We start from the raw sequence: 72,089 nt of genomic DNA, 5'->3' as shown, positions 1-72,089 counted from the left end.
CATAATTCTACACGTCATTCTACACATCATTCGAAATATCACTCTCCAAATCATTCTACACATCATTCTACACATCATTCGGCACATCATTCTACACAGCATTCTACACATGTTTGTACACATCATTGTAGACATCATTCCACACCGCATTTTACACATCATTTTAAACAACATTCTGCAAAACATTCTACATGTCATTCTACAGATCATTATACACATCTTTCTGCACATCATTCTACACATCATTCTAAACATCAATCTAAACATCATCATTGTACACATCATTCTACACGTCATTCTTCACGTCATTATACACATCATTCGACACATCATTCTAAACATCATTCTACACATCATTCTACAAAACATCATTCTACACATCATTTTACACATCATTCTACAAATCATTCTACACATCATTCCACACATCATTCTATGCATCATTCTATACATCATTCTACACATCATTCTACACCTCATTCTACACATTATTCCAAACGTAATTCGAAACATCATTCGACACATCATTCTATTCAACATCATTCTGCACTGTCATTCTATACATCATTCTACACATCATTCTACATTTCATTCCGACATCATTCTACACAACATCATTCTATACATCATTCTACACTTCCTTCAACACATCATTCTACTCAACATTCTACACATCATTCTACACATCATTCTACACATCATTCCACACAACAGCATTCAAAACAGCATTCTGCACATAATTCTACACATCATTCTACACCCACCACATTCTTCACATCATTCTAGACATCATTCTACAAATCATCATTCTACACATCATTCGACACATCGTTATACACATCATTCTGCACATCATTCCACATATCATTCTGCACATCATTTTACACATCATTCTACACAACTTCATTCTGCAAATCATTCTGCACATCATTCTACACATCATTCTACACAACATCATTCTACATATCATTCTACACATCATTCTGCAGATCATTCTACACATCATTCTACACATCACTCTATATATAATTCTACGCATTATTCTACACATCATTCTACACATCATTCTACACATCATTCGAATCAACATAATTCTGCACATCATTCTATACTTCATTCCACACATCATTCTACACATCATTCGACACATCATTCCCAAATCATTCTACACATCATTCTACACATCATCTACACATCATTCTACATTTCATTCTACACATCAATCTTATAAACATCATTCTACACATCATTCTACACATCATTCTACACATCATTCCACACTTCAATTTACACAACATCATTCTACACATCATTCTACACATCATTCTACACATCATTCTTCACATCATTCTACATTTCGTTCTCCACATCATTCTACACATCATTCTAAACCTCATTCTACACATCATTCTACACATCATTCTAAACATCATTCTACACATCATCATTCAAAACATCACTCGACACATCATTCTACACATCATCATTCTCCACATCATTCTACTCATCATTCAACACATCATTATACACATCATTCTTCACATCATTAAACACATCATTCTACACCACATCATCCTACACATCATTCTACACATCATTCTGCAAATCATTCTGCACATCATTCTACACATCATTTTACTCATCATTCTGCACATCATTCTACACATCATTCTACACGTCATTCTACATATCATTCTACACATCATTCTACTAAACATCATTTCACACATCATTCTATACATCATTCCACACATCATTCTAAACATCATTCTACACATCATTCTACACCTCATTCTACACATCATTCTACACAACATCATCTACATATCATTCTACATATCATTCTGCACATCATTCTACACATCATTCTACACAACATCATTCTGCTCATCATTCTACAGATCATGCTACACATCATTTTTAACATCATCATTCCACACCTCATTCTACAAATCATTCTACACATCATTCGACACATCATTCTGCACATCATTCTGCACATCATTCTACACATCATTCTACACATCGTTTTACGCATCATTCTATAGATCATTTTACACATCATTCTACACATCATTCTACACATCATTCGACCCATCATCCTGCACAACATCATTCTACACCTCATTCTACACATCATTCTATACATAATTCTGCACATCATTCTACACATTATTCTACACATCATTCACACTTCATCCTACACAACATCATTCTACACATCATTCAAGACATCATTCTACATGTCATTCTACAAATAATTCTACACATTATTCAACACATCATTCTATACATCATTCTATGCATCATTCAATACATCATTCTACACATCATTCGACATGTCATTCTACACATTATTCCACACATCATTCTACACATCATTCGACACATCATTCTATTCGACATCATTCTGCACATCATTCTATACATGATTCTACACATCATTCTACATTCCATTCCACACATCATTCTAGACAACATAATTCGAAACATCATTCTGCACTTCATTATAAACGTCATTCTACACATCATTCTTCACATCATTCTACACATCATTCCACACATCATTCCACACAACAGCATTCAAAACATCATTCCACACATCATTCTACACATTATTCTACACCGCATTCTACACATCATTCGACACATCGTTATACACATCATTCTGCACATCATTCCACATATCATTCTGCACATCATTTTACACATCATTCTACACAACTTCATTCTGCAAATCATTCTGCACATCATTCTAAACATCATTCTACACAACATCATTCTACATATCATTCTACACATCATTCTGCAGATCATTCTACACATCATTCTACACATCACTCTATATATAATTCTACGCATTATTCTACACATCATTCTACACATCATTCTACACATCATTCGAATCAAAATAATTCTGCACATCATTCTATACTTCATTCCACACATCATTCCACACATCATTCGACACATCATTCCAAAATCATTCTACACATCATTCTACACATTATCTACACATCATTCTACATTTCATTCTACACATCAATCTTACCAACATCATTCGACACGTCATTCTACACATCATTCTACACATCATTCCACACATCAATTTACACAACATCATTCTACACATCATTCTACACATCATTCTACACATCATTCTTCACATCATTCTACATTTCGTTCTCCACATCATTCTACACATCATTCTACACATCATTCTAAACCTCATTCTACACATCATTCTACACATCATTCTACACATCATTCTACACATCATCATTCTAAACATCACTCGACACATCATTCTACACATCATCATTCTCCACATCATTCTACACATCATTCAACACATCATGATACACATCATTCTGGACAACATAATTCGAAACATCATTCTGCACTTCATTATACACGTCATTCTACACATCATTCTTCACATCATTCTACACATCATTCCACACATCATTCCACACAACAGCATTCAAAACATCATTCTACACATCATTATACACATCATTCTACACCGCATTCTACACATCATTCTACACATCATTCTACAAATCACCATTCTACACATCATTCGACACATCATTCGACACATCATTCTACACAGCATTCTACACATCATTCTGCACATCATTCTACATATCATTCTGCACATGATTCTACACATCATTCTACACAACTTCATTCCACACATCATTCTGCACATCATTCTAAACATCATTCTACACAACATCATTCTACACATCATTCTGCACATAATTCTTCAAATCATTCCACACATCATTCTAGACATCATCTACACATCATTCTACATTTCATTCTACACATCAATCTTACCAACATCATTCTACACATCATTCTACACATCATTCTACACATCATTCCACACATCAATTTACACAACATCATTCTACACAACATTCGACACATCATTCTACACATCATTCTACACATCATTCTACATTTCGTTCTACACATCATTCTACACATCATTCTACACATCATTCTGCACATCATTCTACACCTCATTCTACACATGATTTTACACATCATTCTACACATCATTCTACACATCATCATTCTAAACATCACTCGACACATCATTCTACACATCATCATTCTACACATCATTCTGCACATCATTCAACACATCATTATTAAAATCATTCTACACATCATTCAACACATCATTCCACACATCATTCTGCACATCATTCTTCAAATCATTGTGTACATCATTCTACACATCATTCTACTCATCATTCTGCGCATCATTCTACACATCATTCTTCACGTCATTCTACCCGAGTAGCCTCGCTGCTCTATCTTGGGTTTCTCCAGTTCGAAATCACGCATCTATGTGGATTTTGATGCTTTCCGAATCACTGGCCGTTAAACTAGTGCTCCTGATGATGTGTAACTCTAACATCTCATCCTCCTGTTGTTGGTCTTCCATACTATGTAGTCTCTTGGGATTTCTATTCATAGCTTTGAACGCTGGACTCATAGCTTTAAAAATAGGTTTACCCTTCAGTCGGCATGCCTTCGCAAGATGACCAATCTTTCTGTCGAAGAAACACTCTGCCTTCACGTGTGGAGAACTTTGAGCAATGTGTTGTCCCAGGCACCTACAGCATGACTTCGACGCTTTGGTCGAATTTCCAGTTTCTGAGGCTTTTGGCTCCCTTGTTATACCTTCAAATGCTCTGATAATGACTCCACGAGACAATGTGTCGTTCTTTAACTGTAGTGACCTGAGTCCTTTATTGATAACCACAGAGTGAGGATCACACCTGGTGGCCTGCCTTTTATACTAGGCCAGGCACACCTGTGCAGGTAAGCTACAAGTCTCCCACTGCAGTGCCCTCTGATGGCACACCTTGTAATAGTACAAGCAGTAACCATGTCGAACACATGACAGGTATCACTGTGGAACCGTTTCTCTCACTCAAAGTTAGACGCAGTACCGTGGGCGCCACGAGGTCTAGGTAGGTAGCCATTGACATTCAGGTTCTTATATAAATATATATAAATATATCGACATGCATCGTAACTGTTCCCTGGTGGTCGAGGGGTTACGATCCGGTGCACTAACCTGGTTCGACATGTATCATAACTGTTCCCTGGTGGTCGAGGGGTTAAGACCCGGCGCACGAACCTGGTTTCAATCCTCGATCAATTCATCGCAGAAAAATAATTGAGGTCTATGAGACGCTTAATAATTGCTGTAATCACCATGAATACCAATACTCTCTGTGATAGACCGAGATTACAGACTATCTGGCTTCTCCTGCACTTTGCCGGGCACGTGTTTGGGGTTTAATTTTGTAAACTGGGTGAGTTCGCTGATCGCGGGGAGATGGTAGGAGCCTCTGTGGCCCCACTGTGAGGATGTGGAAATGAACACGGTGGCTGGGTGATCCGTGACATTTCTGTAAAGGGCAGCGGAGGAGAAGGATTGAGAATTCTCAGTGTGGGACAGAATTTGTTTCAGGAGAGCCAACACATTCCCGATCAGCACAGAAGGAGCTCACTGGTCAGCTCCTCGCTGAGTGGGCTGTTGTGCCAGCGGTTTCTGTAGTGTAGTGATTAACACGTTTGCTTTACACGCAAAAGGTCCTAAGTTCAATCCCAGGCAGAAACATTATTTTTAAACTTGCTGTGGATGAACAATCGGAGGCGAGTTTCGTCTCCCTGCAAATGCTGCCTGACCTGCTGAGATTTCCAGCATTTGCTGTTTTTATTTGCTATTTATTCTCCTGGCAAAAGGGCTCCCTTATTCATTAATTGCTCTTTATTTCACCAATAAATAGATAACTTTGAGTGAGAGAAAACGGATCCACGGTGACCTTTTGCGTGTGAGGCCAAAGTGATATCCGCTACACTGCAGCCCATCAAAGGGCGAGAAACCACTGAATATAAAGGATGAGCTGACAAATATCAGGGGCAGTGCAGTCTGGTCAATGTCAAACCCTCCTCTCTTATTCAGCAGTGGCATGAACGGGAGTCAGACTCCACAAAGTTTAATTAAAGACACAAATACAAGTAACACTTGCAAATTTTTTAGTGTAAAATCCTTTCACTTTATTTGAAATGCTACTGCGTTAAATCTGAAAAAAAACACGGTGGGATTTTATCTTCACTACTGATTTTATTTTGTGTGCAAGATAGGAATAATCGGTGCTGATAAATTGGATAAAATTTGCACCAGATTCCTGGTGTCATCGGCAATGAACACTTTGAACCAGAAAGCTAAAATACAGTGAGTAAAGTGGGTTAACATACATAAGAACATATGAAATAGGAGCAGGAGTGGGCCATACGGCCCCTCGATCCTGCTCCGCCATTTGATACGATCATGGCTGATCTGATCATGGACTCAGTTCCACTTCCCTGGCCGCACCCTAAAGCACAGGCCAAATGATTGAAGTATGAAGTGTCCCTGAGTTAGCATGTGTTTGATTGTGCAAAAGAAGGTGAAGGGTTAATTAATGATGCTTTCCTGTGAAAGCAAGATAAAAGGTTTCGAACAAACCATCCGGTGACTGTCAGGTGAGCGCTGCTTGTGATACCTGGTGGGAATGGGCTGGGATTTTAAAGTCCCTTATATTGCAGAACCCTCATATAGACGAACATCCCTTAACGACTGTGTAGACCTTATGGTGCAACGATAGTGCGCCTGACTCTAGATCAACGAGTTGCCTGTTTAAATCATGTCGTGGTCACTGTTCTTTTAGCAATTGCTGTTTCACAATAACCAGTCACTTGCTGCAATGTCTGTCTCACTGGTTAGTAGTGGTCGGGTTGGGGACAGCATCAAAGAAGAAAGAAGGGATGTGTGCAGTGGTGGTACAGCAGTTATCATGGGTAATTTTATCTACATCGTGATTGAGCTAAACGCATGGTAGTGATGTGTTGGAGGAGGATTTCATGGAGTGTATTATGGATGGTTTTCTCAACCCAGAAGAGATCTGGCCATTCTTGACTGGGTGATGTGCAATGAGAAGGGACTAATTATCAATCTTGTTGTGCGAGTCCCCTTGGGGACGAGTAACATAATATGGTCGAATTTTTCATTAAGATGGAGAGTGTCACAGTTATTTCAGAAACTTGGGTCCTGAACGTAAGGAAAGGTAACTTTGACGGTATGAGGTGTCAATTGGCTAGAATAGACTGGCCAAGGATGCTTAAAGGGTTGATGGTGGATAGGCAATGGCAAACATTTAAAGATCACACGGGTGACTTCAGCAATTGCACATCCCTGTCTGGAGTAAAAATAGAACGGAGAACGTTGCTCAACCGTGGCTAACAAGGGAAATTAAGGATAGTGTTAAAACCAAGGAAGAGGAAAAAAAATTGGCCAGAAAAAGGAACAAACCTGAGAACTGGGAGAAATTTTGAATTCAACAGAGGAGGACTAAGGGTTTCATGAGGAGGGGGAAAATGGATTTTGAGAGGAAGCTTGCTTGGAACATAACAACTGACTGCAAAAGCTTCAGTAAACATGTGAAGAGAAAAAGATTAGTGAAGACAACTGTAGGTTCCTTGCAGTCGGATTCAGGTGAATTTATATTGGGGAACAAAGAAATGGCAGACCAATTGACCAAATACTTCAGTTCCGTCTTCACGAAGGAAGACACGAATAACCTTCCAAAAGTACTCGGGGACCGAGGGTCGAGTGAGAAGGAGTAACTGAAGGATATCCTTATGAGGTGGGAAATTGATGGGATGGAATCATGAAAAATCCCCGGGGCCTGATAGTCTGCATCCAAGAGTACTTAAGGAAGTCGCCCTGGAAATAGTGGATGCATTTGTGATCATTTTCCAACAGTCTATTGATCGGGATCAGTTCCTATGGACAAGAGGGTAGCTAATGTAAAAATACTTTTTAAGAAGGGAGGGAGAGAGAAAGCGGGTAATTATACACCGGTTAGCCTGAATCAGTCGTGGGGAAAATGTTGGAATCAATTATTAAGGATGAAATAGCAACGCATTTGGAAAGTAGTGACAGGATCGGTCCAAGTCAGCATGGATTTATGAAAGGGAAATCATGCTTGACAAATCTTCTGGAATTTTTGAGGCTGTAACGAGTAGAGTGGACAAGGGAGAACCAGTGGATGTGGTATATTTGGACTTTCAAAAGGTTGTTGACAAGGGTCCACACAAGAGATTGCTGTGCAAAATCAAAGCACATGGTATTGGGGGTAATATACTGACGTGGATAGAGAACTGGTTGGCAGACAGAAAGCAGAGAGTCGGGATAAAAGGGTCCTTTTCAGAATGGCAGGCAGTGACTAGTGGAGTGCCGCAGGGCTCAGTGCTGGGACCGCAGCTCTTTACAATATACATCAATGATTTGGATGAAGGAATTGAGTGTAATATCTCCAGGTTTGCAGATGAAACAAAACTGGCTGGCGGTGTGAGCTGTGAGGGGGACGCTAAGAGACTGCAGGGTGACTTAGACAGGTTAGGTGAGTGGGCAAATTCATGTCAGATGCAGTATAATGTGGATAAATGTGAGGTTATCCACTTTGAGGGCAAAAACGTGAAGAGAGAATATTATCTGAATGGTGGCAGATTAGGAAAAGGGGAAGTGCAATGAGACCTGGGTGTCATGGTTCATCAGTCACTGAAAGTTGGCATACAGGTACAGCAGGCAGGAAAAAGTAAATCGTATGTTGGCCTTTATAGCTAGGTGATTTGAGTATAGGAGCAAGGATTTCTTATTGCAGTTGTACCGGGCCTTGGTGAGGCCTCAACTGGAATATTGTTTTCAATTTTGGTCTCCTAATCTGAGGAAGGACGTTCTTGCTATTGAGGGAATGGAGCGAAGGTTCACCAGACTGATTCCCGGGATGCCTGGACTGACATGTGAGGAGAGACTGGATCAACTGGCCCTTTATACATTGGAGTTTAGAAGGATGAGAGGGGATCTCATCGAAACATATCAGATTCTGATGGGACAGGATTGGTTAGATGTGGGTAGATTGTTCCCGATGCTGGGGAAGTTGGAGCAGGCTCGAGGGGCTAGATGGCCCACTCCTGTTCCTAATTCTTATGTTCTTATAGCAATTGATTAACATTGAAACGAAATGTGACCTGACACCCAGAAAGAAGTGTTGAGGCAGAAGGTTAAATGCTGCATCCCTTTCTGCAAAAAAATCCTTTCAGAAACATTTCTGTGACCGAAACGGCACAAAACAAAAATGTTCCTTTCAAAGTCATTAAACTCCCGAATTTCCGTGCCCCCTGAATCTCCTGAATTAGATGCCTCTAGTTTTGCCGACTCAATCCATGTCCCTTTGCAATGTTCTGCTTCCACCCACACTATGAAATGCGCTACTAACTTATCAAATCATGGAATGGTTACAGCACGGAAGGCCATTAGGCCCGTCGAGACCGTACCGACTCTCAGCGAGTCCCACTCCCCCGCCCATTCCCCGGAGCCCTGCAATTGTTGTTCCTTCAGACACTTATCCAACTCCCATCAGAAAGATAAGATTGCATCTGTCTCCACCGCCCTTTCAAGCCGTGCATCCCAGATCCTAACCACTCGCTCCTGTTCCGATGTGTAAAGTCTGGGAAACACGAGATCAATTCCTGCCACACTCACAGCCTTGCTAAATATAGCACCGTCATTCCATTCTCGTAAAACCAGCTCCTGAAGTATCGGCCAGCTGTGAAGTTTTAAGCTCTGGTTATGTTCCTAGCAGTGTGTCGATCGCAATGTTTCTGTAGTATAGTGGTAATCACGTTCGCCGAACACGCGAAAAATCCCCGGATCGAAACCGGGTGGAAACATTTTCAACATTGTTCAATTTTAGAAAAAATGGAATAATTGACATTGATGGTTCAATATTAACAAAGTTCATGTTTGTTTCTGCTGATTTTAATAACACTTCAACTCGGCTGGAGTTTAATATTTTGATATTTTAAATAACATTGTTGATATTTGATGTCTCCAAGATAAGAGAGACTAATTGATGTCCTGTTTCTGACTGCTCCATTTTTGATCGGGGCGGAGGAGTGGTGAGAGATCGGGGCCCAGGAGCGTCGTGATCGCGGCTCAACAGAGGCGAGGGCCCAGGGACAGCACGGGCCAGCCCACTCTGCGTTCGATGGATAGTCGGCGCATGTGTGCACAATTGGTCCATGCAGCAGAGCTTGGTAAATGGTCGTCTTGGGTAATCCTTGCCTCTGGTCCAAGACCAAGCTCTGTCAAGCTCGTGTGGTGGCTGGTGTGCAACGGTCACCCCACGTAAAAAAATCCACCCAAAGTCATCTTCCACCCTTCAGGATGTAGTTCGGGACCTAGATTGTCAGGTCCCTCATCGAAATACCTGTGAACTCATCCCTTTTTTGAGTGGAAACAAATCATCCTCGATACGAGGGACTGCCTAATACTATACTATCAACAAAATGCAGTGTCTCACAGCCCTGTTACATTGGCTGGTTTCTCTGTACAGTTCTGTACAAACTCAAACTCTACACAGTGTCTCTCACTCCCTCCCATTTCCAGCCCTGACGGTGCAGAAAGCCCCTCTCAAAGGTGCACGTTGCGGCTGCTTTCAGTTGAGTTGTGAGAGATTAGTAAAGGATCCTGCATCTCCGCCTCGCTTCACATCAGCAGATCGAAGCCGCAAACAACCCATCGACTGATCGCTCGTCCCCAGCTCCAGCGTGACTGAGGCCGGGACTGTCATGTATTCAATCAGCATTGTAACCCTTGTATAATCTGACCGAAGTTGCACACTGTGAGAACAATGACCACTATGTGGTGAACTTGTGGGAGACACTCCTAACCTGGACCTTCAGGTATAAAAGGGGAAGCTCCACTCACTTCCATCACTTGAGTGCTAAGAAATAACGGACAGGTCACAGACTGACCTTCTCTGAAGCATGGGCCTCGTGTGCATTTACACTGTATAGTAAGTACGTATCAATGGCGATGAGAAACTCGGATTTAAACCACACGAGCATGGCCACTAGCTGAACCGACAAGAGTTACTGTATTAAGCAATGGTTGGGACAGAGATTCAACATTGTTAAAGCATCACACACTTCTTCAGGCAGCCAAGGGCAGTCAGGCATGCCCCAATATGTAGCCATACCCAGAGGGGAAGTTCGAGAGAGACAATGGCAAGCTGAACGGCGATTCACGTCATTGCAAGGGACAATGCGGCCAGTAATGGGGCCATCAACACCTGTATATGGTGCACTCAAGGACAATCACGGGGCAGTCTGTGACGATCGACTGGCAAGAGACATTTTGTTTCCAACAGCAGCTCATGTTGGAGGCGTGGAGGCACGCACTCAGCCGGACTTTGCAGAGCTGAGCAAAATACCTGCAGAAATTGCAGAAATGAACACTGGGGGAAATCGCTAGAAGCTGAAGTTCAGCGAGTTCATGTGGAGCACGGATACAGTTCATACACCAGGAATCCACCGATAATGAGGAAAGTGCTCCTCAATGGCATCCCAGTATCAGTGGAGCTAGACACGTGGGCCAGCCCAGTCCCTGATGGGTATCAAATAGTTCGAAAAGTTGTGGGCGTCCAAGGCCAGGAGGCCAAAATTATCGCCGATTGACGCACAGCTAAGAACAAACACAAAGGAGATCATTCCGGTGCTAGGCAGCGCCAGAGTAGTCGTGACCCACAAAGTTCGCTTGCTGTCATGAACTGGAAAATTGGCGATGTCAATGCAATTTCCTCTGTGGAGCGAGTATCATGCTCACAGATCCTGCACAAATTTGACTCATTATTTCAACCCGGCACTTTCATTGGGGCCAAGGTAGTGATTCACATTAGCCCGGACGCCAGGCCAGTACACCACAAGGCCAGGGCAGAACCGTATGTGATGCGGGAAACGACAGAAGGCGAATTGGACCGTCTGCTAAGGGAAGGCATCATCTCCCCAGTCGAATTCAGTGACTGGGTGAGCCAGATTGTGCCGGTGCTCAAGGCGGATGGGTCGGTCAGGATATGTGGTGATTACAAGGACACCATCAATCGGGTGTCACCCCAAGACCAGTATCCGCTACTGAAAGCGGAGGACCTCTTTGCGACGCTATCCGGTGGCAAACATTTTTCAAAATTAGACCTGACCTCAGCTGACATGACCCAGGAGCTGGCGAGTGAGCCGACGAAGCTGACCACCATCACGACACACAAGGGATTGTTTGGGTACAACAGATGTCGCTTCGGGATTCGCTAGGTTGCTGCGATCTTACAATGAAATATGGAAAGCCTCCTCAAGTCGATTCCAGGGACGGTGGTTTTTCAGGACGACATCCTCATCACGGGTTACGATACTGAAGAACACCTCCACAACCTGGAGGAGGTGCTACGCATACTGGACCGGATAGGGCTGCGACTGAAAAAGGCGAAGTGCATCTTCACAGCTTCAGAGGTATAATTCCTGGGGAGGAGTGTAGCAGCAGACGGGATCAGCCCTACTGCCTCCAAAACGGAAGCGATCCAGAGAGCACCCAGACCCCGTAACACGACGGAGCTGCATTCGTTCCTGGGGCTCCTGAACTATTTTGGTAACTTTCTTCCCAAATTGAGCAAACTGCTAGAGCTGCTACACGTGCTCCTACGCAATGTGTCTGGGGGGATAGCCTGGAAAGGACTTTTAATAGAGCACGCAATTTGTTATGTTCCAACACTCTGTTAACGCTATATGACCCATGTAAGTAGCTTGTGTAACGATGCGTCGTCCGATGGTGTCGGATGTGTTGCAGCATGTCAATGCCAAGGGTCAGTTACAGCCGGTAGTTTAGGCCTCCGGAAGTCTGTCCCAGGCAGAAAGGGGATACGGGATGGTAGAAAAGGAAGCGCTCGCATGTGTATATGCAGCAAAGAAAATGCACCAATACTGTTTGGCAGGAAATTTGAGCTGGAGACAGATCACAAACCCCTAACGTCCCTTTTGGCCGACAACAAGGCCATAAATGCAAACGCATCGGCCCGCATACAGAGGTGGGAACAAACGTTAGCCGCCTATGACTACACAATTCGGCACAGACCGGGCACCACAAATTGCGCCGATGCAATCAGCAGGCTCCCACTCGCCACCACTGAGGGGGCTACCGAGCATGGTGCTGAGATGGTCATGGCTATTGAAGCATTCGGAAGTGAAGGCTCACCCGTGACAGCCCGTCAGATTAAAGTCTGGACAAATAGACACCCGCTATTGTCTCTCGTCAAGAAATGTGTCCTGAATGGGTACTGGGCAGCCACGTACAGGGCATGTCCTGAGGAATTTAAAATATTTCACCGGCGCAGGGATGAACTCTCGATTCAGGCCGATTGCCGACTGTGGGGAAACTGCGTAGAAACCAGATGTGCTGAGAGGTGTTCATTAGAGAACTCCACAATGAGCACCCGGGCATTGTCATGAGGAAGGCAATTGCCAAGTCACACATTTGGTGTCCAGGGATAGACGCAGATCTGGAACTTTGTGTTCGCAGGTGCAACACGTTTGCCCAGCTGACTAATGCGTCAAGGGAAGCCCACCTTAGCCCCTGGTCCTGGCCCACCAAGACTTGGGCACGCATACATGAGGACGACGCAGGTCCTTTCAAAAATGTTTTTGGTTGTAGTCGACGCCTACTCCATAAGAAACATAAGAAACAGAAGAATTAGGAAGAGGAGTAGGCCATCTTCCCCCTCGAGCATGCTCCACCATTCAACAAGATCATGGCTGATCTGGCCGTGGACTCAGCTCCACTAACCCGCCCGTTCCCGTAATCCTTAATTCCCTTAGTGGTTAAACATCTATCTATCTGTGACTTGAATACATTCAATGAGCTAGCCTCAACTGCTTCCTTGGGCAGATAATTCCACAGATTCACAAACTCTGGGAGAAGAAATTCCTTCTCAACTCGGTATTAAATTGGCTCCCCCGTATTTTGAGGCTGTGCCTCCTAGTTCTAGTCTCCCCTACCAGTGGAAACAACCTCTCTGCCTCTATCTTGTCTATCCCTTTCATTATTTTAAATGTTTCTATGAGATCACCCCTCACCCTTCTGAACTCCACCGAGTAAATACCCAGTCTCCTCAATCTATCATCAAAAGATAACCCCCTCATCTGCGGAATCAGCCGAGTGAATCGTCTCTGTAACCCCTCCAATGCCAGTATATCCTTCCTTAAGTAAGGTGACCAAAACTGCACGCAGTACTCCAGGTGCGGCCTCACCAATACCCTATACAGTTGCAGCAGGACCTCCCTGCTTTTGTACTCCATCCCTCTCGCAATGAAGGCGAACATTCCATTCACTTTCCTGATTACCTGCTGCACCTGCAAACTAACTTTTGGGGATTCATGCACAAGAACCCCCAGGTCCCTCTGCACCGCAGCATGTTGTAATTTCTCCCTATTCAAATAATATTCCCTTTTACTGTTTTTTTTCCCAAGGTGGATGATCTCACACTTTCCATCATTGTATTCCATCTGCCAAACCTTAGCCCATTCGCTTAACCTATCCTAATCTCGTTGCAGCCTCTCTGTGCCCTCTACACAACTCGCTTTCCCACTAATCTTTGTGTCATCTGCAAATTATTTTACACTACACTCTGTCCCCTCTTCCAGGTCATCTATGTATATTGCACACAGTTGTGATCCTTGCACCGATCCCTGTGGAACACCACTAACCACCGATTTCCAACCTGAAAAGCACCTATTTATCCCGACTCTCTGCTTTCTGTTCGCCAGCCAAATCTCGATCCATGCTAATACATATCCTCTGACTCCGCGTACCTTTATCTTCGGACCTAACCTTTTGTGTGGTACCTTATCGAAAGCCTTTTGGAAATATAAATACACCACATCCATCGGTACACCTTTTTCCACCATGCTCATTATATAATCAAAGAATTCCAGTAAATTAGTTAAACATGATTTCCCCTTCATGAATCCATGCTGTGTCTGCTTGAGTGCACTAAGCCTATCTCGATGTCCCGCTATTTCTTCCTTAATGATAGTTTCAAACATTTTCCCCACGACAGATGTTAAACTACCCGGCCTATTGTTACCTGCCTTTTGTCTGCCCCCTTTTTTAAACAGAGGCGTAACATTAGCTGCTTTCCAATCCGCTGGTACCTCACCAGAGTCCAGAGAATTTTGGAAGATTATAACGAATGCATCTGCTATAACTTCCGCCATCTCTTTAAATACCCTGGGATGCATTTCATCAGGACCTGGGAACTTGTCTACCTTGAGTCCCATTAGCCTGTCCAGCACTACCCGCCTAGTGATAGTGATTGTCTCAAGGTCCTCCCTTCCCACATTCCTGTGACCAGCAATTTCTGGCATGGTTTTTGTGTCTTCCACTGTGAAGACCGAGGCAAAATAATTGTTTAAGATCTCAGCCATTTCCACATTTCCCATTATTAAATCCCCCTTCTCATCTTCTGAGGGACCAACATTTACTTTAGTCACTCTTGGCCATTTTATATATCGGTAAAAGCTTTTACTATCTGTTTTTATGTTTTGCGCAAGTTTAATTTCGTAATCTATCTTTCCTTTCTTTATTGCTTTCTTAGTCATTGTTTGCTGTCGTTTAACATTTTCCCAATCTTCTAGTTTCCCACTAACCTTGGCCACCTTATACGCATTGGTTTTTAATTTGATACTCTCCTTTATTTCCTTGGTTATCCACGGCAGGTTATCCCTTCTCTTACTGCCCTTCTTTTTCACTGGAATATATTTTTGCCGTGCACTATGAAAGAGCTCCTTCAAAGTCCTCTGCTGTACCTCAATTGTGCCACCGTTTAGTCTGTGTTCCCAGTCTACTTTAGCCCACACTGCCCTCATCCCACTGTAGTCCCCTTTGTTTTCGCATTGAATGCTCGTTTGAGAAATTACTTCCTCACCCTCAAACTATATTACAAATTCAACCAAACTGTGATCACTCATTCCGAGAGGATCTTTTACTAGGAGATCGTTTATTATTCCTGTCTCATTGCACAGGGCCAGATCTAAGATAGCTTGCTCACTTGTAGGTTCTGCAACATATTGTTCTCAGAAACAATCCTGTATGCATTCTATGAATTCCTCCTCCAGGCTACCCCGTGCGATTTGAATTGACCAATCAATATATAGGTTAAAATCCCCCATGATTACTGCCGTTCCTTTTTCACATGCCTCCATTATTCCCTTGATTATTGCCCGCCCCACCGTCAAGTTATTATTTCGGCGCCGATAAACTACGCCCACCAGTGACTTTTTCCTCTTACTGTCTCTAATCTCCACCCACAATGATTCAACATTTTGTTCATTAGAGCCAATATCATCTCTCACAACTGCCCTGATATCATCATTTATTAACAGAGCTACCCCACCTCCTTTCCCTTCTTGTCTATCTTTCCGAATTGTCAGCTACCCCTGTATGTTTAATTCCCAGTCTTCGCCACCCTGCAACCACGTTTCTGTAATGGCCACCAAATCATACCTATTTGTCATGATTTGTGCCGTCAACGCATTTACTTTATTTTGAATGCTGCGTGCATTTAGGTAAAGTATTTAATACTAGTTTTTAATCCATGATTTTTAGTTTTGACCCCTCCTGCAGCCCCTTTATATTCATACATATTGTCCCTTCCTATCACCTTGTGGTTTACACTTACCCCAGTGCTACTCTGCTCTGTTGCCTCCTGCCTTTTGCATTCGTTCTTGGGGTCCTGTTTATCTGCGCTCTCAACCACTCTAGCTCAGAGCCCTCTCCTGCGTTTCGAATACTCCTCGCATTGAGGCACCGAGCTTTCAGGCTTGCCTTTTTATTGCACTTTGACCCTTTAGAATTTTGAAGTACAGTGGCCCTTTTTGGTTTTTGCCTTGGGTTTCTCTGCCCTCCACTTTTACTCATCTCCTTTCTGTCTTTTGTATCTGTCTCCATTTTGTTTCCCTCTGTCTCCTTCATTGGTTCCCATCCCCCTACCATATTAGTTTAACTCCTCCCCAACAGCACTAGCAAACACTCCCCCCTCGGACTTTGGTTCCGGACCTTCTCAGGTGCAGAACGCCTGGTTTGTACTGGTCCCATCTCCCCCAGAACCGGTTCCAATGCCCCAGGAATTTGAATCCCTCCCTGCTGCTCAATTGCTCAAGCCACGTATTCATCTGAGCTATCCTGCGATTTCTCCTCTGACTAGCACGTGGCATTGGTAGCAATCCCGAGATTACTACTTTTGAGGTCCTACTTTTTAATTTAGCTTCTAGCTCTTTAAATTCATCTCGTCGGACATCATCCCTTTTTTTTACCTAAATCTTTGGTACCAATGTGCACCACTACAACTGGCTGTTCACCCTCCCTTTTCAGAATGTCCTGCACCCGTTCCAAGACATCCTTGACCCTTGCACCAGGGAGGCAACATACCATTCTGGAGTCTCGGTTGCGGACGCAGAAACGCCTATCTATTCCCCTTACAATCGAATCCCCAATCACTATCGCTGTCCCACTCTTTTTCCTGCCCTTCTGTGCAGCAGAACCAGCCATGGTGCCATGAACTTGGCTGCTGCTGCCCTCCCCTGATGAGTCATCCCCCTCAACAGTACTCTATGTGAGGCCAACGTGATATCCGCTACACTGCAGTCCATCAAAGGGCGAGAAACTACTGAATATAAAGGATGAGCTCACAAATATCAGGGGCAGTGCAGTCTGGTCAATGTAAACCCTCCTTTCTTATTCAGCAGTGGCATGAATGGGAGTCAGACGCCACAAAGTTTAATTAAAGACACAAATACAAGCAACACTTGCAAATCTTTTCAGTGTAAAATTTATTTGAAATGCTGCTGCGTTGAATCTGAAAATACGCACGGTGGGATTTTATCTTCAGTACTGATTATATTTTGTGTGCAAGGTAGGAATAACCGGTGCTGTTAAATTTGATAAAAGTTGCCCCAGATTCGTGGTGTCATCGGCAATAAAGATTTTGAACCAGAAAGCTACAATACAGTGAGTAAAATGGGATATGGTTTTCGAGTTAAGATGCAAAGCACAAGACAAATGATTGAAGTATGGACTGTTCCTGAGTTAGCATTTGTTTGATTGTCCAAAAGAAGGTGAGGGGTTAATTTATGATGGTTTCCCGTGAAAGCAAAAGAAAAGTTTAAGAAGAAACTGTACCGTGCCTGTCAGGTGAGCGCTGCTTGTGATACCTGGTGGGAATTGGCGGAGATTTTAAAGCCCCTTGTATTACAGAACCTTCATATAGACAAACATCTCCGGTTCACTGTGTAGGTCTGATGGAGCAACGGTAGTATGTCTGACTTCAGATCCGAAGGTTACGTGTTCAAATCACGTCGTGGTCACTTTGATTGAGTTGATAGCCCTCCAGCAACAGGTGATGTGTGTGTCCATCGTAACAGCCCGTAGAGCACAGTGTCCTGAGTTACGGAGCTGCTCGATGTGAACCTCGACAAAACCACTGCTTCTGTGTCCAAACTGGGTTCCCTGATGGTCGAGTGGTTGGAATTTAGCGCTCTCACCGCCGCGGCCCCGGTTCGATTCACGGTCAGGGAAATTGTACTTTTAATTCAAAACCTTATAAAAAAATAGTTCATCTATTTTACACATCTTAATGCAACTCCTCTGCAAAAAAAAAAAGAAGCATTGATTTAAACAACATTAATTAATTCATAAAATTCTATTGTCATATGATAGATTTTGCTCTGAGCAGATGAGGAGCTTTTGTGCCGATGCCATTGGGTTTAATTCTGGTAATCTGGTGCTGAAAGTGGAGATATTTCCGCAGTGTACCGCAAATCATAGACACCATCAGAGGAAGTCTCTCGGGATCGAGGGGGACTTGCTTCCATCCAAAAGTGAGTCCTCTGTTGGCTGAACAGTCCTATAGGAGAGCCACAGACCCTGTTACAGGTGGGACAGACATACGTCGAGGGAAGGGGTCGGTTGGACTGGTTTGCCGCGTGCTCCTTCTGCTGCCTGCGCTTGGTCTCTTCATGCTCCTTGCGTCGAGACTCAAAGAGCTCAACGCCCTACCGGATGGACTTTCTCCACCTCGCGCGGTCTGCGGCCAGGGTCTCCCAGGTGTCAGTGGTGATGTCGCACTTTACCAGGGAGAATTTGAGGGTGTCCTTGTAACGTTTCCTCTGTACTCCTTTGGCTTGTTTACCCTGAAGGAGCTAATCATAAACACGTCAGGATTCGGGGCCGGAGTTGGCTATTCGTCCCCTCCAGCCTGGTCCACCATTCAAGAAGACCCTGGCAGTTCTTCAACAGCAAGATTCAACATCTGGGGCGGAGCCAACAGGCGCCTGGCTGCAATGAGTGATAAAAACCTGCATTGGACAGACGGCTGGCTAGCTCAGTCGGTAGAGCATGAGACTCTTAATCTCAGGGTCGTGGGTTCGAACCCCACGTTGGGCGATTGTATTTCTTTTCAATTCATGTTGCTTTCATGGAAAACCTCTGACCGAAACGGCACAAAACAAAAATGTTCCTTTCATCGTCATTGAACTCGAAATTTCAGCGCGCCACGAATCTCCTGAATCAGATGCCTCTAGTTTTGCCGACTCAATCCATGTCCCTTTGCAATGTTGTGCTCCCACCCACACTATGAAATGTGCCGCTAACTTATCGAATCATGGAATGATTACAGCACGGAAAGCCATTCGGCCAATCGACCCCGTGCCGACTCTCAGCGAGTCCCACTCCCCCGCTCTTTCTCTGTAGCTCTGCAATTGTTTTTCCTTCAGACCCTTATCCAACTCCCTTCTGAAAGATAAGATTGAGTCTGCCTCCACCGCCCTTTCAAGCCGTGCATTCCAGATACTAACCACTCGCTGCTAAATGGCCATCTCCTGTTCCGATGTGTAAAGTCTGTGAAACACGAGATCATTTCCTGCCAAACTCACAGCCTTGCGAAATATAGCACCATCATTCTATTCTCGTAAAACCAGCTCCTGAAGTATCGACCAGCTCTGTACGTTAAAGCTCTGGTTTTATACCTAAGATTACTTTAACTGTAGTGTAGTGGTTATCACGTTGCCTGACACGTGAAAGGTCTCTCGTTCGAGCACGGGTGGAAACCTTATATTGGAGACTATTTTTGCTGTGAAATAAATTGAACAAAAGTCGCCCCAGGTTCCTTGTCGCAAAGGACTGAACATTTTAAACCAGTCTCCAACATACAGAGTGAGTAAAATAAGATAGGGGAGAAAACTTCATCAATGATTCAAAATCCTTAAATAATTAAAGTTCAGTTATTGAAGTTTCCACTGTCCCTCAGTCGCAATTCTACAAAACAAAGCTGTCGGTTAATGAGTGGGGAATAAAACAAATAATCTTCATCCATCCCCATCCCCCGACACACATTTTAATTAGTTGCATGTCATTATTTTAAAGATTTTGAATGAAAGAGTTACTTTCTGAATCTGGGCTCCCTCTGTGAGCACCGCACCACGAAACGAGCAGGAAACACATTAAAGAGTTTACCACAATTGCTGACATTTCTTAGCTTTTTTTAGCTCTTCCTCCTTTTCAGCTCCTGACAGCAGATATTGCTGTGATTAAACCTGATCACAATGCAATGTCTGTCTCACTGTTTCCCCGGTGTCAGGCAGCAATACGCCTGCTGCCCTCATTTATTTCATGTGACAGGACACAAAAGTTCAAAATCAACCTGCAGGTCGCCACACACAGCACTGAATGGGCAAGATGGCCGTTCTGTGTTCAGGTCATTGTCTGCTCTGGAGATGTGGGTTCATGTCACACTTCTGATATTATTTTTGAACCAAAAACTAATGTGCGATAAAATGGAACAAGAGCAGTCCGAGGTGCATTGTCACATGATGCAAGCGATCTCGGATCCGGACCAAAGCTCCCCACACACCGAGCACAGGCTCAGGAAAACCGCGGGGGAGAGGATATCCCGGTCACTGAGCCTTCCAGTCACACTGAACAAGTGCCCGGTCTGAAATTTTCAAGAGCTATAACTTGTAACTGAAACTTCCACCAGTCAGGATGGCCAAGCGGTCTCAGGTGCTGTGTTCAGTTCACAATCTCTTCTGGAAATTTGGGTTCACATCCCACTCCTGACGTTCAGTGTTTTTAATTGCAAACTCATTTGTTTGACACCACTCTGAAGTGCTTTGGGACATCCATCGAACTTAATAAAATGACCCTACTTCAAGTGCAAACAATGATATCAAAGTTACTTCTCAAACTGGGAACCGATCCTGGTTGGCTGTAGCGAAAGGAATGGTTTTGTGAAGCATTGAAATGTGCCCTCTAAATATCTCGCACTGCTCATTTAAAAACACGGTTATAATTTGTTTCAGTGCAAAAGAAGGCAGGCTCGAAGGGCCAAATGGCCGAATCCTGCTCCTGGTTCTTGTGTTCTTATACAGAGCACAGAATAAATGATTAAATTATCAACTCTCCCTCAGTTCGCATTTCTTTCATTGTGCAAAAGAAGATTATGGGTTCATTTATGATGTTTTCCTGGGAAAGCACCATAAAAGTTTAAGGAAAATAATTCACCCAACATGGGGCTCTAACCCACGACCCGGAGATTAAGAGTCTTATACTCTCCATACTGAGCTAGCCGGGCCTGCATAAATTGCATCTTCCTGTCGCTGATTGCTGCCAGGCGCCTGTTGGCATCGCCCCGTGGGTTTATCTCGAGCTTCAAACCACGAAACCGGTTCTCCTGAATTGCAAGGCTTGTACGGAGATCAATCATCAAAACCGTGTCATTAACCACAGCTGGGCCGTCAATTTTCTGATCGCAAAGTGCTTTCAGTCCTTGTCAATATCTCTTGTCTATTTGCCGGTGTTTCCCGATTCTGTCAGTCTCTCTGGCTCTTTAATCTGTGTGTGGTCACCTGCAGGTTGATTGTCGATGAATGCCTGTGTTTGTGTCTTCAACACCAATAGAAAATGTTTCTTATATATTTCTTACGTTCTCTCCAATGCCTTGATATCCTTCCTAAATTGTGGTGCTCAGAACTGTAAACAGTTCTCCAACTGAGGCCGAAACCGGGATTGAAAAGGTATGGTATAACTTCCTCGCTGGTGTCCTCGATTTCACTACATTTCAAGCCAAGGGCCTTGTATTCTTTTTAAACAACTTAGCAACTTATCTATCCAGCTTCAAAGATTTCTGTGTGTAAATCACTCAATCCTTCTGCTTCCCTTTTAACACAATACCATTTCGTTTATGTTTTCTCATATCACCTCCCTTTGTTTCCCAGACCTTGCACACAGGTACAGGATGCGGCCCATTCAGCCGCTTGAGCCTGTTACACAGGAACAGGAGGAGGCCCATTCAGCCCCTCGAGCCTGTTACACAGGAAGAGGAGTAGGCCCATTCAGCCTCTCGAGCCTGTTACACAGGAACAGGAGTAGGCCCACTCAGCCACACGAGCCTGTTGCACAGGAAGAGGAGTAGGCCCTTTCAGCCCCTTGAGCCTGTTACACAGGAACAGGAGTCGGCCCATTCAGCCCCTTGAGCCTGTTACACAGGAACAGGAGTAGGCCCATTCAGTCCCTCGAGCCTGTTGCACAGGAACAGGAGGAGGCCCATTCAGCCCCTCGAGCCTGATACACAGGAACAGGAGGAGGCCCATTATGCCCCTCGAGCCTGTTGCACAGGAACAGGAGGAGGCCATTCAGCCCCTCAAGCCTGTTACACAGGAACAGGAGGAGGCCCATTCAGCCCCTTGAGACGGTTCCGCCATTCAATGAGATCATGGCTGGTCTGTGAGCAAACTCCATATACCCGCCTTTGTCCCATATTCCTTAATACCTTTGGTCAAAATGCGATGTAAAATGAACAACTGACCCAGCACCAACTGCCCTTTGCAGCAGGGAGTTCCAAACCTCTCCCACCCTGTGTGTGTTGGAATGTTTCCGAATTTCACTCTTGAAACATCTGGCTCTAATATTTAGACTATGGCCACTAGTCTGGGACTCCCCAACCAGCGGGAATCATTTCTCTCTATCTACTCTATCTGTTCCCTTATTATCTTGAAAATTTTGATCAAATCACTGCTCGACCCTCTAATTTCCAGTGGGTGTAATCTCATATCTTAATTTAAACCTTGGAATCCAAGTATCATTCTGGGAAACCGACACAGTGCTCCCTCCAAAGCCAATATAGCCTTCCTAAGGCAAGGTCAGTGAAAACTGAATCAAGGGACGGGTCTTACTAGATTTAATCTGATGGTTTCCAGCAGGCATTTGGTAAGGACACATCATCATCATCATCATCATACGCGGGTCCTCGACCGAGGAAGGCTTAATTACACATGGGTTCACAGGTGTTTCAATGAAGGACCCGATGTTTCAGTCCTGAACTGCAATCAAAGGGTGGAAGATGCCTGTGGGTGGATTGTTTTAACGTGGTGTGACCATTGCACACCAGCCACCACACGGGATTGACAGAGCGAGGCCTTGGTCCAGTGGCAAGGGTTAAACAGGACGGCTGGAGACCTGCTCTGCTGCACGTCATCAATACCCAGGTCGCCGTTTGGTGCGTGGGCAGGAACATCGGAGGGACCCAGGTACAGCGGAGGAGCGGGAAGGTCAGTGTGGAGGAACAGTGAGAGATCGTGGTGGAGGAGCGGTGAGAGATCGTGGTGGAGGAACGGTGAGAGGTCCTGGTCGAGGAACGGCGAGAGATCGTGGTGGAGGAGCGGTGAGAGATCGTGTTGGAGGAGTGACGAGAGATCGTGGTGGAGGAGCGGTAATAGGTCGTGGGGGTGGAACGATGAGAGATCGTGATGGTGGAACGGTGAGAGGTCGTGGTGGAGGAATGAAGAGAGATCGTGGTGGAGGAACGGTGAGAGATCGTGGTGGAGGAACGGTGAGAGGTCGTGGTGGAGGAACGGTGCGAGATCATGGCGGAGGAATGGTGAGAGATCGTGGTGGAGGAGCGGTGATAGGTCGTGATGGAGGAACTGTGAGAGATCGTGGTGGAGGAACTGTGAGAGATCGTGGCGGAGGAACGGTGAGAAATCGTGGAGCAGGAACGGTAAGAGTTCGTGCTGGAGGAACGGTGAAAGATCGTGGTGGAGGAACGGTGAGAGATCGTGGTGGAGGAACGGTGAGAGATCGTGCCGGAGGTGCGGCGAAGATTAAACACAAGGGATGATGGCAGAAATCAACGTTGAGGCAACGTATGTGTTGTGAATCTGTAAAGCATGGACTGCCATGTTCGGCCACTAGGGAGCTCATCCCCTGAAGTCCCAAGGGATCCCAGCACCATTTGGGAGAACTGTATATAAGCCGGCCCCTAAGGCTAGTTCCTCACTCTGGAGTGTCTTATGAAAGACTGAGGTCACTGTTACTTTAACCTCCCATGTGCAGCATCATCTGTGTGAGGAACACAATAACTGGTGACGAGTATATGAATCCAGCACAAATTTGCAGCAGACTGTGGGCATCCTGGAGGAGTTCTCGGAAGGTGAGGACTGGGAAGCCTATGTCGAATGGCTAAACCAGTATTTTGTAGCCAACGAGCTGGATGGAGAAGGAAGTGCTGCAAAAAGGAGAGTTGTCCTCCTCACAGTCTGTGTTGCTCAGACATACAGTGTCATGAAGAATCTTCTGGCACCGGTGAAACCCACAGACAAATCGTATGAGGAGCTGTGTACACTGGTTCGGGAGCATCTTAACCCGAGGGAGAGCGTGCTATGGCAAGGTATCGGTTCTACACGTGCCAGCGATCTGAAGGTCAGGAAGTGGCGAGTTACATCGCGGAGCTAAGGCGACTTGCAGGATAATGTGAGTTTTATGGCTATCTGGAGCAAATGCTCAGAGACTGTTTTGTACTGGGCATTGGCCACGAGACCATCCTACGAAAAACTTTAGCTGTACAGACACCGACCCTCAGTAAGACCATTGCGATAACACAGGTATTTATGTCCACCAATGATAACACCAAACAAATCTCTCAGCACACAAGTTCTAGCAATGTTCATAAATTAACTGGAACTGCGTTTGTGAGCAGAAATGTACAGGGCAGAACCCACGAGTCTGCAACTGACAGCAGGTCTCAGGTGACCCAGATGACTCAGTGTCCCCAACAAAGGATGAGTGCAAGGCAATTCACAACTTGTTGGCGTTGTGCAGGCTTCCATTCAGCCTATTCATGCCGCTTCAAAGGGTATGTTTGCAAGAGCTGTGGAACAATGGGGCATCTCCAACGAGCTTGCGAATGAGCTGCAAGCTCTGCAAAAGCTGCTAACCACCATGTGGCAGAGGAAGATCGGTCCATGGTGGATCAAGCAATTTCGAGCCTCAGAGAGAGAGGCAGATGCTGAAGTACACGGGGTGCACACATTTTCGACGAAATGTCCACCTATAATGCTAAATGTAAAATTGAATGGCTTACCCCTAACCATGGAACTGGACTCTGGCGCTCGCCAATCCATCCTGAGTAAAAATATGTTTGAGAGACTGTGGTGCAACAAGGCATTCAGAGCAGCCCGAAGCCCCACCAACATGAAACAGAGAATGTACACCAAAGAGCTTATCACTGTCCTGGGCAGCGCCATGGTCAAGGACACCTACGAGGGCACGGTGCACGAACTGCCACTCTGGATTGTCCCGGGCGCTGGCCCCACACTGCTTGGAAGGAGCTGGCGGGGAAAATCCGCTGGAACTGGGATACCATCCGAACGCTATCACATGTCGATGAGGCCTTATGTACCCAGGTTCCGAACAAATTTCCTTCCCTTTCTGAGCCAGGCATTGGAAACTTTTCCAGGGCGAAGGTGCGGATCCACTTGGTCCCAGAGGCACGATCCATTCACCACAACGCGCGAGCGGTACCTCACATGATGAGGAGAGAGAGGAAATCGAGCTGGACAGACTGCAACACGAGGGCATCATCTCCCCAGTGGATTCAGCGAGTGGGCCAGCCCGATTGTTCCAGTACTCAATAGTGATGGCACTGTCAGGGTTTGCGGCGATTATAAAGTAACTATTAATCGTTTCTCGCTAGAGGACCAATGCACGCTACCTAAGACAGACGACCTATTTGGCGCGCTGGCAGGAGGCAAGGCGTTCACCAAGCTTGTCCTGACTTCGGCCTACATGACGCAGGAGCTGGAGGAGTCTTTGAAGGGCCTCACCTGCATCAACACGCAAAAGGGACTGTTCAGCGACAACAGATGCCCATTTGGAATTCGGTCGGCTGCAGCGATCTTCCAGAGAAACATGGAGAGCCTACTCAAGTCGGTACCACACACGGTGGTCTTTCAGGACGACATATTGGTTATGGGTCTGGACACCGCCGAACACTTACAAAACCTGGAGGAGGTCCTCCAGCGACTGGATCGCGTAGGGCTGCGGCTGAAGAGGTCGAAATGCGTCTTCATGGCAACAGAAGTGTAGATTTTGGGGAGAAAGTTCACGGCGGACGGCATTCGGCCCACAGACGCCAATAAAGAGGCTATCATGAACGCGCCCAGGCAACAGAACGTCACGGAGCTGCGGTCGTTCCTTGGACTCCTCAACTATTTTGGTAACTTCCTATCGGGGTTAAGCACCTTTTAGAGCCTCTACATGTGTTATTGCACAAAGGTGAGAACTGAGGATGGGGAAAAAAAACAAGTGTTTGCTTTTGACAAAGCCAGCATCCTTTTATGCTCCATTAAGCTGCTGGTATTGTATAACCCGTGTAAAAGACTTGTGCTAACATGTGACGTGTCGTCGTACGGACTCGGGTGTGTATTACAACAAGCTAACATTGCGGGGAAGTTGCAATCTTTCGCCAATGCTTCCAGGAGCTTGTCTAAGGCCGAGAGGGCCTACAGCATGATTGAGAAAGAGGCATTAGCGTGTGTGTTCGGGGTAAAGAAAATGCATCAGTTTCTGTTTGGCCTCAAATTTGAGCTGGAAACCGATCACATGCCCCTCACATCCCTTTTCGCTGAAAACAAGGGGATAAATACTAATGCCTCAGCCCGCATACAAAGGTGGGCACTCACGTTCTCAGCGTATAACTAGACAATCCACCACAGGCCAGGCACTGAGAATGGTGCGGTTGCTCTGTCGGCTACCATTGCCCACCACAGGGGTAGACATGGCACAGCCTGCAAACTTGTTGATGGGGGCGCAGCCGGCTGACTTGTTGATAGTCATGGAAGCGTTTGAAAATGATAAATCACCTTTTACGGCCCGCCAGATTGGGACTTGGACCAGCCAAGATCCTATGCTGTCTCCAGTAAAAAACTGTGTATTGCATGGGAGCTGGGCCAGCATTCCCGTTGAAATACAAGAGCCAATCAAGCCGTTCCAGCGACGAAATGACGAGCTGTCCAGTCAGCAGAGTGTCTGTTGTGGGGTAACCGCGTAGTGCTGCCAAAAAAGGGCAGGGAGACGTTCATCTCGGCTCTCCACAGCACACACCCGGGTATAGTAATGATGAAAGCGATAGCGAGATACCACATTTGCTGGCCCGGTATCGACTCTGACTTAGAATCCTGTGTACGGCAATGCAGTGTATGTGCTCAGTTGAGCAACGCGTCCACAGAGGCACCACCAAGTTTGTGCTCCTGGCCTCCAGACCAGGGTCGAGGATCAATGTCAACTATGCAGGCCCATTTCTTGGTAAAATGTTCGTGGTGGTGGTGGATGATTTTTCAAAATGGATTGAATGTGAAATAATGTCGGGAAGCACCGCCACCGCCACCATTGAAAGCCTGAGGGCCATGTTTGCCACCCACGGCATGCGTGGCATACTGGTCAGTGCCAACGGGCCATGTTTCACCAGTGCCAAATTTATATAATTCATGACCAGCAATGGGATCAAACATATCACCTCGACCCCGTTTAAACCAGCCTCCAATGGGCAGGCAGAGCGGGCAGCACAAACAATCAAACAGAGTCTCAAACTAGTCACAGAAAGCTCACTCCTAACCCGCCTGTCCCGAGTACTGCTCAGCTATAGCACGAGACCCCACTCGCTCACAGGGGTGCCCCCGGCTGAGCTACTCATGAAAAAGACACTTAAAAGCAGACTCTCGCTGGTCCACCCCAACTTGCATGATCAGATAGAGTGCAGGCGTCAGCAACAAAATGTAAATGATGGTCGCGCCACTGTGTCACGGGAAATTGATCTGAATGACCCTGTGTATGTGCTAAACTATGGACATGATCCCAAGTGGATCGCGGGCACGGTGATCGCTAAAGAAGGGAGCAGGGTGTTTGTCGTCAAACTAGACAATGGATAAATTTGCAGAAAGCACCTGGACCAAACGAGGCTGTGGTTCACAGGCTGCCCTGAACAACCCACAGCATACACCACCTTTTTCGAACCCGCAACACACACCCAAAGGATCAACGACACCACCATGGACCAGGAAATCGAACCCATCACACCCAACAGCCCAGCAAGGCCAGACACACCAAGCAGCCCTGCAGGGCCAACAACACACCAGCCCAGCGAGGGCAGAGCCAACACACCAGAACAGACATTTTTACCGAGGTGGTCCACCACGGAAAGAAAAGCTCCCGACCGCCTCAACACGTAAAAACTTTTTACGTTGACTTTGGCGGGGGAGTGATGTTGTGTCTCTGTAAAGCATGCACTCCCATGTTCCACCACCAGGGAGCGCATCATCTGAAGTTCCAAGGGATCCCAAGAGACTGTTGGATGCTCTAGTTACAAGTTATTACTCTGGAAAGTTTCAGACCGGGCACTTGTTCAGTGTTGCTGGAAGGCTCAGTGACCGGGATATCCTCTACCCGGGGTTTTCCTGAGCCTGTGCTCGGTCTACGGGGAGCTTTGGTCCGGGTCCGAGATAGCTTGCATCATGTGACAATGTACCCCGGACTGCTCTTGTTCCATTTTATCGTCCACAAGTTTTCATTTCAAAAATGTTTCCGCCAACAGGCGCTCAATCCCGCTCTCTGCAAAACGTTCCTTTCACAAACATTTCTCTGACCGGAACTGCACCAAACAACAATGTTCCTTTCAAAGTCATTAAACTCCCCAATTTACACGTCCGCAATTTTAAGGACAAGGACTGAAAGCGCATTGCGATCAGAAAATTGGCGGACCCCCTGTGGTTAATGACAGAGCTTTTGATGGTTGGTCTCCGTACACACCTTGGAATTCAGGAGAACATGTTTCGTGGTTTGAAGTTCGAGATAACTCCACGGGGCGGAGCCAACAGGCGCCTGGCAGCAATCAGCGACAGGAAGATGCAACTTAAGCAGGCCCGGCTATCAACGGCATTATCATCGCCGAATCCCCCGCCATCAACAGCCTGGGATCACCATTGACCACTAACTGAAGGGGATTGACTGTAGTGATGTTGAGAAGCCCGGCTAGCACAGTCGGTAGAACATGAGGTTCTTACTCTCAGGGTCATGGGTTCGAGCCCCACGTCGGTTGAATTATTTTCCTTAAAAGTTGATGTTGCTTTCACGAGAATTAATCTTCTTTTGCACAATGAAAGAAATGCTAACAGTTTTGGTCTCCTTATTTAAGGAGGGATATACTTACATTGTAGGCAGTTCAGACAAGGTTCACGAGGATGCAGGAAGAATGTTCCCGATGACAAGTTGGCAAAAATAATTCAAGTCTGTGAGATACTCAATCATTATTTCAATCATTAATCCACCCACAACATTTGAGATACAACAAGGATCCGTAGCTTTGCCAACCCAGCTAGCTCAATTGGTCAAACATAAAACTCTTAATCTCAGAATTGGGGGTTTGAGCCCCACGTTGGATAAATAGCTTTTGTTGCAAGCCAGTAATGAGATCGACTCTTTCACGAATCCACCCCAACTTACCGTAACACAGTCCCGCCTAAAGAATGAGGAATTGTGGGTGACTGCATGTTGATCAGCAGAGAGCTTCCTCCTCTCCGATTCCACTAAATCTCAGCCTCCCATGATCACCTCTCCAAAGTACAGGCTGCTGTCCAGATCGATTATACAGAGGCTTGGAATACAAGAGCAGGGAGGTTATTCTTCAACTGTTAGGCCACAGCTAGAGTACTGCATGCAGTTCTGGTCACCACATTACAGCACGGACGTGATTGCACTGGAGAGGATACAGAGGAAGTTTATGAGGATGTTGCCGGAATGGAGAATTTTAGCTCTGAGCAGAGATTGGATCGGCTGGGTTTGTTTTCCTTGGAACAGAGGATGCTGAGGGGAGACCTGATTGAGGTGTATAACATTATGAAGGGCCTGGATAGAGTGGACAGGAAGGACCTGTTTCCCTTAGAAAAGGGGTCAACAACCAGGGGGCACAGATTTAAAGTAATTGGTCGACGGTTTAGAGGGGATTCGAGGGGAAATCACTGGAAGTCACTGCCTGAAATGGTGATAGAGGCAGAAACACTCAGCACATTTAAAAAGTACTTGGATGTGCACCTGAAGTGCCGTCGCCTACAGGGCTACGCACCGAGAGCTGGAAAGTGGGACTGGGCTGGGGAGCTGTTTGTCGGCTGGCACGGACACGATGGGCCGAATGGCCTCCTTCCGTGCTGTAAATTTCTCTGATTGCATGATGAGCACTTAACATTTTAAACCAGTCTCCTAAAACACAGAGTGAGTAAAGTCAGATGGGGGATAAAAATTCCACAAGGGACACACAGGGTAAGATAAAGGAAAAAGGGAAGCTTAGGACAGATAGCGAGAACTCGACACTGCAGAAACTCGAGAGGAGTATAAAAAGAGCAGGGGTGCAGGATCAGAACAACCACGATATTATTGGATGGTGTAGCAGGCTCGAGGGGCCGAATGGCCGACTCCTGCTACTTGCGTACTTATGTTAATTGTTGAATCATTGCCCATTGCACGCACTTTACTTGAGGTGTCTAATTCAGAATGTTCATTGTAACATGTAATGAACATGTAACAGTGTAATATCTCCAAGTTTGCAGATGACACTAAAATGTGTGGCGGTGTGAGCTGTGAGGGGGACGCTCGAAGGCTTCAGGGTGACTTGGACAGGTTAGGCGAGTGGGCAAATGCATGGCAGATGCAGTATAATGTGGATAAATGTGAGGTTATCCACTTTGGGGGCAAAAACACGAGGGCAGAATATTATCTGAAAGGCAGCAGATTTGGAAAAGGGTCGGTGCAACGAGACCTGGGTGTCATGGTTCAACAGTCATTGAAAGTTGGCATGCAGGTACAGCAGGCGATGAAGAAGGCAAATGGTATGTTGTCCTTCATAGCGAGGGGATTTGAGTATAGGAGCAGGGAGGTTTTACTGCAGTTGTACCGGGCCTTGGTGAGGCACCACCTGGAATATTGTGTTCAGTTTGGTCTCCGAATCTGAGGAAGGACCTTCTTGCTGTTGAGGGAGTGCAACGAAGGTTCATCAGACTGATTCCCGGGATGGCAGGACTGACATATGAGGAGAGACTGGATCAACTGGGCCTGTATTCACTGGAGTTTAGAAGGATGGAGGGGATCTCATAGAAACATTTAAAATTTGGACGGGACGGGACAGGTTAGATGCAGAAAGAATGTTCCCGATGTTGGGGATGTCCAGAACCAGGGGACACAGTCTAAGGATAAGGGGCAAGCCGGACTGACATATGAGGAGAGACTGGATCAACTGGGCCTTTATACATTGGAATTTAGAAGGATGAGCGGGGATCTCATAGAAACATTTAAAATTCTGAATGGACTAGTTAGTGCCAACTTTAGCTCAACCGTTACTTCGTAAAACCAACTTTGTGAAAAGTTTGAATTTTTCTTAATGTAATCGCTGCCTGGTGTTTTTGGTGTCATTTTCAATCTCCTTCTTTCACACTGAAACAAATGGTAACCCTATTTGTAAATTAGGAATGCGAGCTTTTTAGAGAGCATATTTAAATGCTTCACAAAAACATTCTGATCACGACAGCTACCGGGGTTCGATTCACAGTTGGAGAAGTAATTTTGCTACCACTGTTTTTAATTAAAGTGAAGCAATTTAATTAAATTACACAGATGACCCAAAGCACTTCAGAGTGGTGACAAAACAAATGAGTTGGTAATTCGAAATAAGGAATGTCAGAAATTGGATTTGAGTTTCTGGGATGGAGTATAAATAACCATCTGTGCAGTTGAACTGGGAAGGGTGAATAATGAATAAGTTGATTCCGGGTTCGAAATGCGGCTTGTATCTGCTGATATTAACCGAGAGCATTGTTTAGCAGATTGTAAGAAATGCTAACATGAACACTGAGGGACAGTCGAAACTTCAACAACTTAATTTTAATAATTTGTGAAACTTGAATCATTGAGAAGTTTTATTCCCTTTCTGATTTTACACACTCTGTATTTTAGGAGACTGGTTTTAAATGTTCCTTGCTCATCATGGAATCAGAGAAGTTTGCAGCACGGAAGGAGGCCATTGTCACATGAACAATGAACATTTAAAACCAGTTTTTGTTTCAGAAATAATGTTTCCGCCCAGGCTTGAACCGGGGAACTTTCGCGTGTGAGGCGAATGTGATAACTGCTACACTAGAAGAAACTAGTGCCTAGTTCTATGCCCAGAGAGAAGTGTTCAGCAATAAGCTGAAATACTCAATCCCTCTCTCTACAAAAAGTTCCTTTCACAACATTTCTCTGACCGGAAATGCACCAACCAAAAATATTCCTTTCAAGTGTGCAAATTATTTTCGTTTAACTTTTATTTTGCTTTCATGGGATAACATCGTTAATGAATCGATAATCTGCTTTTGCACAATGAAAGAAATGCTAACTGACGGAAAGTCAGTCGGTCAATAATTGGTTCTGTGCTCTGCATGTTGGTAATGTAGCGAAGGTGATCCAAAGATCGGTGGGAAAGCAAGTTGTGAGGAGGACACAAACAATCGACAAAGCGATATCGATAGGCTCAGTGACTGGCCAGTAATTTGTCAGATGGAGTATAATGTGGGAAATATGAGGTTATCCACTGTGGTAGGGATAATAGTCAGGCCACCTTGACTATTCAGTGCTGTGTGTGGCCACCTGCACGTTGATTTTGAACTTTTGTCTCCTGTCACATGAAATAAATGAGGACAGCAGGCGTATCTCTGCCTGACACCGGGGAAATAGTGAGAGAGACCTTGGAGCAAGGGTCTGGTTATTGCCAAACAGCAAAAAAAATATTAAATCTGGAAAAAAAATGTCTTGCAGAACAGTGACCCCGACCTGATTTGAACACACAACTTTCGGATCTGAAGTAAGACACACTACCGTTCCGCCACGAGGCCTACACATTAAGCTGGAGATGTTCGTCGAAATGAAGGTTCCGCAATGCAAGTGGCTTGGAAATCAGGAGAACCAGTTTCGAGGTTTGAAGTTCGAGATAAAGCCATGGTGCGGAGCCAACAGGCCCCTGGCAGCCATCAGCGACAGGAAGACGCAACTTAAGCAGTCCGGGTTAGTTCAGTTCGTCGTGCATGAGACTCTTAATCTCCGGGTTGTGAGTTCAAGCCCCACTTTGGCCGATTTATTTTCCTTAAATTTTTATGTTGCTTTCACTGGAAAACATCATTAATTAACCCATAAATGATTTTGCACAATGAAAGAAATGCGACTGAGGGAGAGTTAATTATTTAATCATTTGTTCTGTGCTCTGTATAAGAACACAAGAACCAGGAGCAGGAGTCGGACATTTGGCCCTTCGAGCCTGCCTTCTTTTGCACTGAAACAAATTATAACCGTGTTTTTAAATGAGCAGTGCGAGACATTTCGAGGGCACCTTTCAATGCTTCACAAAACCATTCCTTTCGGAACAGCCACCCGGAATCGATTCCCGGTTTGGGAAGTAACTTTGATATCACTGTTTGCAATTGAAGTGGGGTCATTTTATTAAGTTCGATGGATGTCCCAAAGCACTTGAGAGTGGTGTACAAACAAATGAGTTTGTAATTAAAAACACTGAATGTCAGGAGTGGGATTTGAACACACGCCTCCAGAGCAGACTGCGACTTGAACGCAGCGCCTTCGACCGCTCGGCCAACCTGACTGTTGGATGTTCCAGTTGCAAGTTATTACACTGGAAAGTTTCAGACCGGGCACTTGTTCAGTGTTGCTGGCAGGCCCAGTGAACGGGATATCCTCTCCCCCGGGGTTTTCCTGACCCTGTGCTCGGTGTACGGGGACTATTGGCACGGGTCCGAGGTAGCTTACATGTGTAGGCTGCTTGCTGGCATCAGGTGATCTCTTACCAGTGTGCTCAATTCTTCAAACGACTTGCTTGCTGGTTTCTCGGGTGCCAGCAGATCCTTCATTGAAGCGCATGTTTTCGAGCCACAGCTTGTCAAGAGATGGGCTCTTCTCTTGTCTGCCTTATTGATGCGAACCAGTCTTTGGTTACAAAGCTTTGCTGGAGCCTTTCTATAAAGTCCTCCCAATTATCTCCAGCATTGTATTTTACATCTGAGCCGTTGGTCGCATTCTGTGGATTCTGTAATCCCGTAACTCGTCGCCACTGTAAAGTCCTGACCCTGTAGTACAGACTCACACGAGGCACATACTGAATTCCAGGTCACTCAGGACCTGCACCTTTATTAGACAGCTCTCGAATGCCACACTTGCCTAAGACCTGTTCTTATATACCTGTCTGGGAACGGTATACAGTGTAGGTAAGCTTGTGGTTACAGGTCATCTCTGGTTACAGTCATGTAAGGCATGGTAAGGTACAGTTATGTACAGTAGTGTGAGATACATGACAGTACTGGTATTCATGGTGATTACAGCAATTATTAATCGTTTCACAGACCTCAATTATTTTTATGCGATGAATTGATCGTGGATTGAAACCAGGTTAGTGCGCCAGATCTTAACCCCTCGACCACCAGGGAACTGTTACGATACATGTCGATATATTTATATATATTTATATATGAAACTGATTATCAACGGCTACCTACCTAGACCTCATGGTGCAACGGTAGTGTGTCTAACTTTGAGTGAGAGAAATTGTTCCACAGTAACAACCATTTCATCATTTGTTCCCTTTTAAACACTAGAAACTGAGACAGGGGAATAAATAGAGAAACCAAAGCACAGGGATATTGACAAGAGGAAGAGAGAAGGGGAAATATACTGACCCCACCCAGAACTAATGCAGAAACCCCTCTGCTGCGCTCGAGGTGACCACTTGCAGCCTGGATACACTGATGTCCCAACAGCTCATTGACTGTCGGAGTGGGACCGTGCGGTGCTTCAGAAGACAGGTCGACAAAACAAAGTCACTGATTCCGTTTCATGTGCTCCTCCGATCAAGAACAGCAACACACGAAAAATGCTTCAATAATGGTTACACCTTTTCTACACATTCGTTAAACAGTTGGCTATTTGGTCTAGGGATATGATTCTTGCTTTGGGGTTGTTACTTAAATTTTGCGAGAGGTCCCGGGTTCAAATCCTGGACGAGCCCTCAGTTTCGCCAAGAATTTTGAAATTGCATCGAACTTTTGCAAAGAAGGACTTGCATTTCTACAACACCTTTCAGGAACTCATGACGCCCCAAAGCGCTTTACAGCCGTTGAGTTATGTTTGAAGTGTTGTCGTGTGGGGAAACATGTGCCCAAATCACCCCACACGAACTGCAACTCTTTGCGAAGGAGTTCGGTGCAAATAATCAAGTGCCTCAGGGACTTGGACTTTCTATGAATGAGTTCTGCTAGTACCTGCGTTCAAGCTGGAAACAGTAACTGGGCTTCCATCTCACGGGAGCAGCGTATAGCGGTTAGTGAGTCGGTGACCAGATTGAGGTGTGCCGCTTTCAATCTTTGAAATTTCACCAAACAAAGAAACGGTTAATCCAACTGTCACTGTAAAAAACGGATTGAAGTGGTCGGTGCTCCAAACAGAGCTGGAACACGCGCAGTGCAGTAATAGGTTCCGCAACATTAAATGTCAGAGTTACTAAGCAGACAATAATTAAACAAACACTGAACAACAGTACTTACACCCAAACCTTGTGAATGTTACCCGAAGAACTCAAACACGTTACATTTCCAGGTCGGTGTACAAATTGATCAAACATTAATCGGATTCGAAACTATCTGTTCCAAATGCCACATTTTATATCTTTTCCTTACCCCTGCTACGTGACAATTGAAACTTTTAATAGTATTACCGAACACAACTGCCCAACGTCTGATGGAAGGTCATTAACCTGAAACGTTAACTCTGTTTCTCTCTCCACAGATGCTGCCTGGCGTGCTCATTGATTCCAGCATTTACGCTTTAATTCATAAACTTATAATCAGAGTATCACGTCCCTTGTCATCTAACTACACTCCTTCCTGATATGTCGCCTTGTCCTACAAACAGGCTCCTTTCGCATGATATAGACATTCATTGGAATTATAACTTCTTAACGATAACAATTATGTGATGTATGTAACTCTCTAATACTTGCCACCAGAGGGCGCGACTGTTGGAGTCCTAATGGTCACCTGCCCACACAGGGCCAATATAAAAGGTAGGCTGCCATGTTGTTCAGACACTCTGGAATTGTAATAAAGAAAACTAAGGTCACACTAAGTTTAGGTCACAGTACTCAGCCTCGGGGAGTTCTTCTATACACAACAATTGGCGACGAGTAATAGAATACGAACCTTCACGCAACCATGGCTGTTGTTGGAATATTAGAGAGATCCGTAGAGGGTGATGATTGGGAAGCCTTCGTCGAGCAGCTCGACCAGTACTTTGTGGTCAACGAGCTGGAAGGAGACACTAACATGGCGAAGCACAGGTCGGTTCTCCTCACCGTCTGTGGGCCTAATATATACAGCCTGATCAAGAATTTGCTCACACCGACAAAACCAACGGAGAAGGAATATTCAAATTTGTGCACACTGGTTTGCGACTACCTCAAGCCGAAGGAGAGTATCCTCATGGTCAGATATCGTTTTTACACGCGGCATCGCTCCAGGGACCAGGACCTGGCGGATTATGTCATCGACATGAGACACCTCATGGGAACGTGCGATTTTGCAGCTGCGTTGGGGCAAATGCTGTGGGACTTTTCAGTGCTGGGCATCAGCCACGGGCTCATTCTTCGAAAGCTGCTGGCTGCTGCAACCCTAGACCTGAGCAGGGCCATCGCGATCTCCCAGGCATACATGGCCACGGACGATATAACGACACAGATACCTTCTCAACATCGAAGCTCACCGGCAAGGACTGTGCATAAAATGATGTCGCTAGCAGGCCGAACTGCATATGGCAGCGCCTATACGTCTGTGGCCGCAAGACCTGTGATGACTCAGAGTGCGCCATCGGGGGTGAATGTGATTCTATGAGCACCGTGTTGGTGCTGCGGGGGTAATCATCGTGCCCATCAATGTCGATTCAAGCACTACTTGTGCAAAGGCTGCACAATGATGGGGCACCTCCAGTGAATGTGCAAACGTGCTGTGACAAACCACGTGGCAGAGGATGATCGATACGGCATGGATCACGCAGCACAGGCAACTCAACCCGAGGAACAAGGACTCCCAGGTACCGCTGGGGATGTTGCATTTTATCAGGGAGGCTTTGAGTGTGTGCTCGAAACGTTTCCTCTGCCTGTAAAATCCTGACCCTTGCAGTACAGACATGCACGAGGCACATGCTGAAGTCAAGGTCACTCTGGACCTGCACCTTTATTTCACAGATCTCAAGTGCCAGTCTTGCCTGAGACTTGCCTTTATATACCTGTGTGGAACAGATATGCAGTGTCTCCTGCAAGTGCACCCTGGTGGTAAAGTACGCTTTGGTTCGAGGTCATATCTAGTTACACTCATGTATAGCATGGTAAGGTACAGTTATATATAGTAGTGTGAGATACATGACATAACCCTCCCCCAAGGTATTATTGTCTTTATAGGTTCAGTCTCTCAGGTGGTCTCCGCTCTCGCGTGGAGCGTCTTAGTTGTGGTTCAGTTGTTTGCCTTGGTGCCTGTTTTTCTTTCGGTGTGATTGCTGGTATCTCGCCTGGGCTGTCTTTTGAGACTGCCCTTTTCTCAGGTTGTTCCCTCTGTCTGTCCACCATGTGTGGTGTGAGTTCCAATTTGTAGTCTGCCTCTGGTTCTGTAGTGTTATCAGTGAATCTACTTTTTACTTGGCCTACCTGCCTCCGGCAGGTTTGGCCATTGTCCATTTGTACCACAGTCGCCTGTTTACTTCCTTATCTGTTACTGTCACTGCAAACCATTTGGGACCCCGGCCACAGATGAGCACAAACACTTTGTCCTCTATCACATTCCACCTCCCCCTCGAATTTCGGTCATCGTACTCAGTTAGCTTCCGGCGCTTTGCCTCAACAATTTCATGCATATCTGGGAGGATTAAAGGGAGTCTCGTCTTTAAGGTTCGTTTCATCAATATTTGCGCGGGGGGAACCCCAGTTAACGAATGCGGACGAGGTCTGTATGTCAGCAGCAGTCGCAGCTCTGCAGCGTGGGACCTTGGATCTTTAGCATTCTTGTTTCACGATTTGCACTGCTCGCTCCACCTGGCCATTGGAGGCCGGCTTGAATAATGCCGTCTGAACGTGATTTATGCCGTGGTCAACGATGAAATCTTGAAATTCTGCGCTGTTGAAGCACGGACCATTATCACTGAGCAATATGTCAGGGATTCCGGGCGTAGCACACATGGTTCTAAGGCTCTCCACAATGGTGGAGGTGGTGCTCGAGTTTAAAATGGTGCATTCGATCCACTTTGAAAATGCATCGACGACTACGAGGAACATTTTGCCCATGAATGCGCCCGCATAGTCTACATGCACCAGCGACCACGGTTTGGTGTGCGAGGGCCAAGGGCTTAGGGGGGCCTCACTGGGGGTATTACTGCGTTGGGCAAAAATGGTGCATCGACGGACGCAGAGCTCCAAGTCCGCGTCAATGCCAGGCCTACAGACGTGGGATCTGGCTATGGCCTTCATCAGGATGATCCCTCGCTGCTCGCAGTGGAGCTCCGGGACAAACGCTGTCTACCTCGCAAGGGCATAACTACTCGGCTGCCCCACGTCAGGCAGTCTGCCTGTAGTGATAGTTCATGCATGCGCCAATGGAAATGTTTGATCTCCTCGGAGCAGGCATCACGAGTCTCTGCCCAGTCACCAGTTAAAACACATCTTTTGACGAAGGATAACGTGGGGTCGCTGGTCGTCCAAGCTCTGATTTGGCGAGCCGTCATGGGTGAACCTGTGGATTCAAAGGCATTGATTGCCATGACCATCTCACTGTCCTGTTCGTCGGACCCTTCCGTGGTCGCCAGGGATAGCCTGCTAAGCGCGTCGGCACAGGTGTCTGTGCCAAGTCTGTGCCTTATTGTACAGTCGTAAGACGCTAGCATGAATGCCAACCGCTGAATGCGCGCCGAGGCGTTGGCGTTTATTGCCTTGCACTCGGATAGCAGGGACGTGAGGGGTTTGTGGTCAGTTTCTCACGCGAACTTGGCCCCGAAAAGGTATTGGTGCATCTTATTGACACCGTACACGCACACGAGCGCCACCTTCTCAACCACACAGTACCCGAGCTCCGCCCGCGAAAGTGACCTGGAGGCGGAAGCTATGGGTTGTAATTTACCCGCATCATTGACATGTTGTAAAATGCATCCGACCCCATACGCTGACGCATCACATGTGAGAACTAGCTTTTTACCTGGATCAAAGAAAACCAAAACACTGTTCGAACATAGAGGGTTGCATGCCTTATTGAAGGCGCCTTCCTGCGTCTCCCCCCAAAACCAATCGCACCCCTTCCTGAGTAGCACATGGAGAGGCTCCAGCAGCGTGCTTAATGTCTGCATAAAGTTCCCAAAGTAATTGATTAGCCCGAGAAAGGCGCGCAGTTCTGAGACATTCCGCGGCCTGGGTGCCAGGCGAATTGCTTCTGTTTTGGATTCTGTTGTGCAGATTCCATCAGCGGCAATCCTTCTGCCCAAAAATTCAACCTCGGGCGCGAGAAACAGACACTTGGATTTCTTAACTCTTAGGCCTACCCGATCCCATCGACTTAGTACTTCCTCCAAATTGCAGAGATGGGAGTCGGTGTCCCTGCCCGTGATAAGTATGTTGTCTTGAAATACAACCGTCCCCGGGATGGACTTGAGCAGACGCTCCATTTTGTGCTGGAATTTTGCAGCTGCCGACTTGATGCCGAATGGGCTGCGATTGTACATGACAAGGCCTCGATGTGTGTTGATGGTGGTGAGTAGCTTAGTCTCTTTGGTCAGTTCTTGCGTCATATACGCAGATGTGAGATCTAGTTTCGAGAAAAGTTTTCCTCCAGCCAATGTGGCAAATAGATCCTCCGCTCTGGTCAGCGGGTACTGGTCCTGTAGGGAGACTCTGTTTATGGTAGACTTATAATCCCCACAGATTTATACGGATCCATCAGGCTTCATGACGGGGACGATGGGACTTGCCCAGTCGCTTAATTCCACGGGTGAGATAATGCCTTCCCGCAGAAGCCTGTCCAGTTCGTGTTCAATCTTTTCCCTCATCACATAAGGCACAGCTCTAGCCTTATGATGGACCGGTCTGGCATCCTGTATGACGTAGATTTTAACTTTCGCCCCTTTGAAGGCTGAACGAGATGTTCAAAACGACTTGGAACTGTTGAGCAGGAGGTCCGTTCCTCTGACGACACGGTGTGAACATCATCCCATTTCCAATTTAGTTTTGCCTGACAGCTTCTTCCCAACAATGTTGGGAGATCTCGGTATACAATACACATGAAAATCGGTTCACTGTCCCTTTGTGTGTGACAGAGAGCATGGCGCTGCCAAGGACTGGGATGATTTCATTGGTATAGGTCCTTAGTTTGGTGTCGATCCTTGTGAGTTTTGGTCTGTTCATTTTGTGGGGCCACAGATGTTCAAATTGTTGAACGCTCATGAGAGATTGACTAGCTCCCGTGTCCAGTTCCATGTTGACGGGTATCCCGTTGAGTAGGACCCTCATCATTATTGGAAGCGTCTTGTTGTAAGAACAGTGGACATTGATCGTGTTGAGCCGCTGTACCTCGGTGTCCCGGGCACTGTCCCCACCTTCTTCTGGTCCGTTTTCCGACCCTTCTGATTCGTATACCAGCCGAGCTGCTGTTTTTTTGCACGTGAGCCAGATGTCCTGGAAAGTTGCAGTTTCTGCAAACAGCATGCTGAAATCGACACCCCCTTGTTGAGTGCCTTCCCCCACATCTCTAGCACAGACCGCTTCCTTTGTTTCCGAAGGATGAGCTGCGTCTGGCTGATCTCTCTTGAGCTTCTCTCATTCTGAAGTTGATTGCTCGCATTGTGGGTTGATGAGGTGTGAATGGCCGTTCAAATGGCCCTTTATCGGCTTCTGGCGCCACTGCCTGCTGTGAAGCCCTGCTCTCCTGCCTTTATCTGTGCGTGGGGGTAGCGGCTTGTTTCAAGCTGTGAAACCCTTGTTGCGATGTTTCGTTAGTTGTCGTACCCGCAGTGTAGATCAACCTTGTTTCTTCTTCTCCTGCCAAGAATGTCTGTGCAATCAGTGCTGCTGCCTCTAGGGTCAAGTTCTTGGTCTCTATAAGCTTTCGGAATATGCCTGCGTGGCCTTTCCCTTCAATAAAAAAGTCTCTCAGTACTTCTCTCCTTAGTTCATTGGAGAACACACATAAACTAGCCAACGTCCGAAGTTCCGCCACAAAGTCGGTTATGCTCTGGCCCACACAGCGTCTGTATTTGTAGAACCTGTGCCTGGCCATATGTAGGCTGCTCGCTTGCTTCAGGTGGTCTCTCACCAGTGTGCTCAACTCCTCAAACGACTTGCTTGCTGGTTTCTCGGGTGCCAGCATGTCCTTCATTAAGGCGTATGTTTTCGAGCCACAGCTGGTCAAGAGATGGGCTCTTCTCTTGTCTGCCTTATCGTCGCCTAACCAGTCTTTGGTTTCAAAGCTTTGCTGGAGCCTTTCTATAAAGTCCTCCCAATTGTTTCCAGCATTATATTTCTCATCTGAGCCGTTGGTAGCCATTCTGTGGATTCTGTGATCCCGTAACTCGTCGCCACTTTAAAGTCCTGACCCTGCAGAACAGACCTACACGAGGCACATGCTGAAGTCAAGGTCACTCTTGACCTGCACCTTTATTTCACAGCTCTTGAGTGCCACACTTGCCTGAGACCTGCCTTTATATACCTGTGTGGAACAGGTATGCAGTGTCTCCTGCAATTGCATCCCTGGTGGTAAAGTATGCTTGTGGTTACAGGTCATATCTAGTTACAGTCATGTATAGCATGGTAAGGTACAGTTATATACAGTAGTGTGAAATAAATTACAATGCTCACCTGGGGCTCGCTTACCGTGTCGGAATTCTGAGTAGAGCGCTTGCTTAGGGATTCTCGTGTCGGGCATGTGGACAATGTGGCCCGCCCAGCGGAGCTGGTCGAGTGTGGTCAGTGCTTCAGTTCTAGGGATGTTGGCCTAAGCGAGAACAATGATGTTGGTGCGTCTGTCCTCCCAGGGGATTTGCAGGATCTTGCGGAGACAGCCCTGTTGGTATTTCTCCAGTGATTTGGATGTTTGCTGTATATAATCCATGTCTCGGAGCCATACTGCGGGGCAGGTATCACCACCGTCCTGCACACCATAAGCCTGGTGCCAGATTTGACGTCCTGGTCTTCAAACACTCTCCTCCTCAGGTGATCGAAGGCTGTGCTGTCACACTGGAGGCGGTGTTGGACCTCGTCATCGATGTCTGCCCTTGCTGATAGTAGGTTCCCGCGGCGTGGAAAATTGTCCACGCTGTCGAAGGCCACACTTACAGCTTTCCTAAATATAGCACCCTCATTCTATTCTCTTGAAACAAGTTCCTGAATTCTCGGCTAGCTGTGTAGGTTAGAGCTGTGGTTTTATCCTCAGATAGATTCTATCACAGTGTTTCCGTAGTGAAGTAGATATCACATTCGCCTCACACACGAAAGGTCCCCGGTCCTAAACCGGGCGGAAAGATCTTGAAAACTTGAAAATGAGACGATTGGCTGACTCCTGTTCCTAACGCTTACGTTCGTATGATCTCTTGACCTTTCACAGGAGAACAAACTCTCCTCTGAACATGCATGAGAAAGCTCCAGAAAATATTCCCCCTCGAGGTGCTTTCGTTTGTGAGGCGAACGTGTTAACCATTACACTGCAGAAACATCTCCACTTTCAGCACCAGATTACCAAAATTAAACCCAATGAGATCGGGATAAAAGTTCCTCACATGCTCAGGGCAAAATATATGATTGCCGGTCTACAAAAGAATGAACAAACTTCAGTACCAGGTCAGACGGAAATGTTAAGCGAGCAGGTGGACTGCTGAATCGTACCTTTAAGAAGTTGGTGGTGACAAAACAAATGGATTCCGCTTAATGATTAAATATAAGAAATGTCAGAAGTGGGACATAACCGACCTTTCCAGAGGAAACAGTGACCTGAACACAGCATCTTACACCGCTCGGCCATCCTGAATATTCAGTGCTGCCTATGGCCACCTGCAGGTTGATTTTGAACTTTTTTGTCCTGTCACATGAAATAAATGAGGGCAGAAATCATATCTCTGCCTGACACCGGGGAAACAGTTGGACAGACCTTGGAGCAAGGGTCTGGTTATTGCCAAACAGCCAAGGAAATAATAATTCTGGAAGAAAAATATCCAAGAGAACAGTGACCCCGAATTGATGTGAACACGCAACTTTCGGATCTGGATTCAGACACACTACCGTTGCACCATGAGACCTACACAGTGAGCTGGAGATGTTTTACTATATAAAGGTTCTGCATACAAGGGGCTTTAAAATCCCCTCCCATTCCCACCAGGTATCACAGGCAGCGCTCACCTGACAGGCACCGTATGATTTCTTCTTAAACTTTTCTCTTGCTTTCACGGGAAACCATCAATAATTAACCCCTCACCTTATGTTGCACAATCAAACAAATGCTAACGCAGGAACAGTCCATACTTCAATCATTTGTCCTGTGCTTTGCATCTTAACTCGAAAACCATATCCCATTTTACTCACTGTATTTTAGCTTTCTGGTTCAAAGTCTTCACGGATCTGGGGCAAATTTATTATCAAATTTAACAGCACCGGTTATTCCTATCGTGCACACAAAATACAATCAGTAGTGAAGATAATATCCCACCGTGCGTATTTGCAGATTCAACGCAATAGGATTTCAAATAAAGTGAAAGAATTTTACACTGAAAAGATTTGCAAGTGTTACTTCTATTTGTGTCTTTAATGAAACTTTGTGGCGTCTGACTCCCGTTCATGCCTCTGCTGAATATGAAAGGAGGGTGTGACGTTGACCAGACTGCACTGCCCCTGATATTTGTCAGCTCATCCATTATATTCAGTGGTTTCTCGCCCTTTGATGGGCTGCAGTGTAGCGGATATCACGTTGGCCTCACACGCAAAAGGTCCCCGGTGGATCCGTTTTCTCTCAGTCAATGTTATCCATTTATTGAAGTGAAATAAAGAGCAATTAATGAATAAGGGAGCCCTTTTGCCAGGAGAATAAATAGAAAATAAAAACAGCAAATGTTGGAAATCTCAGCAGGTCAGGCAGCATTTGCCGGGAGACTAAACTCGCCTCCGATTGTTCATCCACAGAAAGTTTAAAAATAATGTTTCTGCCCGGGATTGAACCAGGGACCTTTTGCGTGTAAAGCAAACGTGATAAACACGACACAAGTTTCAACAGCAAGTTTCAACATCTGGGGCGGAGCCAACAGGCGCCTGGCTGCAATGAGCGATAAAAACCTGCGTTGGGTGGAAGCCCGGCTAGAATATTAATCTCAGGGTCGTGGGTCCGAGCCCCACGTCAGGGGATTACATTTATTTTAATTCAATGCAGCTTTCATGGAAAAACATCATTAATGAACCCACAATCTTCTTTTTCACAATTAAAGAATGCTAACTGAAGGAACTCCATAATTCAAGTCTGTGAGATACTCTATCATGATTTCAATCATCATTAATCCACCAACAATATTTGACATACGTCAAGGATGCCACATTTGCCCAGCCAGGCGAGCTCAGTCGGTAAAGATTGAGATTTTTAATCTCAGGGTCGTGGGTTCAGGGTTGGGCGAATAAGTTTTGTTAAACTTTTCTGTTGCTTTCACGCGAAAACATCATTAATTAACTGATCAATTGGAGAGGCTGTAACGTTTCCTTTGGAACAGAGTATTTGTCCTCCAGGATCGATAGTTTCCTTGCTGAATCACAATAACCAGACCCTATATCTCCCTCTGGATGTTCGGGGGTGTCCCGCACATTCCCAATCGTGTGATTGCCCCTTTTCTGTTCTCCAATTCAATCCATATGGCCTCGTCCAAAAATCTGTTCATCTCCACCTGAAATATATTCAATGACCCAGTCTCCACAGCTCTCTGGGGCAGAGAGCTCCAAAGATTCACGACCCTCTGAGAGAAGAAATTCCTCCTCATCTCCGTTTTAAATGGGCGACCCTTAAACCTTCGGGGAATAAGTGGTTATGGGGATCAGCCATGATCGTATTGAATGGTGGAGCAGGATCGAGGGACCATGTGGCCTACTCCTGCTCCGACTTCTTATGTTCTTATGACCCCTTATTCTGAAACTGTGCCCCCAAGTTCTAGATTCCCCCACAAGGGGAAACATAGAAACATAGAAAATAGGTGCAGTAGTAGGCCATTCGGCCCTTCGAACCTGCACCACCATTCACTATGATCACAGCTGATCATTCCCTCAGTACCCCTTTTCTGCTTTCTCTCCCTACCCCTTGATCCTTTTAGACATAAGGGACAAATCTAACTACTTTTTCAATGTTTGGGTTAATTCCCGTCAAAATGACATAAAAGTTTAAGGAAAATAATTCACGCAAGGTGGGGCTCGAACACATGACCTTAAAATTAAAAATCTCATGCTCTATAGACTGAGCTCGTCAAGCTTGCCCACATCTACTCCGTCAATGGTGACGCCCAGGATGTTGATGTGTATTAGTCAAAGGAACATAAGAAATAGGAGCAAGAGTCGGCCATACGGCCCCTCGAGCCTGCTCCACCATTTAATACGATCATGGCTGATCCGATCATGGACTCAGCTCCAATTCCCCGCCCGCTGCCCATAACCCCTTAACCCCCTATTGTTTAAGAAACTGTCTATTTCTGTCCTAAATATATTCAATTTCCCAGCTTCCACTGCTCTCTGGAACAGTGAATTCCACAGATTTACAGCCCTCTGAGAGAAGAAATTCCTCCTCATCTCAGTTTTAAATGGGCGGCCCCTTATTCTCAGATCATGCCCCTAGTTCCAGTCTCCCCCATCGGTGGAAACATCCTCTCTGCATCCACTGTTGGTGAAAATAAATTCACATAGACTCTGGCAAGGTAAGAGAAACAACATTATTGCGAACAGAACTCTGGGAGAAGAGTTGAGATCCAGCGATCTCCCCGAGTGCCTTGTGCCGCAGGGTTCTAAGCAGTTTACAGGGGGCGGAATATAATCATTTAAATTAATTTACAAACAACCAATCGATCCATATGGCAACGCAATTAATTTACATTCAACTTTTTAGTCCTAGTAAAACCTGATAGGATGGTGCGAGTTTGCGGGCCCTTCCTCTTTATCTTCTTTTGTGGTTAGGTATTCTGTTGCAAAGCTTTCGATGAAACAGTGGCCTGCACCTGGCCAGGAGTCACTTGTTGCTGCAGAGTTCATATCAGGGACAGCAGATAGGCTTCTTGGTACAAAGTTCATTTCGTGGTGGCTTACCCCATCATGCTTTGCTTTGTCTGAAAATCCACTCCAACATCGTCATTCTATTCTCAGAAAACCAGCTGCTGAAGTATCGGCCCGCTGTGTAGGTTAAAGCTTTGATTATATTTCTAAGATTATTTTAACCACTCCGTTTCTGTAGTGTAGTGGTTATCACACTCGCCTCACACGCGAAAAGTCCCTGGTTCAAACCCAAGCGGAAACATTATTTTGGAGGCTATTTTGTTGTAAATAAATCGAACAAAAGTCGCCCAAGGTTCCTTGTCGCATGAGCAGTGAATATTTTAAACCAGTCTCCTACACACAGAGTGGATAAAGTCAGATAGGGGAGAAAACTTCATCAAAGATTAAGCTCTTTAAATGATTAACATAAGAACAGAAGAAATACATTCAATAAGATCATGGCTGATCTGACCATGGATTCTGAGTTAAGGGACTCGGGGGCCTGTTCTCTCTCCCCTGAGAAGGTTCACTTTCCACAGTCTAGCCTCTAAAAGGCACCACTCTGTGCACAGTACTTGCCGGGTTTGAGTCCTGAGGATGAGGCATCCGCCTAGAGCCACAGGTCGAGGTCATGAATGCTTGGCTCACGGAGATGGCCTTCTGCAGTGTGACTTTGGTATCCGCTGACAGTAGCTTATGAAGAAGGCCCTCGTGGCCGATTCCGATGACAAAGATATCCCGCAGTGCTTCGGTGAGGTGGTCACCAAAATCCCACATTTCGTGATCTCCTGGACTTCGGGCCGTCGGTGTGCATAAAACCGCTGTCTGGCTGTGAGGATGCTCTCTTCGGGCTTGAGTTATTCTTGGATCAGTGTTACAAGCTCCTCGTACATCTTGGTCATTGTCTTCGCTGGTGCCAGCAAGTCCCTGACGAGGCGGTAGACGGTGGTCCCACAACTGGTTAGCAGGATAGCTCTGCACTTATCAGCCAGTGTGATCGTGTTGTCACCTGCCAGATAGTTTGCTGTGAACAAATGGACAAGCCTCTCCACAAAGGCTTCCCAATCATCACCATCGGCGAACTGCTGCAACGTACCAAGGTTAGCCATTTTCGTGTGAAGGTCCGTAATCGGGTCGCCAATTGTTATACCTTCAGATGCTCTGATAATGACTCCACGAGACAATGTGTCATGCTTGAACTGTAGTGACCTTCGTCCTTTATTGATAACCACAGAGTGAGGATCACACCTGATGGCTTGTCTTTTATTCCAGGCCAGGCACACCTGAACAGGTAAGCTACAAGCCTCCCACTGCAGTTACCTCTGGTGCACAACTTGCAATAGTACAAGCAATAACCATGTAGGACACATGACAGGTGTCACTGTGGAACCGTTTCTCTCACTCAAAGTTAGACACACTACCGTGGGCACCACGAGGTCGAGGTAGGTAGCCATTGACAATCAGGTTCATACATAAATATATTAAACTATATCGACATGTATCAGAACTGTTCCCTGGTGGTCAAGGGGTTAAGATCCAGCGCACTAACCTGGTTTCAATCCTCGATCAATTCATCGTATAAAAATAATTGAGTTCTGTGAGACGATTACTAATTGCTGTAATCACCATGAATACCAATACTTTCGATGATAGACCGACCTTATAGACTATCTGGCTTCTCCAGCCTTTTGCCAGGCACGTGTTCGAGGTATAATTTTGTAAACTGGGTGAGTTCGCTGATCGCGGGGAGATGGTAGGAGCCTCTGTGGCCCCACTGTGAGGAAGTGAACACGGTGGCTGGGTGATTGGTGACATTTCTGTAAAGGGCAGCGGAAGAGAAGGATTGAGAACCTTCAGTGTGGGACAGAAGTTGTTTAAGGTGAGCCAACACATTCCCAGTCAGCACAGAGGGAGCTCACTGGTCATTGTTCTTTTGGATATTGTTCTTCCAGAATTAATATTTCCTTTGCTGTGTCGAAATAACCAAACCCTTGCTCCAAGGTTTGTCTCACTGTTTCCCCGGTGTCAGGCAGAGATACGCCTGCTGCTCTCGTTTATTTCATGTGACAGGACACAAAAGTACAAAATCAACCTGCAGGTGGCCACACACAGCACTGAATAGTTAGGATGGCCGTGTTCACGTCACTGTTCTCCTCTGGCGATGTGGGTTCATGTCCCATTTAATCATTAAGCGAAACCCATTTGTTTTGTCACCACCAACTCCTTAAAAGTGCGATTCAGCAGTCCACCTGCTCGCTGAACATTTCCGTCTTACCTGGTGCTGAAGTTAGTTCATTCTTCTGTGGACCATCAATCATATATTTTGCCCTGAGCATGTGAGGAACTTTTATCCCGATCTCATTGCGTTTAATTTTGGTACTCTGGTGCTGAAAGTGGAGATGTTTCCGCAGTGTAATGGTTAACACGTTCGCCTCACATGCGAAAGCACCTCGGGGGGAAATATTTTCTGGAGCTTTTTCATGCATGTTCAGAGGAGAGTTTGTTCTTCTGTGAAAGGTCAATAGATCAGAAGAACGTCAGAGTTAGGAACAGGAGTCAGGTATTCGGCCCATATTCAAGTTTTCAAGATCTTTCCGCCCGGTTTCGGACCGGGGACCTTTCGTGTGTGAGGCGAATGTGATAACTACTACACTACGGAAACACTGTGGTCGAATCTATCTGAGGATAAAATCACAGCTCTAACCCACACAGCTAGCCGAGAATTCAGGAGCTTGTTTTAAGAAAATAGAATAAGGGTGCAATATTTCGGAAGGCTGCAAGTGCCTTTTCCACGCCTCGGGAACCTTTTCCACGCCTCGGGAAACTACTATCAGCAATGGCAGACATCGATGACGAGGTCCAACACCGCCTCCATTATGCCAGCACAGCCTTCGATCACCTGAGGAGGAGAGTGTTTGAAGACCAGGACCTCAAATCTGCCATCAGGCTTATGGTCTACAGGGTGGTGGTGATACCTACACCGCGGTATGGCTCCGAGACATGGACTATATACAGCAGACATCTCAAATCACTGGACAAATACCACCAGGGCTGTCTACGCAAGATACTGCAAATCCCCTGGGAGGACAGACGCACCAACATTAGTGTTCTTGCTCAGGCCAACATCACCAGCATTGAAGCACTGACCACACTCGACAAGCTCCGCTGGGCGGGCCACATTGTCCACATGCCCAACATGAGACTCCCTAAGCAAGCGCTCTACTCAGAACTCCGACACGGTAAGCGAGCCACAGGTGGCCAAAGGAAACGTTTCGGGCACACCCTCAAAGCCTCCCTGATAAAATGCTACAACCCCACCTGCACCTGGGAGTCCTTGTTCCTTGGGTTCACTTGCCGGATCGATCATCCTCAGCCACGTGGTATGTCACATCACGTTTGCACATTCACTGGAGTTACCCCATCGTTGTGCAGCCTTTGCACAAGTAGTGCTTGAATCGACATTGATGGGCCCGAGGATTACCCCCGCAGCACCAACACGGTGCCAGTAGATTCACATTTACCCCAGATGCCGCAATCTGAGTCATCACAGGTCTTGCACCCACAGCCGTATCGACCCTGCCATATGCAATTCGGCCGGCTAGCGACATCATTTTATGCACAGTACTTGCCGGTGAGCTTCGATGTTGAGAAGATATCTGTTTGGTGTTATCATCCGTGGCCATGCATGCCTGGGCGATCGCGATGGCCCAGCTCAGCTCTCGGTTTTCAGCAGCCAACAGCTTTCAAAGAATGACCACGTGGCTGATGCCCAGCAAGTAAAAGTCCCACAGCATTTGCCCCAACGCAGCAAGGTCCCGCGAGGTGTCTCAGTTCGGTGACATAATCCGCCAGGTCCTGGTCCCCGGAGCGATGGTGCGTGCAAAAACGATATCTGGCCATGAGGATACTCTCCTTCGGCTTGAGGTAGTCCCAAACCAGTGTGCACAACTCTGAATATTCCTTCTCCGTTGGTTTTGTCGGTGTGAGCAGAATCTTGATGAGGCTGTATATTTTAGGCCCACAGACGGTGAGGTGAACCACCCTTTGCTTGGCCACGTTAGTGTCTCATTCCAGCTCGTTGGCCACAAAGTACTGGTCGAGCTGCTCGACGAAGGCTTCCCAATCATCACCCTCTACAGATCTCTCTAATATTCCAACGGCAGCCATGGTTGTGTGAAGGTTCGTATTCTGTTACTCGTCGCCAATTGTTGTGTAGAGAAGAACTCCCCGAGGCTGAGTACTAAACTTAGTGTGACCTTAGTCTTCTTTATTACAACTCCAGAGTGCCTGAACAACATGGCAGCCGACCTTTTATACTGGCCCTGCACGTGTGGGCAGGTGACCATTCGGACTCCAACAGTCGCGCCCTCTGGTGGCAAGTATTACATAGTTACATAATTCACATAATTGTTATCGTTCAGAAGTTATAATTCCAATGAATGTCTGAATCATCCGAAAGGAGCCTGGTTTCTAGGACAAGGCTACATATCAGGAAGGAGTGTAGTTAGATGACAAGGGAAGTGATTATCTGATTATAAGTTAGGAGAATAAAAAGAGTAAATGCTGGTAACACTGAGCAGGTCAGGCAGCATCTGTGGAGAGAGAAACAGAGTTAAGGTTTCAGGTTAATGACCTTCCATCAGAAGTTGGGCACTTGTGTTAGGTAATACTATTCAAAATTTAAATTGTCACGTAGCAGGGGTAAGGCAAAGATATAAAATGTGGCATTTGGAACAGATCGTTTAGAATCCGATTAATTTTTGATCAATTTGTACACCGAGCTGGGAACTGTAACGTGTTTGAGTTCTTCGGCGAACATTCGCAAGTTTTGGGTGTAAGTACTGTTGTTAAATATATGTTTTATTATTGTCTGTTTGATAACTCTGACATTTAATGTTGCGGACCATATTACTGCACTGCGCGTGTTCCAGCTCTGTTTGGAGCACCGATCCCTTCAATCTGTCGCTTGACAGGGACAGTTGGATTCACCATATCTTTGTTTGGTGAAATTTCAAAGATTGAAAGCGGCGCACATCAACCTGGTCACCTACTCACTATCCGCTACACGCTGCTCCCGTGAGATGAAGACCAGTTGCTGTTTCAAGCTTGAATGCAGTTACAAGCAGAACTCATTCATAGAAAGGCCAATTCGCTGAGATACCTGATTCTTTGCACCGAACTCCTTCGCAAAGAGTTGGAGTTCGTGTGGGTTGATTCGGGCACATCTTTCCCCACACTCCAACACTTCAAACATAACTCAACGGCTGTAAAGCGCTTTGGGGCGTCATGAGTTCCTGAAAGGTGCTGTCGAAATGCAAGTCCTTCTTTGCAAAAATTCGATGCAAGTTCAAAATTCGTGGGTAAATTGAGGGCTCGTCCAGGATTTGAACCCGGGACCCCTCGCAAATTTTAAGTAACAACCCCAAAGCGAGAATCATACCCCTAGACCAACGAGCCAATTACTGCACAACTGTGGAGCTCAGGTGTAACCATTATTGAAGCATGTTTAGTGTGTTGCTATTCTTGATCGGAGGAGCACATGGGACGGAATCAGTGAATTTGCTTTTTCGACCTGTCTTCTGAAGCACCGCACAGTTCCACTCCGACAGTCAATGAGCTGTTGGGACGTTACTGTATCCAGGCTGCGGGTGGCCAACTGGCGCCTGGCTGCAATGAGCGATAAAATCTAGCATTAGCCAGAAGCACGGCGTGCTCAGTCGGTAGAACATGAGACTTTTAATTACAAGGTCCTGGGTTTGAGCCCCATGTTGGGCGATTGCATTTCTTTTAATTTTATATTGCTTTCATGGAAAATCATCATTAATTAACCCACAATCTTCTTTTGCACAATTAAAGAAATGCTAACTGAAGGAACTCCCTAATTGAATCATTTCTTCTGTGCTCTGCAAGTGAACTCTGAAACCATAAACCATTTTACACACTGTGCTTTCGGGGTCTGGGTCAAAATGTTCATTGCTGATAACATCAACAGGAGACTGGGGAAACAGTGAGACTGACTTTAGAGCAAGGGTCCGGTTATTGTGAAACACCAAAGAAAATAGCAATTCTGGAAGAATAACATCGAAACGAAATGTGAGCTGACATCCTGAAAGAAGTGTTAAGGCAGAAGGTTCAATGCTGCATCCCTTTCTGCAAAAAATTCCTTTCACAAATATTTCAATGTCCGAAACGGCACAAAGCAAAAATGTTCCTTTCAAAGTCAATAAACACCTGAATTTCCGCACCCCGCGAATCTCCTGAATCAGATGCCTCTAGTTTTGCCCATTCAATCCATGTCCCTTTGCAATGTTGTGCTCCCACCCACACTAGGAAATGTGCCACTAACTTATCGAATCATGGAATGGTTACAGCACGGCCATTCGGCCAATCGTGACCATGCCGACTCTCAGAGAGTCCCACTCCCCCGCCCTTCCCCCGTAGCCCTGCAATTGTTTTTCCTTCAGACACTATTACAACTCCCGTCTGAAAGATAAGGTTGAGTCTTCGTCCACTGCCCTTTCAAGCCGTGCATTCCAGATCCTAACCACGCGCTGCTAAATGGCCATCTCCTATTCCTATGTGTAAAGTCTGGGAAACACGAGATCAATTCCTGCCACACTCACAGCCTTCCTAAATGTAGCAGCGTCATTCTATTCTCGTAAAACAAGCTCCTGAAGTATCGGCCAGCTGTGTAGGTTAAAGCTCTGGTTATATTCCTGAGATTACATGAACTGCAGCGTTTCTGTAGTGTAGCAGTTATCACGTTCGCCTCGCACGTGAAAGGTCCCCGGTTCGAACCCCGGCAGAAACATTATTTTGGAGACTATTTTTGCTGTGAAATAAATTGAACAAAAGTCGCCCCAGGTTCCTTGTCGCATGAGCACTGAACATTTTAAACCAGTCTCCTAAATGCAGAGTGTGTAAAGTCAGATAAGGGAGAAAACTTCATCAATGATTCAAAATCCTTGAATGATTAAAGTTCAGTTATTGAAGTTTCCACTCACCCTCATGAACAATTCTACAAAACAACGCTGTCGGTTAATGAATGGGGAATAAAACAAATAATCTTCACCCATCCCCATCCCCCGACACACAGTTTAATTCGTTGCATGTCATTATTTTAAAGATTTTGAATGAAATAGTTACTTTCTGAATCCGGGCTCCCTCTGTGAGCGCCGCACCACTGAACCAGCAGGAAACACATTAAAGAGTTTACCACAATTGCTGACATTTCTTAAGCTTTTGTCTTGTGTTTTTTCAGCTCTTCGTCCGTTTCAGCTCCTGAATGTGGATATTGCTGTGATTAAACCTGAACACAATGCAATGTCTCACAGCCCCTGCCTCGGTTAATACCAGCAGATCTAAGCCGCATTTCAAACCCACAAACAACTCATTAGTTATTCGCTCTTCCCAGTTCCAGAGCTCAGTGGGTTATTGTCCATCCCTGGGATGCAAGCTACCTCGGACCCGGTCCAAAACTCCCCGTACACCGAGCACAAGCTGAGGAAAACCCCGGGGGAGAGGATATCCTGGTGTGGGTGGATACAGTACCGTCGTACCCTGAAATAATCCCTCACAGCTCATCTGAAAGCAGCCGGAATGTACCTGCCTCAGCCGTGAGGTTACACTTGTTTATTTTTAAAAAGAAAAGCAACTATCCTCATTCAGCAGATATAAGGCAAGATATCATCAAAAGAGGTGTTTGGACATTTTAAGTGATGTGTTTAATGCTTCAGTCCTTTTTGTGTTTAATTTCCACCCCCTATCTGGCTGTGCCTGCACTGAGCTTACCTCTAGGTAAATTTGTTCTGAACTTACAAAAGTAGGCAATTACTCCAGCCGACGTTAGTTTGTATTAAGTTTTCACTGCCGAAACTTGCAAAACAGGCCTGAGTGGCTGGACACGCCCCTTTTTGAAAAAAAATACCTTACCTGAAGCCAACCTCAACGAACTCAGTTGAACTGGAGCAAACTAATATCCGAGAATTGCAATTTCTAACATTCTCCAAAGTAAACTAGTTGCTCCAAAAAACGAGGAGCAACTCCACCCGAAACTTGGGCCCTCAGTGTGGGACAGAAGTTGTTTAAGGTGAGCCAACACATTCCCGATCAGCACAGATGGAGCTCACTGGTCAGCTCCCCTCTGTTGCGGCTGTTGTACCAGATGTTTCTGTAAGGCAATAAACGGCAACGCCTCAGCGCGAATTCAACGGTGGGCAATCATGCTGGCGTCCTACGACTATACCATAAGGCACAGACCAGGCACAGACAACTGTGCAGACGCGTTCAGCATGCTACCCCTGGCGACCACGGAAGGGTCTGACGAACAGGACTGTGAGATAGTCATGGCAATCAATGCCTTTGAGTCCACAGGTTCACTCATAACAGCTCACCAAATCAGAGCCTGGACGGCCAGCAACCCCACGTTATCCTTATAAAAAAGATGTGTCCTAACCGGTGACTGGGCAGAGGCTCGTGATGCCTGCCCCGAGCAATTAAAACCCTTTCACAGGAGCATGCATGAGCTATCACTACAAGCAGACTGCCTGATGTGGGGCAGCCGAGTCGTCATGCCTCTGCGAGGCAGAGAGTCATTTGTCCGGTAGCTCCAACGCGAGCACCCGGGGATCATTCTCATGAAGACTATAGCCAGATCCCATGTCTGGTGGCGTGGTATTGACGCGGAATTGGAGCTCTGCGTCCGAAGGTGCACTATTTGTGCCCAGCTCAGCAATGCCCCCAGGGAGGCTCCACTGAGCCCCTGGCCCTGGCCTACCAAACCGTAGTCGCGGGGGCACATAGATTATGCGGGCCCATTCATGGGCAAAATGTTCCTCGTAGTAGTAGATGCATTTTCAAAGTGGATCGAATGCACCATTTTAATCTCGAGCACAACCTCCACCACTTTGGAGAACCACACGTGAAATGTCCCCGGTTTGAACCCGTGCAGAACATTATTTTGGAGACTACTTTTGCTGTAAAATAAATTGAACAAAATTCGCCCCAGGTTCCTTGTCGCATGAGCACCGAAATACAGAGTGTGTAATGTCAGATAGGGGAGAAAACTTCATCAATGATTCAAGCTTCTTAAATGATTAACAAAAGAACGTAAGAAATAGGAACAGGAGTCGGCCATTCGGCCCCTCGATCCAGCTCTGCCATTCAATAAGGTCATGGCTGATCTGACCATGGACATTGAGTTAAGGGACTCGGGGGCATGTTCTCTCTCCCCTGAGAAGGTTCACGTTCTAGAATCCAGCCTCTAAAAGGCATCACTCTGTGCACAGTACTTGCCAGGTTTGAGTCCTGAGGATGAGTCATCTGCCTAGAGCCACAGGTCGAGGTCATGAATGCTTGGCTCATGGAGATGGCCTTCTGCAGTGTGACTGTGGTATCTGCTGACAGTAGCTTATGAAGAAGGCCCTCGTTGCCGATTCCGATGACAAAGATATCCCGCAGTGCTTCAGTGAGGTGGGCACCAAAATCCCACGGTGCCAAATGCCTCCTGAGGTCTGCAGCATATTTCGTGATCTCCTGGCCTTCGGGCCGTCGGTGTGTATAAAAACGCTGTCTGGCTGTGAGGATGCTCTCTTTGGGCTTGAGTTGTTCTTGGATCAGTATTACAAGCTCCTCGTACTCCTTGGTCGTTGTCTTCATTGGTGCCAGCAAGTCCCTGACGAGGCCACAGAACGTGGGCCCACAACTGGTTCGCAGGATAGCTCTGTACTTATCAGCCAGTGTGGCCGGGTCGTCACCAGCCAGGTCGTTTGCTGTGAACAAATGGACAAGCCTCTCCACAAAGGCTTCCCAATCATCACCATCAGCAAAATGCTGCAACGTACCAAGGTTAGCCATTTTCGTGAGAAGATCTGGACTCTCGTCGCCAATTGTTATACCTTCAAATGCTCTGATGATGAATCTACGAGACAATGTGTTCTTTATTGATAACCACAGAGTGAGGCTCACACCTGGTGGCCTGCCTTTTACAACAGGCCAGGCACACCTGCACAGGTAAGCTAAAAGTCTCCCACTGCAGTGCCCTCTGATGCACACCTTGTGATAGTACAAGCAGTAACCATGTAGAACACATGACAGGTGTCACTGTGGAACAATTTCTCTCACTCAAGTTTAGACACACTACCGTGGGCACCACGAGGTCTAAGTAGCTACCCATTGACATTCAGGTTCATATATAAATATATATAAATATATTGACATGTATCTTATCTGTCCTCTGGTGGTCAAGGGCTTAAGACCTCGCGCACTAACCTGGTTTCCATCCTCGATCAATTCATCGCATAAAAATAATTGAGGTCTGTGAGACGATTAATAATTGCTGTAATCACCAAGAATACCAATACTTTCTGTGATAGACTGAGCTTACATACTATCTGGCTTCTCCTGCCCTTTGCCGGGCACGAGTTCGGGGTTTAATTTTGTAAACTGGTTGAGTTAGCTGATCGCGGGGAGACGGTAGGAGCCTGTGTGGCCCCACTGTGAGTCTGTGGAAGTGAACACAGTGGTTGGGTGATCCATGACATTTCTGTAAAAGGCAGCGGAGGAGAAGGATTGAGAACTTTCAGTGTGGGAGAGAAGTTGTTGAAGGTGAGCCAACACATTCCCGATCAGCACAGAGGGAGCTCACTGGTCAGCTCCCCTCTGTTGGAGCGGCTTTACCAGAGGTTTCTGTAGTGCAGTGGTTATCACGTTTGTTTTACACGCAAAAGGTCCCTGGTTCGATCCTGGGTGGAAACATTATGTTTGAACTTGCTGTGGATGAACAATCGGAGGCGAGTTTCGTCTCCCTGCAAATGCTGCCTGACCTGCTGAGATTTCCAGCATTTGCTGTTTTTATTTGCTATTTATTCTCCTGGCAAAAGGGCTCTCTTATTCCTTAATTGCTTTTTATTTCACTTCAATAAATAGATAACTTTGAGTGAGAGAAAACGGATCCACCGAGAACCTTTGGTGTGTGAGGCCAACGTGATATCCGCTACACTGCAGCCCATCAAAGGGCGAGAAACCACTCAATATAAAGGATGAGCTCACAAATATCAGGGGCAGTGCAGTCTGGTCAATGTCAAACCCTCCTTTCTTATTCAGCAGTGGCATGAACGGGAGTCAGACGTCACAAAGTTTAATTAAAGACACAAATACAAGGAACACTTCCAAATCTTTTCAGTGTAAAATTCTTTCACTTAATTTGAAATCCTACTGCGTTGAATCTGAAAATACGCACAGTGGGATTTTATCTTCACTACTGATTGTATTTTGTGAGCACGGTAGGAATAACCGGTGCTGTTAAATTTGATAAAAGTTGCCCCAGATTCGTGGTGTCATCGGCAATGAAGAGTTTGAACCAGAAAGCTTAAATGGGATATGGTTTTCGAGTTAAGATGCAAAGCACAGCACAAATGATTGAAGTATGGAGTGTCCCTGAGTTAGCATTTGTTTGAATGTGTAAAAGAAGGTGAGGTGTTAATTAATGACGCTTTCCTGTGAAAGCAAGAGAAAAGTTTTCGAACAAACAATCTGGTGACAGTTAGGCGAGCGCTGCTTGTGATACCTGGTGGGAATGGGCGAGGATTTTAAAGCCCCTTGTATTGCAGAACCGTCATATAGACGAACATCCCTTAACTACTGTGTAGACCTTGTGGTGCAACGATAGTGTGCCTGACTTTGGGTTAACGGGTTGCGTGTTCAAATCATGTCGGGGTCACTGTTCATTTAGCAATTTCTGTTTCACACTCACCAGACACTTGCTGCAATGTCTGTCTCACTGGTAAGTAGTGGTAAGGGTGGTGACAGCATCAAACAAGAAAGAAGGGATGTGTGCAGTGGTCGTACAGCAGTTATCATGGGTGACTTTAATCTGCACAGTGATTGGGCTAACCACATGGCAGTAATGTGGTGGAGGAGGATTTCATGGAGTGTGTTATGGATGGTTTTCTCAACCAAGAAGGGAGCTGGCCATCCTTGACTGGGTGATGTGCAATGAGAAGGGACTAATTAGCAATCTTGTTGTGCGAGACCCCTTGGGGAAGAGTAACATAATATGGTAGAATTCTTCATTAAGATGGAGAGTTTCACAGTTGAATCAGAAACTTGGGTCCTGAACTCAAGGAAAGATAACTTTGACGGTATGAGGTGTGAATTGGCTAGAACAGACTGGCCACGGATACTTAAAGGGTTGACGGTGGATAGGCAATGGCAAACATTTAAAGATCACATGGGTGACTTCAGCAATTGCACATCCCTGTCTGGAGTAAAAATAGAACGGAGAACGTTGCTGAACCGTGGCTAACAAGGGAAATTTAGGATAGTGTTAAAACCAAGGAAGAGGAAAATAAATTGGCCAGAAAAAGGAACAAACCTGAGGACTGGGAGAAATTTAGAATTCAATGGAGGAGGACTAAGGGTTTCATTAGGAGGGGGAAAATGGATTATGAGAAGAAGCTTGCTTGGAACATACAAACTGACTGCAAAAACTTCTGTAAATATGAAGAGTAAAAGATTAGTGAAGACAACTGTAGGTCCCTTGCAGTCGGATTCAGGTGAATTTATAATGGGGAACAAAGAAATCGAAGACCAATTGAACAAATACTTCAGTTCTGTCTTCACGCAGGAAGACACGAATCACCTTCCAAAAGTAAGAGGGGACCGAGGGTCTAGTGAGAAGGAGGAACTGAAGGATATCCTTAAGAGGTGGGACATTGATGGGATTGAAGGATGATACATCCCTGGGGCCTGATAGTCTACATCCAAGAGTACTTAAGGAAGTCGGCCTAGAAATGGTGGATGCATTGGTGATCATTTTCCAACAGTCGATTGACTCGGGATCAGTTCCTATGGACTGCAGGTTAGCTAATGTAAAACCACTTTTTAAGAAGGGAGGGAGAGAGAAAGCGAGTAATTATAGACCGGTTAGCCTGACATCAGTCATGGGGAAATGTTGGAATCAATTATTAAGGATGAAACAGCAGCGCATTTGGAAAGCAGTGACAGGATCGGTCCAAGTCAGCATGGATTTATGAAAGTGATGGATTTATGCTTGACAAATCTTCTGGAATTTTTGAGGATGTAACTAGCAGAGTGGACAAGGGAGAACCAGTGAATGTGGTGTATTTGGACTTTCAAAAGGCTTTTGACAAGGGTCCACACAAGAGATTGGTGTGCAAAATCAAAGCACATGGTATTGGGGGTAATAGACTGATGTGGATCGAGAAGTGGTTGGCAGACAGGAAGCAGAGAGTCGGGAATAAAGGGTCCTTTTTAAAATGGCAGGCAGTGACTAGTGGAGTGCTGCAGGGCTCAGTGCTGGGACCCCAGCTCTTTACAATGTACATCAATGATTTGGATGAAGGAATTGAGTGTACTATCTGCATGTTTACAGATGACACTAAACTGGGTGACGGTGTGAGCTGTGAGGGGGACGCTAAGAGACTGCAGGGTCACTTAGACTTGTTAGGTGAGTGGGCAAATTCATGGCAGATGCAGTATAATGTGGATAAATGTGAGGTTATCCACTTTGAGGGCAAAAACGTGAAGACAGAATATTTTATGCATGGTGGCAGATTAGGAAAAGGGAGGCGCAACGAGACCTGGGTGTCATGGTTCATCAGTCACTGAAAGTTGGCATACAGGTACAGCAGGAAGGAAAAAGGTAAATGGTATTTTGGCCTTCATAGCTAGGGGATTTGAGTATAGGAGCAGGGAGGTCTTACTAGCGTTGTACAGGGCATTGGTGAGGCCTCACCTGGAATATTGTTTTCAATTTTGGTCTGCTAATCTGAGGAAGGACGTTCTTGCTATTGAGGGTGTGCTGCAAAGGTTCACCAGACTGATTCCCGGGATGACTGGACTGACATATGAGGAGAGACTGGATCAACTGGGCCTTTATACATTGGAGTTTGGAAGGATGAGAGGGGATCTCATCGAAACATACAAGATTCTGATGGCACAGGACTGGTTAGATGCGGGTAGATTGTTCCCGATGTTGGGGAAGTTGGAGCAGGCTCGAAGGGCTAGATGGCCCACTCCTGTTCCTAATTCTTATGTTCTTATAGCAATTCTGGAAGAATAACATTGAAACGAAATGTGAGCTGACACCCAGAAAGAAGTGTTAAGGCAGAAGGTTAAATGCTGCATCCCTTTCTGCAAAAAATTCCTTTCCTAAACATTTCTCTGACCGAAACGGCACAAAACAAAAATGTTCCTTTCAAATGCATTAAACTCCCGAATTTCCGTGCCCCGCGAATCTCCTGAATCAGATGCCTCTACTTTTGCCCACTCAATCCATGTCCCTTTGCAATGTTGTGCTCCCACCCACACTATTAAATGTGCCACTAACTTATCGAATCATGGTATGGTTACAGCACGGAAGGCCATTCGGCTCGTCGATACCGTACCGACTCTCAGCGAGTCCCACTCCCCCGCCCTTTCCCCGGAGCCCTGCAATTGGTTTTCCTTCAGACACTTATCCAACTCCCATCTAAGAGATAAGATTCAGTCTGTCTCCCCTTTCAAGCCGTGCATCCCAGATCCTAACCACTCGCTCCTGTTCCTATGTGTAAAGTCTGGGACACACGAGATCAATTCCTGCTACACTCACAGCCTTCCTAAATAGAGCACCATTATTCTATTCTCGTAAAACCAGCTCCTGAAGTATCGGCCAGCTGTGTAGGTTAAAGCTCTGGTCATGTTCCTAGCCCCATGTCAATCGCAGTGTTTCTGCAGTGTAGTGGTTATCACGTTCGCCTAACACGCGAAAAGCCCCTGGTTTGAAACCGGGTGGAAACATTTTGAACATTGTTCAATTAAATATTAGAAAAAATGGAATAAATGACATTAATGGTTCAATATTAACAAAGTTGGCGTTTGTTTCTGCTGATGTTAATAACCCTTCAACGAGGCTGGAGTTTAATATTTTGATATTTCAAATAACAGTGTTGATATTTGATGTCTCCAAGATAAGAGAGGCTAATTGATGTCCTGTTTCTGACTGCTCCATTTGTGATCGGAGCGGAGGAGCGGTGAGAGATCGGGGCCCAGGAGCGTCGTGATCGGTGCTCAGGAGAGGCGAGGGATCAGGGACAGCACGGGCCAGCCCACACTGCGATCTATGGATAGTCGGCGCATGTGTACACACTAGGTCCAATGCAGCAGAGCTTGGTATATGGTCGTCTTGGGTAATCCTTGCCACTGAACCAAGACCTCGCCCATGAACCAAGACCTCGCCCCCATGTGGTGGCTGGTGTGCAACGGTCACCGCACGTTAAAACAATCCACCCACAAGCATCTTCCACTCTTCAGGATGTAGTTCGGGACCTAGATTGTCAGATCCCTCATCGAAACACCTGTAAACTCATCCCTTTTTCGTGTGGAAACAAGTCATCCTCGATACGAGGGACTGCCAATACTATACTATGAACAAAAATATAATATCTCATAGCCCTGTTACACTGGCTGGTTTCTCTGTACAGTTCTGTACACACTCAAACTCGACACAGTGTCTCTCACTCCCTCCCGTTTCCAGCCCTGACGGTGCAGAAAGCCCCTCTCAAAGCTCCACGTTCCGGCTGCTTTCAGTTGCGTTGTGAGAGATTATAAAAGGATCCTACATCTCCGCCTCGCTTGACAACAGCAGATTGAAGCCGAAAACAACCCATCGACTAATCGCTCGTCCCCAGCTCCAGAGGGAGTGAGGCCGGGACTGTCATGTATTCAACCAGCATTGTAACCCATGTATAATCTGACCTAAGTTGTACACTGCGAGAACATTGCCAACTAGGTGGTGAACTTGTGGGAGACAATCCTAACCTGGATCTTCAGGTGTAAAAGGGGAAGCTCCACCCACTTCCATCACTTGAGTGCTAAGGAATAAAGGACAGGTCACAGACTGACCTTCTCTGAAGCATGGGCCTCGTGTGCATTTACACTGTATAGTAAGGACGTATCAATGGCGGCGAGAAACTGGGATTTAAACCACGCGAGCATGGCCACTAGCAGAACTGACGAGAGGTACTGTGTTAAGCAATGGTTGGGACAGAGATTCAACATTGTTAAAGCATCACACACTTCTCCAGGCAGCCAAGGGCAGTCAGGCATGCCCCAATATGTAGCCGAACCCAGAGTGGGAGTTCGACAGAGACAATGGCAAGCTGAACGGCGATTCACGTCATTGCAAGGGACAATGCGGCCAGTAATGGGGCCATCAACACCTATTAATGGTGCACTCAAGGAAAATCACGGGGCAGTCAGTGACGATCGACTGGCAAGAGACAATTTGTTTCCAACAGCAGCTCACGTTGGAAGCGTGCATGCACACACTCAGCCGGAGTTTGCAGAGATGAGCAAAATACCTGCAGAAATTGCAGAACTGGACACTGGGGGAAATCGCTGGAAGCTAAAGTTCAGCGAGTTCATGTGGAGCATGTATGCAGTTCATACACAAGAACGCCACCGATAATGATAAAAGTGCTCCTCAATGGCATCCCAGTATCAGTGGCGCTAGACACGTGGGCCAGCCAGTCCCTGATGGGTATCAAATAGCTCAAAAGATTGTGGGCGTCCAAGGACAGGAGGCCAAAATTATTGCCGATTGACGCACAGCTGTGAACATACACAAAGGACATCATTCCGGTGCTAGGCAGCGCCATGGTAGTCGTGAGCCACAAAGTTGTCTTGCTATCATGAACTGGAAATGGGACGATGTCATTGCAATTTCCTCTATGGAGCGAGTATCATGCTCACAGATCCTGGACAAATTTGACTCATTATTTCAACCCGGCATTGGCACTTTCATGGGGGCCAAGGTAGTGATTCACATAAACACGGACGCCAGGCCAGTACACCACAAGACCAGGGCGGAGCCGTACGTGATGCGGGAAAAGATAGAAGGCGAATTGGACTGCCTGCTAAGGGAAGGCATCATATCGCCAGTCGAATTCAGTGACTGAGCGAGCCCGATTGTGCCGGTGCTCAAGGCGGATGGGTCGGTCAGGATATGTGGTGATTACAAGGCCACCATCAATTGGGTGTCACTCCAAGACCAGTACCCGCTACTGATAGCGGAGGACCTCTTTGCGACGCTATCCGGTGGCAAAATTTTTTCAAAATTAGACCTGTCCTCAGCTTACATGACCCAGGAGCTGGCGAGTGAGTCGAAGAAGCTGACCAGCGTCACGACACACAAGTGGTTGTTTGAGAACAACAGATGTCCGTTCGGGATTCGCTCGGTTGCCACGATCTTCCAATGAAATATGGGAAGCCTCCTCAAGTCGATTCCAGCGATGGTGGTTTTTCAGGACGACATCCTCATCACGGGTTACGATACTGAAGAAAACCTCCACAATCTGTAGGAGGTGCTACGCAGACTGTACCGGATAGGGCTGCGACTGGAAAATGCGAAATGCGTCTTCCTAGCTCCAGAGGTAGAATTCCTGGGGAGGAGGGTAGCAGCAGGCGGGATCAGCCCTACTGCCTCCAAAACGGAAGCGATCCAGAGAGCACCCAGATCCCGTAACACGACGGAGCTGCGTTCGTTCCTGGGGCTCCTGAACTGTTTTGTTAACTTTCTTCCAAATTGAGCACGCTGCGAGAGCCGCTACACATGCTCCTACGCAAAGGTCACGCATGTGTCTGGGGGGACAGCCAGGAAAGGGCTTTTAATAGAGCACGCAATTTGTTATGTTCCAACACTCTGTTAACGCTATATGACCCATGTAAGAAACTTGTGTTAACGTGCGATGCGTCGTCCTATGGTGTCGGGTGTGTGCTGCAGCATGTCAATGCCAAGGGTTTGTTACAGCCGGTAGCTTTGGTCTCCAGATGTCTGTCCCAGGCAGAAAGGGGCTATGGGATGGTAGAAAAGGAGGCGCTCGCATGTGTATATGCGGTAAAGAAAATGCACCAGTACACATAAAACGTTCATAGAGGAATTTTCCTGTGCCTTTATCTGTTTTGTTAAATTTTGCAGTAGTTCACATGGTTTTGGGTTGTGTCGAGAATTTATAAATTTCGATTCACAAGGCATCACAATTGTACCGGACTGGTTGGATGGAGCAGAATGTCGCTCCCTGTCCACCATTTTTGATATTCTCCAAACATACCTTTTGTGCAAAACCTTGACTTTACGTTATCCCCTCCATTTATGCAATAGTTTACCTTATAAAATATTCCTTGCACGTTATCAAACGTGACGTGACTGTCTTAAATCCTTGCAGACAGCCCTTAAATTAAGCATGCATTTATAAATGCTAACTAAATGTTTTTCGGGGTCTTCATTAGAAGTGTTTGCCCACCGATTGAAGTTGCACGAATAGGTTGCACCCAGTTTAGAGATTAATGGAAAGTTCAGATCCAACCCCAGCGACCCTACTTGAGAAATGTGCTAAACCTGAAGCATTAGAAAAACTCGGCAATAATCAGAAATTATTTAGAGTCTCAAAATGACCCAAACTGACACAATTCGACTTAAATGAACAACAAATCGTAATCATCGCTTCACTTCGCTGTTTTTTTGCGGAACACCACCCCCACTAATAGACTGAACAGAAATTAAAATCAAAGTTCATGCCTCCAACAGATGTGCAGCTGAAGAAACTAGCGGCTATGGTTGGGTTGCTATGAAAATGTGCAGAGGCTGCTGCAAAGCACGTGCCTGACCCAGATATTATCATGCAGGCGTGCGTGTTCGACCGTCTTAGACTGACATTATAGATCTCCGCCTAAACTGAGATGGCTTATAGACTGATCAGATGTAGTGAGTCGAGCTGTCAACAGGAAGCAAGAAAATGTACATTTAATCACTCTCGCAGTCTGAAAAATATTTGGTAAAATATATCCCTTTGTAACCATTAACTACTCTGGGTTAATTAGAGTTGTTAACCCAATTAAACGGTATGCGAGAATTGTCCATCTATTTTACCCAACCGGAATATTTCTGTCATATTCAGTTACAAAAGCAAAATATCAAAGTAACAAACCCGTATTCCGTCAGTGGCAGAAAGCAAACCCCTTGAACTGCACCCTTATCTATCAACAGCGTACTGGGCGCATCGAGGGTCCATTCTCCGCACTTTTTAGCTGTTGAAAAGGCGGAAGTCGGTTACTTAGCATTCTGATTAATTAAGAGTCAGCATTTGGTCAGTAATTGATTAGTTTTGATGATGAGAATGTTGAGGGCTTGCTAGCCACACTAGCACAAAATCGAGGCTGGCTTTGCCAGTGCCAGCACTGAGGGAACGCTATCTTTTGGATGAGACGTTGAAGCAAGGCTCCGACTTTATTGAAGCAGAACAGAGACGCTCTCGCTCCTTTGTTGGGGCAATATTTGCCCAACCACCAGCATTATTAAGTAACATGTTGTGTGGTCATTATCACATTGCTGTTCATGAGATCTTGCTGTGCGAATATTAGATGCCGCCCATCGTACATTACAACACTGAACTTACTTCAAAAAGCGCGTTAATGCGGAGTTCCTGAAAGGCGCTATAGAAATTAAAACTGTTTATTTCAGTCTAGGTTTAAGTTGTTCGAGAATCATCGAATAGTACAGCATAGAAGGATGTCATTCGTTCCATCCAGTCTATGCTGGCTCTTTCGAAGTACAATGGACTTAGTCCCACTCCTTTGCTCTATTAATGTAAATCGTTCTCCTTCAAGTAGTTATCAAATTCGTCTTTGAAGGCTACTATTGAATCTTCTTTTCATCCAAGTACCATGCCGTGTATTCCAAATTCTCGCCACTTGTCGCATTAAATTTTCCTTTATGGTGCCTCTGGCCTTTTTCAAAAAATACCGTAAATCTGTGCCCATAAGTGTTGGAAGCATTTTCGATTTGTTTGCTCCATATAAACCATTCAAGATTGTACTTATCTCTAGCAAATATCCACTTATCTGTCTCAGTTCTGAGGAGTACAACCACAGCTTCTCCAGTCTGTCCAAGTAATTGTAATCCCTCATCCCTGGAACAATTCTCGTAAATCTCTGCTGTAGTTTCTCCAAAGCTTTCACGTCCTTCCTAAAGTGTTCCACCCAGGATTGGACACAACCCCGCCAGCTTCGGAAAAACTAATATTTTAAATAGATATTGCATAACTTCCTGGCTTTATACTCAATGAGTCTATTGATAAAACCCAGGGTCCCATATGCTTTATAAGTTTTTAACCTAATCGAGAACACCCAAAATACTTCTGCTAAAATTCACTCAGTACACTGTTCCTGCACATACTTTAAAATCTTTAAGAAGCCTTTGTTGTCCCACATAATTCTTCTTGCCGAAATGGACCATATCACACGATTCTGAGTTTTAATCATTTGCCGTATGGCCACCCATTCCACCAGCCTGTCTATGTCCTCTTCAAGTTTATTTGTATCTTACTGACGTCCAAGTTAAGTGTCAGTAGCAAATTTTCAAATTGTATCCTGGAAATCAAAGTCCAATTTGCAAGATTGCAGCATTTTTGCTTTGAGAAAAGATTGGCTGGACTGTGGTTATTTACTTCGGAAACGATGAGGCTGAGAGGAGGCATGATTGAGGCCAAAAACATTATGAGTTGCATGATCGAGCGGAAAGGAAGTTCCTATTTCCACAGCCGACTGGAACATAACAAGGGGGCAGAGATTTCAAGTATTTAGTAGAGGGATTAAAGAGGAACTGAAGAGGGCATTTTTCACCCAGACTACGTTGTGGGACTGGAATTCACCGCCTGAAAGGTAGGTAGAGGCAGCAACATTCATCACATTTTCAAAGTACTTTGATATGCACTTGAAATATATCCCAAAAGGCTACGGTTCAAGAGCTGCACTAACAGGTTGTACCCAGTTTAGACATTAATGGAAAGTTCAGATCAAACTCCAGCGACCCAAATTTTGAAATGTGCTAAACCTGAAGCATTAGGAAAAGTCGGCAATAATGAGAAATTACTTTAGCGTCTCAAAATAACCAAAACTCACACAATTTGACTTAAATGAACAACAAATTGTAATCATCCCTCCACGTCGAAGTTTTTTTGCAGAACACCTCCCCCACTAATAGGCTCGACAGAACTTAAACTCAAAATTCATGACTCCAACAGATGTGCAGCTGAAGAAACCAGCGGCTGCAGTTGGGTTGCTATGCCAATGTGCAGAAACTGCTGCAAAGCACGCGCCTGACCAAGATAATATCATGCAGGCCTGCGTGTTCGACCATCTTCGAATCACATTATAGGTCACCGCCTAAACTGAGATGGCTTCGTGACTGATCGGATGTAGTGAGTCGAGCTGTGAACAGGAAGCAAGAAAATGTACATTTAATCACTCTCGCAGTCTGAAAAATATTTGGTAAAATATATCCCTTTGTAATAATTAACCACTAGGGGTTAATTACAGTTGTTAACCCAACTAAACGGTAACCGAGAATTGTCCAACAATTTTACCCAACCGGAATATTTCTGTCATATTCAGTTACAACATAAAATATCAAAGTAACAAACCCGTATTCCGTCAGTGACAGAAAGCAAACCCCTTGAACTGCACCCGTATCTATCAACAGCGTACTGGGCGCATCGAGGTTTCATTCTCCGCACTTTTTAGCTGTTGAAAAGGCGGAGGTCGGTTACTTAGCATTCTGGTTAATTAAGAGTCAGCATTTGGTCAGTAATTGATTAGTTTTGATGATGCGAATGTTGAGGGCTTGCTAGCCACACTAGCACAAAATCGAGGCTGGCTTTACCAGTGCCAGCACTGAGGGAACGCTATCTTTTGGATGAGACGTTGAAGCAAGGCTCCGACTTTATTGGAGCAGAATAGAGACGCTTTCGCTTCTGTGTTGGGGCAATATTTGCCCAACAACCAGCATTATTAAGTAACATATTGTGTGGTCATTATCACTTTGCTGTTCATGCGATCTTGCTGTGCATATATTAGCTGCCGCCCATCCTACATTATAACACTGAACTTACTTCAAAAAGCGTGTTAATGCGGAGATCCTGAAAGGCGCTATAGCATATAAAGCTGTTTATTTCAGTCTAGGTTTAAGTTTATCGAGAATCATCGAATAGTACAGCATAGAATGATGTCATTCGTTCCATCCAGTCTATGCTGGGTCCTTCGAAGTGCAATGCACTTAGTCCCACTCCTTTGCTCTATTAATGTAAATCCTTCTGCTTCAAGTAGTTATCAAATTGGCCTTTGAAGGCTACTATTGAATCTTCTTTTCATCCAAGTATCATGCAGTGTATTCCAAATTCTCGCCACTTGTCGCATTAAATTTTCCTTGATGGTGCCTCTGGCCTTTTTCAAAAAATACCTTAAATCTGTGCCCATAAGTGTTGGAAGCATTTTCGATTTGTTTACTGCATATAAACCATTCAAGATTGTACTTATCTCTAGCAAATATCCACTTATCTGTCTCTGTTCTGAGGAGTACAACCACAGCTTCTCCAGTCTCTCCAAGTAATTGTAATCCCTCATCCCTGGAACAATTCTCGTAAATCTCTGCTGTAGTTTCTCCAAAGCTTTCACGTCCTTCCTAAAGTGTTCCACCCAGGATTGGACACAACCCCGCCAGCTTCGGAAAAACGAATATTTTAAATAGATATTGCATAACTTCCTGGCTTTTTACTCAATGAGCCTATTGATAAAACCCAGGGTCCCATATGCTTTATAAGTTTTTAACCTAATCGAGAACACCCAAAATACTTCTGCTAAAATTCACTCAGTACACGGTTCCTGCACATACTTTAAAATCTTTAAGAAGCCTTTTTTGTCCCACATCATTCTTCCTGCCGAAACGGACCATATCACACTATTCTGAGTTTTAATCATTTGCCATATGGCCACCCATTCCACCAGCCTGTCTATGTCCTCTTCAAGTTTATTTGTATCTGACTGACGTCCAAGTTAAGTGTCAGTAGCAAATTTTCAAATTGTATCCTGGAAATCAAAGTCCAATTTGCCAGATTGCAGCATTTTTGCTTTGAGAAAAGATTTGCTGGACTGTGGTAATTTACTTCGGAAAAGATGAGGCTGAGAGGAGGCATGATTGAGGCCAAAAACATTATGAGTTGCATGATCGAGCGGAAAGGAAGTTCCTATTTCCACAGCAGACTGGAACATAACAAGGGGGCAGAGATTTCAAGTAATTAGTAGAGGGATTAAAGCGGAACTGAAGAGGACATTTTTCACCCAGACTGCGTTGTGGGACTGGAATTCACCGCCTGAAGGGTAGGTAGAGGCAGCAACATTCATTACATTTTCAAAGTACTTGGATATGCACTTGAAATATATCCCACAAGGCTACGGGTCAAGAGCTGCACTAACAGGTTGCACCCAGTTTGGACATTCATGGAAAGTTCAGATCAAACTCCAGCGACCGAAATTTTGAAATGTGCTAAACCTGAAGCATTAGGAAAACTCGGCAATAATGAGAAATTACATTAGCGTCTCAAAATAACCAAAACTCACACAATTTGACTTAAATGAACAACAAATTGTAATCATCCCTCCACGTCGAAGTTTCTTTGCAGAACACCTCCCCCACTAATAGGCGTGACAGAACTTAAACTCAAAGTTCATGACTCCAACAAATGTGCAGCTGAAGAAACCAGCGGCTGCGGTTGGGTTGCTATGACAATGTGCAGAAACTGCTGCAAAGCACGCGCCTGACCCAGATAATATCATGCAGGCGTGCGTGTTCGACCATCTTCAAATCACATTATAGGTCACCGCCTAAACTGAGATGGTTTCGTGACTGATCGGATGTAGTGAGTCGAACTGTGAACAGAAATCAAGAAAATGTACATTTAATCGCTCTCGCAGTCTGAAAAATATTTGGTAAAAATATCCCCTTATACCATCATCACTCGGGGTTAATTAGAATTATTTCCCCAACCAAACGGTATCCGAGAATTGTCCATCAATTTTATCCATACCAGAAGATTTCTGTCATATTCAGTTAAAAAAGCAAAATATAAAAGTAACAAACCCGTATTCCGTCAGTGGCAGAAAGCTAACCCCTTGAACTGCACCATTATCTATCTGCAGCCTACTGGGCCTATCGAGGGGTTCATTGTCCGCGCTTTTTAGTTGTGTTGAAAAGGCAGAGGTCGGTTGTTTAGCATGCTGATTAATTAAGAGTCAGCATTTGGTCAGGAATTGATTAGTTTTGATGATGAGAATGTTGAGAACTTGATAGCCACACCAGCACAAATCAAGGCTGGCATTGCCAGTGCCAGCACTGAGGGACGCTGCACTCTCGGAATTGCTGTTTTTTGGATGAGGCGTTGATGCAAGTCTCCGAATATATTGAAGCAGAACATAATAGCTCTGCCTGGTGTGCTGAGGAAATATTTGGCCAACAACCAAAATTATGATGTAACATGTTGTGTGGTCATTATCACATTGCTGTTCGTGAGATCTTGCTGTGCGCATATTAGCTGCCGCCCTTCCTACATTATCAGAGTGAACTTACTTCGAAAAACGCATTAATGCGGAGGTCATGAAAGGCGCTATAGAAATTCAAGCTGTTTATTTCAGTCTAGGTTTAAGTTTTTCTAGAATAATCGAATAGTACAGCATAGAAGGATGTCATTCGTTCCATCCAGTCTATGCTGGGTCTTTCGAAGTGCAATGCACGTAGTCCCACTCCTTTGCTCAATTAATGTAAATCGTTCTCCTTCAAGTAGTTATCAAATTCCCTTTTGAAGGATACTATTGAATCTTCGTTTCATCCAAGTATCATGCAGTGTATTCCAAATTCTCGCCACTTGTCGCATGAAATTTTCCTTTATGGTGCCTCTGGCTTTTTTTGAAAATTACCTTAAATCTCTGCCCATAAGCGTTGGTAGCATTTTCGATTTGTTTACTCCATATAAACCAAAAAAATGTTAATTAGCTCTAACAAATATCCACTTATCGTTCTTTGTTCTGAGGAATACAACCACAGCTTCTCCAGTCTGTCCAAGTAAATTCACTCTCTCATCCATGGAACAATTCTCGTAAATCTGTTCGGTACCTTCTCCAAAACCTTCACGTCCTTCCTAAAGTGTTCCGCCCAGGATTGGACACAATCCTCCTGCTGCGACAAAACGAATATGTTATATAGATTTAGCATAATTTCCTGGCTTTTTACTCAATGATTCTGTTGATAAAACCCAGGGGCCCATATGCTGTATTAACTGAATTTTTCAGCTAATCTAGAACCCCCAAAATACTTCTGCTAAAAGTCACTCAGTACATTGATCCTCCACCTACTTTGAAATGCTTTAAGAAGGCTTGTTTTCCCACATCATTCTTACTGCCGAAATGGACCAGATCTCATTATTCTGAGTTTTATTTCATTTGCCATATGGCCACCCATTCGACCAGCCTGTCAATGTCCTCCTCAAGTTTATTTGTATCTTACTCACGTCCAAGTTAAGTGTCAGTCCAATTATTCCAGAGTGCAGCATTTTT

General features: G+C 45.5%; 4 non-coding genes across 4 annotated transcripts; all 4 read left to right on the top strand.

Moving 5' to 3' along the window:
• Nucleotides 1-19,329: 19,329 nt before the first annotated feature.
• trnak-cuu (transfer RNA lysine (anticodon CUU)) lies at nt 19,330-19,402 on the top strand. Its single transcript has one exon. It is a non-coding gene; the product is annotated as a tRNA-Lys (tRNA).
• Nucleotides 19,403-46,838: 27,436 nt separating this feature from the next.
• trnav-cac (transfer RNA valine (anticodon CAC)) lies at nt 46,839-46,911 on the top strand. Its single transcript has one exon. It is a non-coding gene; the product is annotated as a tRNA-Val (tRNA).
• Nucleotides 46,912-53,387: 6,476 nt separating this feature from the next.
• Nucleotides 53,388-53,460, top strand: trnaa-cgc (transfer RNA alanine (anticodon CGC)). Its single transcript has one exon. It is a non-coding gene; the product is annotated as a tRNA-Ala (tRNA).
• A 3,871-nt stretch (nt 53,461-57,331) lies between these two features.
• Nucleotides 57,332-57,404, top strand: trnav-uac (transfer RNA valine (anticodon UAC)). The gene has a single exon. It is a non-coding gene; the product is annotated as a tRNA-Val (tRNA).
• Nucleotides 57,405-72,089: the final 14,685 nt, after the last annotated feature.

Source organism: Pristiophorus japonicus, chromosome 25, assembly GCF_044704955.1.
Source record: "Pristiophorus japonicus isolate sPriJap1 chromosome 25, sPriJap1.hap1, whole genome shotgun sequence".
In the NCBI taxonomy this organism is placed as follows: domain Eukaryota; kingdom Metazoa; phylum Chordata; class Chondrichthyes; family Pristiophoridae; genus Pristiophorus; species Pristiophorus japonicus.
This window is presented reverse-complemented; position numbering and strand designations above follow the sequence as displayed.